Source organism: Carcharodon carcharias, chromosome 7 (assembly GCF_017639515.1).
Source record: "Carcharodon carcharias isolate sCarCar2 chromosome 7, sCarCar2.pri, whole genome shotgun sequence".
Classification (NCBI taxonomy): Eukaryota; Metazoa; Chordata; class Chondrichthyes; order Lamniformes; family Lamnidae; genus Carcharodon; species Carcharodon carcharias.
Genome location: NC_054473.1, coordinates 35,151,210 through 35,223,298, shown reverse-complemented (window position 1 = coordinate 35,223,298; position 72,089 = coordinate 35,151,210). Strand labels below are relative to the sequence as shown.

Below are 72,089 nucleotides of genomic sequence, written 5' to 3'. Positions count from 1 at the left end.
GGGGAGTACAACATCCTTCACCAAGAGTGGCTCGGTAGCACCACTTCTGACTGAGCTGGCCGAGTCCTAAATTACATAGCTGCTAGACTGGGTCTGTGGCAGGTGGTGGAGGAACCAACAAGGGAGAAAAACATACTTGACCTCATCCTTACCAACCTGACTGCTGCAGATGCACCTGTCCATGACAGTATCAGTAGGAATGACCACTGCACAGTCCTTGTGAAGACAAATTCCCGCCTTCATGTTGAGGATACCCTCCATCATGGCAGTGAGTGGCTGAATGGACTAAGGTGCTGATCGAGGTTCCTGTGATTTGGGCTCCACTCCCACAGCTGTTAAACTTTAAGGACAAAAGACTGCATTACCACTGTGCTAAATGGGATAGATTTTGAACAGATCTAGCAACTCAAGACTGGGCATCCATGAGGCACTGTGGGCCATCAGCAGCAGCAGAATTGTACTTGAACACAATCTGTAACCTCATGGCCCGAAACATCCCCCACTCTACCATTACCATCAAACCAGGAGATCAACCCTGGTTCCAATGAAGAGTGCAAGAGAGCATGCCAGGAGCAGCACCAGACATACCTAAAAACAAGGTGTCAACCTGGTGAAGCCAAACAGCATAAGCAGCAAGTGGTAGACAGAGCTAAGTGATCCCAGAACCAATGGATCAAATCTAAGCTCTGTAGTCCTGCCACATTCAGTCGTGAATGGTGGTGGACAATTAAACAACAGACTGGAGGAGGAGGCTCCACAAATATCCCTATCCTCAATGATGGAGGAGCCCAGCACAGCAGTGCAAAAGATGAGGCTGAAGCATTCGCAACAATATTCAGCTAGAAGTGCCAAGTGGATGATCCATCTCGGGCTCCTCCGGAGGTCCCCAGCATCACAGATGCCAGTCTTTAGCCAATTCGATTCACCCATGTGATAGCAAGAAACGGCTGAAGGTACTGGATACTGTAAAGGCCCTGACAATATACCGGCAATAGTACTGAAGGCTTGTGCTCCAGAAATTGCTGCACCCCTAGCCAAGCTGTTCCAGTACAGCTACAACACTGGCATCTACTCAGCAATGTGGAAAATTGCCCAGGTATTTCTTGTAGGTAAAAAGCAGGACAAATCCAAACCAGCCAATTACCGCCCCATCAGTCTACTCTTGATCATCAGTAACGTAATGGAAGAGGTCATCAACAGCGCTATCAAGTGGCACTTGCTTAGCAATTACCTGCTCATTGATGCCCAGTTTGGGTTCTGCCAGGGCCACTCAGCTCCTGACCTCATTACAGTCTTGGTTCAAACAAAGGCAAAAGAGCTGAACTCCCGAGGTGAGGTGAGAGTGAGTGCCCTTGACATGAAGGCAACATTTGACCGAGTATGGCATCAAGGAGCCCTAGTAAAACTAGAGTCAATGGGAACCAGGGGGAAAACTCTCCACTGGTTGGAATCATACCTAGCACAAAGGAAGATGGTTGTGGTTGTTGGAGATAAGTCACCTCAGCTCCAGGACATCACTGCAGGAGTTCTTCAGCGTAGTGTCCTCGGCCCAACCATCTTCAGCTGCTTCATTAATGACCGTCCTTCCGCCAAAAGATCAGTAGTGAGGACGTTCGCAGATGATTGCACAATGTTCAGCAATATTCACGACTCCTCAGATACTGAAGCAGTCCATTTCCAAATGCAACAGGACCTGGACAATATTCAGGCTTGGGCTGACAAGTGGCAAGTAACATTCGCGCCACACAAGTGTCAGGCAATGACCATCTCCAGCAAGAGAGACTCCAACCATCGCCCCTTAATGCTGAATGGCATTACCATCACTGAATCCCCCACTATCAACATCCTGGGGGTTACCATTGACCAGAAACTGAACTAGACTAGCCATATAAATATTGTGGCTACAAAAGCAGGTCAGAGACTAGGAATTGTGTGACAGGTAACTCATGTCCTGACTCCTCAAAGCCTGTACACCATCTACAAGGCACAGATCAGGAGTGTGATGGAATATTCTCCACTTGCCTGGAAGAGTGCAGCTCCCACAACACTGAAGAAGCTGGACACCTCGAGGGCCAAGCAGTCCACAAACATTCACTCCCGCCACCACCAATGCACAGTAGCAGCAGTGTCTACCATCTACACTGCAGGAATTCACCAAGGTTCCTTAGACAGCACCTTCCGAACCCATGACTACTATCACCTAGAAAGACAAGGACAGCAGATAGATGGCAACACCACCACCTGAAAATTCCCCTCCAAGTCACATCCTGACTTCGAAATATATTGTCATTCCTTTACTGTCACTGGGTCAAAATCCTGGAATTTCCTTCCTAACAGCACTGTGGGTGTACCTACACCACATAGACTGCAGCGATTCAAGAAGGCAGCTCACCACCTTCTCAAGGGCAACTAGGGATGTGCAATAAATGCTGGCCCAGCCAGCGAAGCCCACATCCCATGAATGAATTTTAAAAAATGGAGATATGAGGAAGAGGGATTTTAGATGTTTTCTCTTTGCAGGCCAGGAGCTTTCTGCTGCCTTGCTCTTCACACAAAACCTTGGACACCTGGTCAGAAGCCAATTAAAATGCTGTTGCCAGGCAGCTCCCTTGGTCCAGGACCCCTTTCTGGCACCATCCTGTTTTTCATCGCACATTCTGTTCCAGGCCTGCAACATTGTATATATCTCTCATCCTGTTCCAATGGACATGTCTTTCAAACTGCAACCATTGTAATTTTAATACAGAGCCCAACAGAAAATAAAAAGATATGTTCTGTACAACAGTCCAACAGAGATTAAAAACCCTTATAGATTGAATAGATATTGTTGTCCATGTTCATGGTGGAGGACTCAGAAAATTTCCCAAAGATAATTGAAAATCAAGAGATGTTGGGGAGGAATTAACTTAATAAAATCACTATCACCAGGGAAAGGGTGCTGGAAAACTAGTAGACCTAAAGGCTGACAAATCCCCAAGACCGGATGGCCTGCATCCTAGGGTTTTAAAATAAGCTGCAGCACAGAGAGCAGGTGTATTGGTTATAATCTTCTAAAATTCCTTAGATTCTGTAAAAGTTTATGCGAATTGGAAAATAGTTAATGTAATACCTTTATTTAAGAAAGGAGGGAAGTAGAAAGCAGGAAACTATAGGCCAGTTAGCCTAACATCTGTAATAGGGAAAATGCTAGAATCAATTATTAAGGAGGTTATAACAGGATACTTAAATAATCACGATTTGATCAGACAAAGCCAACGTGGCTTTTAAAAGGGAAATTGTGTTTAAGAATCTGTTAGAATTTTTTGATGAAGTAACATTCAAGGTGGATAAAGGGAAACCGGTAGATATGGTGTACTTGGATTTCCGAAAGGCATTTGATAAGGTACCACATCAAAGGTACAAGATAAGAGCACATGGTGTAGGGAGTAACACATTAGCATGGATAAAGTTTTTGGTGGCTAACAGAAAGCAAGGAGTAGGGACAAATCAGTCTTTTATGGATTAGCAAGCTGTAACTAGTGGAGTGCCACAAGAATCAGTGCTGGGGCCTTAACTATTTATAATCTATATCAATGATTTGGATAAAGGGAGCGAATGTATGGCAGATAAATTTGCCAATGACACCGAGATAGGTAGGAAAGTAAGTTGTCAAGAGGAGGTAGAGAGTCTGCAAAGAGAGAGAGACAGGTTAAGTGAGTGGGCAAAAATTTGGCAGATGGAGTATTATGTGGGTAAATGTGAACTTGTCCACTTTGGCAGGAAGAATAGTAAGGTAGCACACTATTTTAATGGAGAGAGATTGCGGAACTCAGTGGTGCAAAGGGATCTAGGTGTCCTGGTACATGAATCACATTAAGTTAGTATGCAGGTACAGCAAATGATTAGGAAGGCAAATGGAATGTTGCTGTTTATTGCAAGAGGAATGTAATATATAAGTAGTGAAGTTTTACTCCAGCTGTACAGGGCCTTGGTGAGACTACATCTGGAATATTGTGTGCAACTTTGATCCCCTTTTTAAAAAAAGATATAATTGCTTTAGAAGCAGTTCAGAGAAGGCTCACTGGACTCATTCCTGTGATGAAGGAGTTGTTTATGAAGAAAGGTTGAACAGGTTTGACCTATGCCCATTGGAGTTTAAATGAACCAGAGGTGATCTTATTGAAACATATAAGATCCTGAATGGACTTGATAGGGCGGCCTCCTCCTGCTCCTATATTTGTATGAATTCGTTCTCATGTTATATTCTTATAAATGAACTATGAGCCTCACACTCTGTTCAGTTCAGCCCCTTCCCCATCAACAATCTTGAGTAACCATGACTCAGTGCTCATATTAATAGCTTTACCTCATCCTCACTCACTCAGCAACTACTGCAATCCTCATGCCCACATCTGACAGATTGCATACACTGCCATTAACACATTGCATATGCAACCACAACACCCAGACACATTGCACCACACTCACGGACGCACTTCCCTATCCGTCTTGCATCACATGTTAACACATAGGAAAAGGCGGAAAAACCTAAGAGAGAGGCAAAAGTGGACATTGGGCCCCTGAAAATGACACTGGAGAAGTAATAATGGGGAACAAAGAAATGGCGGAGGAACTGAATAGGTTCTTTACGTCAGTCTTCACGGAGGAAGACATGAGTAAAATCCCCAAAGTTCAAGAGGGTCGGGGGGCAGAGGTGAGTATGGTGGCCATTGCCAAGGAGAAAGTGCTAGGAAAACTGAAAGGTCTGAAGGTGGATAAATCACCTGGGCCAGATGGATTACACCCCAGAGTTCTGAAGGAGATAGCTGAAGAGATAGTAGAGGCGTTAGTGGTGATCTTTCAGGAATCACCTGAGTCAGGGAAGGTCCCAGAGGACTGGAAAATCGCTAATGTAACCCCCCTGTTTAAGAAGGGAGTGAGGCAAAAGATGGGAAATTACAGGCCGATTAGCCTGACCTCGGTCGTTGGTAAGATTTTAGAATCCATTATTAAGGATGAGATTTCAGAATACTTGGAAGTGCATGGTATAATAGGGCAAAGTCAGCATGGTTTCATCAAGGGGAGGTCATGCTGACAAATCTATTAGAATTCTTTGAGGAGGTAACGAGCAGGTTAGACAAAGGAGAGCCAATGGATGTTATCTACTTGGACTTCCAGAAGGCCTTTGACAAGGTGCCGCACAGGAGGCTGCTCAGTAAGATAAGAGCCCATGGTGTTAGAGGCAAGGTACTAGCATGGATAGAAGATTGGCTGTCTGGCAGGAGGCAGAGAGTAGGGATAAGTGGGTCCTTCTCAGGATGGCGGCTGGTGACTATTGGAGTTCCGCAAGGATCAGTGTTGGGACCACAAGTTTTCACTTTATACTTTAACGATCAAGATGAAGGAACTGAGGGCATTCTGACTAAGTTTGCAAATGATACAAAGATAGGTGGAGAGACAGGTAGTATTGAGGAGGTAGGGAGGCTGCAGAAGGATTTGGACAGGTTAGGAAAATGGGCAAAGAAGTGGCAGAATACAACGTGGGGAAATGTGAGGTCATACACTTTGGTAGGAAGAATAGAGGCATAGACTATTTGATAAATGGGGAGAGAATTCAGAAATCTGGAGTGCAAAGGGACTTGGGAGTCCTAGTCCAGGATTCTCTTAAGATTAACTTGCAGGTTGAGTTGGTAGTTAGGAAGGGAAATGCAATGTTGGCACTTATTTCGAGAGGACTAGAATATAAAAGCAGGGATGTGCTGCTGAGGCTTTATAAGGCTCTGGTCAGACCACATTTAGAATATTGTGAGCAATTTTGGGCCCCGTATCTCACGAAGGATGTTCTGGCCCTGGAGAGAGTCCAGAGGAGGTTCACGAGAATGATCCCACGAATGAAAGGCTTAACATATGCGGAACGTTTGAGGACTCTGGGTCTATACTCGATGGAGTTTAGAAGAATGAGGGGGGATCTGATTGAAACTTACAGAATACTGAAAGGCCTGGATAGAGTGGACGTGGGGAAAATGTTTCCATTAGCAGGAGAGACTAGGACCCGAGGGCACAGCCTCAGAGTAAAGAGAAGACCTTTTAGAACAGAGATGAGGAGAAACTTTTTTAGCCAGAGAGTGGTGAATCTATGGAATTCATTGCCACAGAAGGCTGTGGAGGCCAGGTCATTGAGTGTATTTAAGACCGAGATAGATAGGTTCTTGATTGGTAAGGGGATCAAAGGTTACGGGGAGAAGGCGGGAAAATGGGGTTGAGAAACTTATCAGCCATGATTGAATGGTGGAGCAGACTCGATGGGCTGAATGACCTAATTTCTGCTCCTATGTCTTATGGTCTAACCAGCAGGGACACATATGGCTGCATGTCCTTAGTCCCATGGAGAAGACAGAGTTCATCATTGGAGCAGCTATGACTGAGGCCATGGGCCGCAGTAAGGCTGAAACCATTAAATGTAATGGGATGCACATAGCTAATCCTCCTCACATCCCACTTCCCCTTCATCTCACTGTCTCTTCTGAGTTAATAGCTGCAAATGATGTTAGATGCACCTCTTGCTTTCCCACACTCGTGTCACCACAACCTTAGTCTTGTGCCTTTCTCCTTTCAGATAACCAAAAACTGCAAACTGGCAAAGTGGTGGTGACTGAGAAAGAGAAGGAACGAGAAGAAGCGATTGATGATGGAACACTGTCATTTGCTCTCACACAGCTGCCAACTCAGATATCAACAGTCACGTAATTTGTGGAGGATAGCTTAGGGGTGGGATCTGAACATTGTGAATGGCGCTATTGGCCTACAGCTAGGGGAGGGGACAAAGATAGCTGGCAAAGGTGTTGTTCTCCAGGAGGTAAAATTGCTCATGCATTCTGCTGCAAAAGACTCAAATGAGGATTTCAATGAGGTGCCTTACAGAAGAAGATTGTTAGGTATGCACTATAAAATGTTTGGTGCATTGACAGGCCTGCCAGGAAGCCTGTGTGCAATGTCATGGAGAATAAAGGAGTTCAGCACTAAGCTTGGAGCCCACACCTTTCAGGTAGAAATGGTAGCCAACTCCATAGAACAATTATAGAACTAACTATGATGCAGCATCTGATGGCCAATGTCTCAGGTTCCACGGCAGCGCAAGGAAAAGCCACCAAGCATCTGGTTGCTGCTGTGGAATCTGAGATTGAAGTCAGGCAAGGTCAGCGTGCTGCCAAAACTCTGGCTGCTGCCATCTTGGCTGTCGATACCAGTGTTCACCAGGGCTTGCAGACTCTCACAGCAGCCCAGGAATCTGTCATGCAACATATTACTAGGATTGCTGAGGCATCACCTTGGGCTGGAAGTGGCTCAATGTAGCAAAAGCCTGTTGTCCTCTGTCATGACGATGGTGTTGGTCATCCCACTGTTGTCTCTCTGCCAGTGCCCTTACTGTTGCCTGTCAGCAAACCAACCCAAATTGCTATGACCCAGGCCGAGGTGGTGCATTCCAAAGTGGGATTTTCTAGGCTCAGAGCTGCTTGAGGGCATCCTGCAAAGTCAGCTACAGCATCCCCCCCCCCTCCCACCACCACCACCCAGTGAATGTCAGCAGCCTTCTATCTGCCATGGTACAATCACTTGGGTTAGCATTGTATTGGAGCACTAAGAAACCAAAAGCATGTGGAAGACAGCCATAAAGGAAATACACAAGGATGAGCATTGCCTTTTGTATGGAACTTTGAATGGTTTGCTATATTAAGTTGACTTAGAGTGTTTGTTTGTTGTTTGCATTTATTTCAGCATTGTGGCCATGAGGATACTGTGAAGGTTAGTAACAGAGAGAAGGTAAGGCGTGGGACTGTTGTTGAATGGAGAATTGGGGTTGCATTCACTGGTTCTGCAGTCAGATGAGTGAGTACAGCAGGGCTGATCCAGAGCAATCCAGGCAACAGAAGCATTGCTTAAGCACTCCAATGGTCGGCTCAAAGACATTTTGTGCAGCAGCATGTCTCTTGTTATCTGCACGCTGCTCATGTCTGTGCAGGTTGTGCACCAGAGTAATGAGCTGGGTCAGTGAATAGCTCTTGTCACCAGTAATCACCCTCCGGTTTCTTGTGGTCTCTCACAGTCTCACATGCTGATGATACATTGGACTGGGGCAGAATGAAGACACCATGACAACTGCCAGGATACCAGGTATTCACCTGCATGATGCACTGAGTGTGGTCACACATCAGCAGGACATTGAAGCAGTGGTTGCAGCACATCTGAAAACTTATATGCAATATCTGCAGACTGGCATGTGTGCAGTCAATGGCAACCTGCAACATGGGAGGCCTGCTATTCCAGCAAAACCAGGCGTTCAGTCTTCCTGTGTCTTTCTGGCAGGACAGAATGAAATGTATTCAGATCTTCTTGCATACAGAGTGTCAATGACCTTTTTGGACAACAAGCTGTGAAGTGTTGGAAATATCACTAGCTCCAGTCTGGAAGGAGTCTGCTGCAAAAACATTCATAACCTTGGCCTTCTCTGAGGCTGCAGGTCTGCCTGTCACAGATGCAGAGTTCAGTGAGCAGCTCCTTAGTGAAATGGAGATGTCGCACACATTGTTCCTCACTGAGGGTATGGCAAGAGAACTGATCCCTGAAGACCTTGAGTGGATATGTCTCCTACTGAGAGCCCTTCTCCCTCTCCTCCTCTTGCTACCCCTCCTCCATCATCAAGCAGTTTGCCCTTCTCTGTGTTGCCTCTGCTCATTCTCCATGTCATGCTGCAGGCCAAGGGGGATGGAAAACTACAGCACCCATGCCTAGAAGCAAATGGTTTGAAAAGAAGAACTTTTGATGTGCAAAGCATGCCCTTCACCACATACCTCTTCTGTACACCTCACCAACTTTAACTGAGACATAAACCACCAAACACTTCTACTCATTTAGCAACATGCTATAGAAATCAATCAGCAGCTAACCTAGGAGTGGTTGTGGTTCCTTTATTAGCACTGGCACTGTGTCTTTCCTGCTGCTGGATGCATATTCAGCTCTGTAAGGTTAAAAGAGGGCGTTAACTGGAGCTGAGGTCAAAAATGGCACTACCAGCATTGAATCAGTGTTACAGACATCACAATCTGCCTACTCTGCATATGTTGGTGGTGCATGTTTCCAGTAACCATGCTAATAAACGACCTAAAATGGTGTCTACCACAGCCCACACAAAGTGTGCACTGTGGATGCCATTTTGGGCTCAAAATGACGCCCATAGCACCAAAAATACGAGTACTGCACGAGTACTTTTGCAACCAATTAATTAAAACCAGGATCAGTATTGCTGCCTGATTTTTTCCCCAAAAGGTATTGGGGGCAATTTATGCCTCCCTAATTTCAGTCAACTCAGTCTAGATCGTGAATCAAAATTGGGACCTCTGTCTAGCTGATTTATCAATACACCACACAATACATTTACTCATTGAGTTATCAGGCTTTCTTTTCCTGTTTCCATTGCAAATTTTAGGTTGTAGTCACTATGGGGCATGAAACACCTTGATTGGAAAACAAGACAACAGATTATAAAAAGCCAAACAACAGAGCAATCGTTCAATGTACATTGACTTACTGCAGTTAGGAAGGCCAAGAAAATAGTTGTTTGCCCTTTAAAATGATTCAGACTGTGCCAGAACTGAACTATAGCTTATTTTAAATGATGCTGAGTGACAGCAAATATGCAGAATGAAACTGATTATGTGTCTGAAAAATATTTAGGAGAAGATGTTACATTCCATCTGACACTCTCTGTAATTCTGACTATGGAGGTCATAAATAAAAAGAAAGAGATGGTGTCCTCACGGGTTGATTAATGAATTCTATGTCCGCTATACATTAGAGAGTGATAAACAATGTGTACAATATCAGGCTCTAAGTTACGAAATGAAGTTCACTGAACATATCTTATTTTACAAAAAAAGCTGAGAAGCTATAATCCAGATTTTGCAAAGCTGATAGCAACTAATCTTATAGAAAAAATGTAATTTAGCTTAGACTGTGAACATAGAACTTGGAAGGTGCAGCTATAAAATTAATAAACCTCAGGCAAAATTTGATGTTTTTTCCCCCTCAGATGATCATGAAGTAGACTCCTGGTCAAAACATTTAATGTGTTGAGCACTTAAAAATAAAACAAAGCATTTCTTTTTGGGAAAGGGATTGAGGACTATAGGAAGTATGGCCAGCAATGGTTAAATACTCTGTGGGATATGATGCTTGTAAGAAATGGTAGTCCAATAGCCTTATAAAATCAGAAGAAATTGGGTGTTATAGAAATAGGTCTCTCTCTGGTTTGAAGATCCCCAGCAGTCTGCTTCAGCTGACTCGGAACAATGTTAGCCATGGTAAATAAGTTTTTTTCAGAAGAGGTCAATAATTAGCCAAGGACCGCATAAGGAAACAAAGCATTGTGCAAGTCTGAGAAAAGATTGGGAAAAGAAGTCAAACTTCCATTTCTAAACAAGCTGCCTGGGCACATGCACACCAACACCCTCCCCAAAAACCTATCCACAACAGGCAGGGAGAGGAGGAAAACCCAGGCTGAATGTCAACCTGCTTCTGACCCCTACTTTCATATAAATTCCACCAAGGCCAGCAAGGAGTCTGCACCAGAGGCAAACGAAAGGTCGGTGTTAGCTAAACCCAACTCCTTAGCTTGGTGACCAAGTCTTGGGGCCTAGTCTGTCTTTCTGTAGCTCTATGTCTTAAGTGAAAAGGCAAAAAATGTTGTATTGGTTAACTCCGCTGATTGGCAATTTTTAATGATCATTTTTATTAATTACTAATTTTTAAATGATTTATTGCTTTGACGTTTTTTCGCTAAGCAAGCTGTGTATGTTTTCTTCATTCCATAACATTTTTTTTTTGAAATTCATATTTAATGTTGTGCCAAACCAGATCTCAGGTTTCTTACAGAAGGGCAATGAGAGGCTCACAAGAAATCTGATTGCTTCTTGGAGAGCTGGCAAAAGGGGTTAATTTTGCTCCATTAGAAACAGGAAGTGTAGGAAATGTTCACATCTGGCGACACCTGTGCAGAGAGGCACAGAGGTCAGTGACCCTTCGTCAGAACCAGTGCAGATCATGGACCTGAAATGTTAACTTGGTTTCTTTCTCCACATATGCTGCCTGGCCTGCTGAGTATTTCCAACCTGTTCTGTTTATATTTGAGATTTCCAGCATCTATGGCACTTTGCTCTCCTATTTTACACTCCATGCTGGGCATTTACAAGTGCGGTTAGTTTCAATTTAAAATGAGAAAATATTTATCATTCAATGCAAAATGTAATTTTTCTGTTAACATTGGTTAGTGCTAAATTTTTAGAAGGTTTTGCCATTTTTAAACTTGGAAGTGAAACCAGTAGTTAAGAGCCAATAGAATATGTCACTGCTACTTCAAGATATTCTCATTTGTACACAGGATTACAGGGGCCTGGAAACAGGAGAACCACCAGGGCCTATGATTTGTGTCCCTGGCACTGGCACGGGTGAAGGTAACACGATGATCATACAGGAGTTAAGCAAAGGATTGATCTCATGGGACTGGAGACTGGGATAGAAGGGTATACCTTCAGTATCTAACCCTTGGTTACTGAACAATTTAATGGGTGAAAGTAATTAAACAAACGATTGATGTGAGGTATCCACCAGCTCCTAAAATTATAGCATATAAACAGGCAGCAAGGAGGGAAAATCACACTGAACAGGGGGAAGGATCCCGGAGGTAGATCCAGGCTAGCTTCGGCATTACACCTCTGTCAATTTGAGAGGCAACTGGAACTCCAACTCCACCTCATCCATGCCATCCAGGACTGGTAAACTCACCCATTACTTGTCGTATGTCGATTATATCTATTCTTATTGTTTATTATATATGAACTGTCGCTTCTCAATAAACTGCTTGTGACCTCTCAACTGTTTTGAGTAATCAGTGGCCCTTAATTAAATCTTGCACAATTCCTGAAGTGTTAAATTAGAAGGCATCTGGGCAGGGATGAATGATGCAGAATATGCCATCAGAGAAATTGGACGAAATCATCCCAGATTTGCATTGAGTACAGTAGTGGGCGGGTAAAATGACGTTTTATCCTCTGGCCATAATGGCAGCTTTTCACGCTGTATCGTCCCAAACCCACCCATTAATTAATTATGTCCCATGGCAGGTGCGCTCTCATTTGCCCGCCAAGCTATCATCTCGCTGCTTCATCATTCCTGGCACCATATTTAAAGTCCAGCTGCATGCACGCCTCTCAGTGCTTCCAGCCCATGACTGCTGCAAAGAAGACATGGCCCTGAAAGGCAAAAAGACAGCAGCACTCTGGTTCAATGACATGTCCCTCGAGTGCCTTTTGGAAAAATTGGAGGCTCGCCGTGATGTCCTCTATCCCCACTCTGACTGCAGGATGGACAGCAACCTCACTAATCCAGCTTGGGAGGCTGTGGCAGCGGTGGTCAGCACCAGTGCCCTGCAAAAGAGGATACCCACTCAGTGCCACTATAGGATGAATGGTCTTATTCATTCTGCCAGGGTAATTCACTCTTCTCATCACTCTCAACTCACACACTCACAAACCCATCACACATCCACAAGGATCTCACACCTCAAGGGTCAACACCACTAACTTCCACACACACTCTTGCACACAGTCTCACATCTTGGTCAGGTTCATACCCTCTGGAGCTCGCGTCCTCATTCCTGTTCCTGGCCCCGCTCACTACACAAATATTCCAGGCAGTGCCTTGTGTCCTGCTCACACTCTCTCCATATATTTTCATGCAGAAGATTGCTCACATCAGCATGGAGAGGTCCCACACAGCGGGTGGAGTGGCCCACATTAGGCCTGGTGAGGACATGGACTGTGCCTGCGGTGATGGTGTGGTCAGCGGTGAACACCCTCATAAGGATCCTGCACCACATCATCCTTCTATCAATGCAAATGTGAATGCTCTCTCTCCTGCTTTTGACTCTGCTGCCAGGCACTAATTATCTCTACTTTGGTTCACAGGGAGCTCTGCCAAGCGACCAACATCCTCAGCCAGCCAGTCCCTCAGCTCCATCCGGGTCCTCATTTCCAGCCAGGAGGGCACCTCCTCCACTGAAGAGCTGGAAATAAGCAGCCTGGAAGACCCATCACAGCGCTTACCCACACCCTGCACCAGCTGAGAGACACACAGCTCAGTGGGACCTAGATCTAGAGCAGGCTCAGGTTCACAGCCTGGTGGTCACTGCACCGACACATGTCCGCAGCAGCAGGAGTCAGGTTTGGCTGAGGTCCCTGACACTCGGAGGACTGCTGGGGATCAGGCACATGTGAGGTCTGAGTGAGATGATCAGCCTCTAGATTTGGCCTTCCAACTCATCCTGGAAAGTCAGCAGAAGGCATGGGAACATCATACAGAGCTGTTGGAAGCCTTTATCAGAGTGGCATGCAAGTGGAAGAGTCCTTCTGCCTGCTCTCTGATGCAGTGGTGCCCACATGTGTGCACATGAATGTCTCCATGGGGAGGATGGCAGATGCCATGGAGACCCTGGTCCAGCAGAATGTGGAGATGTGTGCAGACCTGCATTCCATCATGGCGGCCAAGGGTGAGTTCCTGCAGCGGCAACACAAAGGGGAAGTGGAGCACCTCAGCATCCCTCCAGGTGCTCCTTCCCCTCAAGGAGTCAGGCTGGGGCCCCCAGGCACTCGAAGGGAGGAGGAACGGCAGCTGGACACCTCTGGCTCATCCACTCAGGAATCTCAGGGGCTGTCCCCTCCCTCTGAATTCCCTTTGCCTGTGAGCCCCTCAACCTCGTCCTCTGTCAGTGCAGAGGGAGCAGCCGGCCAACGAGTGATTCTGGAGGGAGAAGTGTGTGTGTGTGTGGCAGGGCCTTTCAGAGCCTCGTGTAAGCACTCTCCCACACATGTGGATCCTTCATGGTACACACTCACCTCAATGTCCTGAGCATTTTGAATGCTGGTTGTTGGGGGTTTGCTTTCAGTTGTCCATCTGAGCTGACCTGCATCTCTGCCCACCCAATGATCACTCATGCAGCACCGGATCTCGCCCACCACAACTGTCGTTTTACTTTCGATTTGGACACCATGGTATGGATTTGGTTTTTCTTGCGCACCCCGGTCTTATCCCCTCCCCCAGTCACCCATTTCCTTTCCCCCATCACAGTTGACCCCACCACCGGCATCACCTTCCACCTCCCTCTGTGACCTACCAGCCACAACCCTTTTCCTTCGGGGATGACCAGGTGAACGTGCACATCCCCTTCCTTCCCGAAAATCCCACCCCTATCCACAATCACATCCCTGACCACCTCCTTCTCATCCCCAAGATCTGTGTCTGCCTCTGAGTTCCTTACCGTCCATTCTACCACTACCTCACCCTCCCAGCTCACTCTGCCTTCGGTCATTCTCACCATTCCCACACCCACCCTCAGTTCGCTCCTCAAGAGGCAGTCATGGACGCATCAGACCCCTCCCTTGCATGTTCACCTGGAAACTCCCCCCTCTGGACCCCTTCCCCGGAACCTCTTTCCCCCACCTTAGTCCTATCAACCCGATCACCGCCCCCCACAGGACTCTCCACCTCCCAACCCTGCTTAGTCCTTCCCCCTTCCTGACTCCCTCAGAAACCCTTTCTTCTTCTGCCATCCTTAGTCCTTCCCACTCCTGACTCCTTCCTCCAGCCTTACCTTTTCACCCAGCTTCACTTCTTCCTCCAGCCTTATTTCCTTCCCCCTTCCTGACTCCTTCAGACAACTTCACATCTTCCCCCAGCTTTACCCCTTCTCAACTCCTTCCTCCCTCCCCTCTCCACAATCCTTCCTCCTCCCGGACTCCCTCCTTTCTCCGCACTCTTTCTTCCCCCTGAACTACTTCCCCTCCCCACACTCCTTTTCCTCCCTGGACTCCCTCCCCTCTCTGCATTCCTATCTCCCCCTTGACTTCCTCCACACTCCAAGCACCCCTCCAGACTCCTTCCCCTTTCTGCAATTCCTTTCCCCCTCCAAGCTCCTTCCCTTACACCTACCTCCCCAGCTGCTATCTTCTCCCCTTTACTCCCTCCTCCCCTGTACTCCCTCAGCCCCAGGCACCTTCATTCCCCCCTCCCAACCTCACTGCCCGACACCTTCATTCCCCCCTCCGAACCTCACCCCCTGACACCTTCATTTCCTCCCTCAATCTCAATGCTCAACATCTTCATTCCCCCCTCCCAACCTCACCCTCCCAACACCTTCATTTCCCCCCTCCCAACCTCACCACCCGACACCTTCATTAGCCCTCTTCTAACCTCACCCCGACACCTTCATTCCCCCAACCTCATCCCCCCGACACCTTCATTTCCCCCCACCCAACCTCATCCGACACCTTCATTTCCCCCCGACCAACCTCACCCCCCGACACCTTCATTTCCCCCTGACCATCCTCACTCCTTGACACCTTTATTTCCCCCCTCCCAACCTCATCCCCCGACACCTTCATTCCACAACTCCCAACCTTACCCCCCAGACACCTTCATTCCCCCCCTACCAAACTCAAGCCCCCAACACCTGTACCTCTCCCACCCCCTCAACCATCACACGTTGTGAACAGAACCTCAACGGTGACTTTCCAACCTCCGTGAGCTCTTCGCAGCAGGGCCATGTCCATGAGAATCCACCCAGCATGCCATGGACGTTCCTCCAGCATCCTTGTTGCTGTCGGGCTCCTGCATCTTCTGTTCCCCAGGTATCCACGATGACAGCAAGTCACAGTTCTGCACTGGCGTGTTTTCCTGCCGACCTGGGTGGATGATCCAGCTGGCGAGTTGGGCTGGGGTGGGGTGGGGCAGTTTACAGGGGGATGAGTCTGGCAGGCTGGCCTTGTAATGATTCGCTGATGTATTATAACGAGGTTCCTGACGTCCGATGGCGGGAAATGCGACCCGCTATCAACAGGCTGAGTGGGCGATCACAAACTGGCTACACGACGTCACAAAAACGAATTTTGGCCTTCTTGCCATATTGTCTGTTCGTGCCGACCCCAACGGGCACAGAAAATCCTGGCCATGGTGCAGTTCTGTTTGATTTATCTTTGGAAGAAACAGGAGAAACCATTGCAGAATCTTTCCATGGGAAATTAAATGCACAGAGTAGATGAAGAGGGAACAGGATTACATTGTTAAATCTTTGGTTCTTTCTCTGCATGTCCCTGATGTTTGTGTTGCTTGACATAGAGCTGAAGAAGTACGTTGAAAATTGTTGTAAGTTAAAGGCCATATTCAAAACAAAATGGAGAGGCAGAGGTTAGAGATTTAAAAATGGATAGAGTTTTATTAAAGTGAGTATTTTATTTGTAAAGTGCTATGGTTTAAAACAAATGTATTTAAACAGTCATATGAAATAGAAACTAAAATGTTTGAAATGTTTACAGCTGCGGTATATACCAATACTGGATCCATAATACAAGAGGAGAACTCATTAATAACTTAATTTTTGATTTGTGATCCCTAGCTTTGTTAGTTGAGCATTCCTTAAAAATTTAGACCTGTTTCGAAAGATGCATCAATGCACAGAGGTAACATCTGCTGAATATGAATGGATCTGATTCAACATGGGGTGTATGACAAAGCTGGATGCTGCTCCATCTTTGGAAAATAAACTATTGGTAGAAGGGGGCAATGGGGGTATAAATCCATCTTTGATCATAATGAGAAAAATGAATGATGGCAAATCAGCAGCCAACTTCACCCAACTGTTTTTCAATTGACTACAATTGGAAAGAAATTGATGTGCAATATAAAACAGGCTCCCAGTTCACTATTGCTTGTTAAGGGATGCACTGTAAAGCAGGCTTCCAATTTGTTATTGCCTGCAGTGCGATAACCCCTTGATAAATTTATACTCCTCTTTTTGAGAGAGTTTTTTTTAAAGGGGAGGAGTCCTACATTCAAGTACCTCCACTGTACTAATTGATTAGAACGGTGAAATACTTTAAATGCTTGGCTCCTAATTTGACCACCACTCATGATATTGTCCCGTATGAGTTACGTGGTCACAACATCATTGAGTAGTGGAATTCTGTAGTCCCCCAACACATATCCTTTATTTTATGCAAGTGATGCTTTCCCTCTTTCTGGTGGGCTAGTAACAGGGGGGGAAATCTACCAATATCTCCAACCCCACTGTAACTCTAACCTTTCTAGGAGGCAAGTAATGGGTCATAATATACCCATAAAATACCTTCTTCAGGAAATGTGAAGCTGTTGTTTTAAAAAAAGGTCACCTGTCTGTTCTGTGAGTTAGGTCCTAGAGTGATCTTATGACAGGATTATAGTCATGATTCCTTCATTAACACACAGTTTTTTTGGGGAATTTCTCAGTTGATACCATTCATTATTTTAATTATAAATCCAATTACTTATCTTACTTTATAACCAGACTACACAATTGGAAGTGTTAAACTAAAAAAAACTAATATATACGAAAACAAAACTAAGTAGAGTACACTAGCATACAATTATCTCCCCAAAAATCTAAACACTCAATTTATAGACAAAAGACTGTGAATATTAAGATTTGCCCGGCTAAGAATACACAGTATTTATGTGCAATATAAATTGTACATAATAGTAGAAAAGACAAAGTCAAAATACAGTTAATAATCTGATTTAAAATCTGTTTTGATTGTTTTCATTAATTAAACAGTAAAATTCAAAATATAAGGCAGTAGTTTATTCTCCACCCTTTATCGACTTTACCCATTTAAAACTGTCTATGCTGTAATGTGATATAAACAAGGTGTAATGAAAATGAAGGAAGAATAGCCTACTATGGTAGTCATGCTTCACAGTGCTGTGGTCATGGCTTGAGTTACAAGCCGTAGCTGATAATTAGTTCTAACTACATTATTTTGTCTGTTCTTATCCAGCTGGCCAGCCTCTGGGATAGAGAACATCCCATCACTGGTGATCACATCATTGATTTAATACGTGTTCCTGCTTGTAACTGATGAGAGAATTTTTGACACCTTTTACAGTAGACAAGCTGGCTCATACTGTCTGCATATGCTGGAAATAATTGTGGTTAATTATTTACAGAGGAAGAGATAATGCAGGTTGCACATCTGTTATGCAGTCTTTTAGAACCCAGGTTATTTCATTGATTGGGTGATTTTAATTTTGGGCAGAAAAAAACATTTAGGGCATTATTTCCCTAGATGCTCAGGACCTTTATGTCAATAAGAGCTCCAAGCCCATACTTGCTGGCGGCGAGGCTATGACACAATCTTCTAGCAGCAGCCTCCTATTGGCTGCCTCCCAGCTTGCCAATAGCAAAAGGGCTCCTGATGCTGCAGGCCCAATCAGAGTGCAGACAGCACTTGAGGCTCAGCAGTCCCACTGGTAAAGTTGGGTGCTGCTGATGCAGGCCGGGGGCAGGGGGTTGGGGACATGGAGGAACCCACACTGGCCTACACATCAATGAATAAATGGCCGACAAATGGAAAGGTAATTGAATTGGAGAGGTGCGGAAACCCCTTCAGCAGCAATGTCTGGCCTGCGGCTCCAATGGCCCTCCTGCCAGCTGCAGTGAAGCTGCCTCTGTGGAACCCGTGGCCTCAATAAGCTGTCATGGCTCCCCCTATTTTCCCAGCATTCCCTGCCTCCAAGCCCAAAGCCACAGGGCAGCCATTGACCACCTGCTGACCAATTCTCCAGCTATACAAGTCTATTACTCTCAACTACATGAAATGTCCTAATATGAACAAATACTTTTCATCTAATGAAGTATGATTGACCTGAAGTGTTTAACTCTGTTTCTGTCTCCACAGATGCTGCCTGATCTGCTGTGTATTTCCAGCATTTTTTAAAATTCCAGATCTCCAGCATTTGCTGTATTTTGCTTTTGAACTACTTTTCCTATTTAATGTACAATTGTACATTAGTTTAAAAAAACAATTATTCTGAAGTTTGTGCATATTTTTAAACCATAATTCAACAAAATTATTTCAAGTGTGAGTAAAATGTACTTCACCTGGCAGTGTGACTCAATTATAAGTAAAAACAGAAAATGCTGGAAATACCCAGCAGGTATTGCTGCACCTGCAGAGACAGAAACACATTTAACATCCCAGGTTGATAAATCTTTCATTAGTGAATCAATTATTTTGTTTGGTTATTTCATGTACTGATAACCCTCTGGTGCTGCTTAACTTCAGATGAAAGGGTAGAGATTATAGAGGAGCAATCATGCCCATGACTCAACCGCTTGTTGACTGCAAAATTGCGTCAATCAGCTAAAAACTCTTGACCAGTTTTACTTTTCCCTTTCTCCTAAACTTCTGGATCTTTATTGGCTTTCAAATCAGTAGATGTGAATCCACCCAAGTGAGTTCTTGCCCTAATTCGCCATTATTCTATCCTGACACTGTGTCAACTTGCCATTCAAAAGAGGGCTATGAACAATGTAAATGCATTAGAAGCAGTTCAGAGAAGGTTTACTAGGCTAATACCAGGAATGGGTGGGTTGTCTTATGAGGAAAGGTTGGACAGGTTAGGCTTGTGTCCACTGGAGTTTAGAAGAGTCAGAGGTGACTTGATTGAAACCTTTAAGATCCTGAGGGGTACTGACAGTGGATGTGGAGAGGATGTTTCCTCTTATGGGAGAATCTAGAACTAGGAGTCACAGTTTAAAAATAAGGAGTCTCTCATTTAAGACAGAGATGATGAGAATTTTTTTTTCTCTGAGGGTCGTGAGTCTTTGGAACTCTCTTCCTCAAATGGCAGTGGAAGTAGAGTCTTTGAAGATTTTTAAGGCAGTGCTAGATAGATTCTTGATTAACATGGGGTGAAACGTTATTGGGGGTAGGCGGAAGGTTAGAATCAGAGCAGCCATGATCTTATTGAATGGCGGAGCAGGCTTGAAAGGCCGAGTGGCCTACTCATGCTCCTAGTTCATATATTCATTCGTATAAGTCAAGCCTTAAACTATGCTATGCTCACTCAATATCCATGCACATACTTTCTGCAGAGTTCACTGACTATTGATGAGCAGCAGGACAGACACAAAGAAAGCATACAAAGGTGCTGACCAGAGCAGGAGGAAATTTAACCTGAACAAAAAATATAAGCAAATATACACAGGGGTAAGAATGTAAAATGGGGAAAAGAAGCAAAATGAAACTTAAAAGGTACAATGCAGAGGAAGAAACAAATTGAGGATTAAATTCAAACAAAACCCTCAAAACATGATGATAACAGCAAAAGAAGAGATCAGGGAATCCAGAGATTTATGGTTGAATTTCAGAGATATGTAAAGGGTGCAAGGTTACACACAACGAGCATGATAAAAAAGCACAGCTATATTTTAGAGAACAAATGTAGCAACATTGCTCTGAAAAAAAACATTTTATCCCATTTCCAAAAGGGCTTAAATTTCTAAAATACAACATTTCAAATGTTTTATATTACAGAACAGTTTTAAAAGCATGCAGGTTGTGCAATTGCACTTTAAGCAGGCATGCCCCAAGTGTGCTCTGTGTTAAATAGAAACAATCCATTCTTATTCTTTTAATCTTGTAGCAACAATCTGGTGTTAGGTTTACTTGTTTATACTGAAATGGCCCATATTTTGGTCAGTTGATCGAATTATTAAATAATCATTTCTGGTCTATTTCATAACTGCTTTTGTATTTCTAAGCTCTAATTTCAAAATAATTTATCTGCTTATTAAGGTGCATTTGTTTCTCTTTATAATTTTTAACATTTGCAATAAAACAATTACATTTTTTGCTGAATTTAGATGTGCCACCTATTCCAGATATGCACAATATTGTTCATCAATTGTATTAAGGCAGCTTTGTTCCAAGCAGAGAGTCACATGTTAAGAGAGCCATTTTATGAGGAGGCCTGCCTTCTAAAAGCTATCTTGTTAACATTGTAACTGTGCCAGTGATGCATGTGATCTCCAGTTTCCTTTGTAGTTCAGGCTGTCGTTCATTATGAGCTGGAAAATGTGGAAAAAGCAAATGGGAGTTCCCAATTAGAATGATTAATTCCAACACAACATTGTTCAAAATGGACATCCTGTTACAGATTTCTTCTTTACATTAAGAACAGCCCAGCAAATGTTAATCATAAGGAATTCCTTTCACAATCAGAAATAGCAGATTAACAATTCTTAAAATGCTATTTCTGGATCCTGTCTTAAACTGACTGGAAACAAGATGTGTTTTAGCAGTTGTGGTTTGGCCAAGTCTGGTATGGCAAGAACAGCATCCTGGGTAGAATTTTACAGGCCCATCACGGCAGGGAAGGGGCCATGAAATGTGGCGAGCCATTCAAAACTCCACTGACTTCGGGGGAATGTAAAATACCATCAACGTAAAATTCCGCCCCTTGCGTTAGCAGAATTTATTTCCTGGAGAACAAGGAGGAAAAAATGATTCCATCCACTATCAGTCAGTGACACTGGAGATGGTGATTGTTTTAGCGGGGAGTGACTAGGGTTGAGGCTTGGAGATTATGACTTTAGTGACTTTTTAAAATGGACCTTGCATAACACAAGGCTGGTCGCAGTAATGCAGGCACGCAAGGTCCTCAAAATCCTGTAGATTTCTACCAGACGGCATTGTGGGAACATCATTATCACATGGGCTGTAGCAGGCTCCACCACCTGAGAGCAAAAGGAGTTGGACAATAAATGCTGACCCTGCCAGCAAATGTCTCACCCTGATAATAAAACAAAAACTCCAGAATGTGAGTACTTAGTCTAGTCTAGCACTGATGGAATGCTGCAATTTTTGTACACTTCTCTTTCTCTTTGTATCTTCAAAGTCCTCCGTTAAAATGTAACTTTTACCCACGCCTTTCATTCTCTCCCTTACACTAACCCCAAAATTCCTTTATCTCCTGTTTGGTGTCCAGCTCTTTTGTTGAACTGAAATCTCATGGGGCAGGATTTTTACCTCACCGGGCGGCGGATAGGCCCGGGAGCGGCCACGAAACCAACTACCGCCCGTGATCGGGCCCCAACCACGATTTCATGCTGGCTGGCCAATCAACGGGCAGCCAGAATGAATCGCCCATTGCAGCGCTGCCGGGGTGGGGGGGAGGGGGAGCACGGAAGTTTGTGGGTGCGCGCACTGTAAGCTCCCTGAAGGCACAGAGCTGCCTCAGGGAGCTGAAGATTTAAAACATTACAAATAAAGATTTCAAAAATAAGGTAAACATGTCCCCTCGTGACTCTGTCACATGAGAAGGGACGTGTTATAAATGCGATTTGAACATTTTAATTTTACTTTTAATTCCTGTTGGAAACCTTATCCCGTCTGTGGATGAGGTTTCATAAAACAATCCAATGGCCGCCCGGCTGATTCACCTGCCCGTCAACTGTAAAGTTGGGCGGGCAGTGCAAAATTGCATTTAATTATTTCTTTAATGGCCTTAATAGGGCTGTTAATTGCCAGCAGGCGTGCTGCTGACTCCCGCACATGCCCACCGACTGAAATATCACACAAGTGCGGGGACACTTGCCCAACATCATTGTGCATCCTTTTACGCTCGAGCATTTCGGGCGCATGCCCATGCACCAAGCGCAAAATTCTGGCCATGAAGCACTTCACTTAAAATGCTGGAGCACAAACAAGATGCTGATAATTCATATTATGCCTGAAATGAAACAATATGATTAAGCCTCAGTATGAAAAATAGTGAACTTGCAGTGAACTTTCAAATCTTAATTGATGAGGTTTCCATTGGGAACATTCACGTATCATTTTGTGGATTTAACAGTTTTGATGAAGTTGGAATTAATGCCAAGACCCCACAGTGATGTTGATTTGGTTGTTTTTATTCTGAAGATATATTATTGGCAAAACTTTGTCTTTAAATAATTTGACAAATGCCAATATAATTGAAGGATCTCTGCCTTTTTAAACAGTCCAACAGACAGGGATTATTTTCATGTCACGTTCTTCATCCTTCTGAATGTGTTTGGTGCTGTGGGCTGCTTTTTGAATCTTTACTGTAAGATCAGAACGGTTATGGGTGTTTTTATTCCACATGGTTAGGAATCAACATTCTTTTTTATGCCAACTGTAGAAAGATGTAGAACCAGGCCGTTATCCTGCATCTTCAGCATAACACAGTATTAAAGTAATTTCTTCAAGCTCAAGCACTATTTATGGAATTTGATCTTTTGCCCTGAAAAGAGGTGATCACGAGGTTTACTGTAAAGTAGCTGATCTCAAACAAAGGGAGGGCCTGGTTGATTCTAAATACAGAAATGTTGAGGGTAAACCTTACAAATAAATTATGCGTTGATAGCTTCCTTAATTTTGAATTATCTGAAATTAATATATCTATTGCCATAAACTGAGATATTTCAGCTACTTTGAACAATGCAGCAAAGCACACCAACTGTATTATTAATGTTGGCTATAATTAAAACAATATTCCAGAGTACCTATCCATCCTTATGACCTACCTAGGCCTGTCTTCTAAAGATGAGTCGAGCCATGGTGTTCCACACCATACGTGATTATCTCCAGATATGACTATTGTTTTAATTATAAGTTTTATAGGATTATTATATACTGAGATTGTGGCTTTAAATTAAGGATGATTGGGGTGGGGTTCATGTGACCTGTTCTGAAGGCTGCCTGACAGCTACCACAGCCCGATGCGGGAGGGAGGTGATCTCTAGTCTAACAGACACATCCTGCAGCCATTTAAGGATTCCGGGAGACTTGACCTGGCATGGCCGGCGGAAGAAGAATCATTGGAACAGGCTTTATTGTGGGTGGCGGATATAAGGCTGAAAACTGAGTTAGATGCCTTGGGTGGTCACTCGAAGTTGCTACTTTGCAAAATGGGGATACAGGAACCCATTGGAAGCTGGGAGCAGCTGTGGACTGAATGACTAATTCCATGAGGCATGCAATGTGTGACAAGTATAAAAGGGGAACATTCCTCTGTAGTTTAAAGTATAAGTTGCCTATAAAAATAGTGCTCTTAGTTATTTGTTACAGTAAGAGTAAAATTTTGTGTCATTCTTTCAGCTAATAACTAGAAGTTCGGATCTCTTTTTCAAAGTTATTGGTCTTTATAGTGATCATAAAACTGAAGCCGAAACCACCAATCCTGATTGAAAATGGACATTTATCCAGGTCCTTTTTGAAGCAATTTCGTGAGTGTCAACTATCTTTATGGTGAGTTTACATGGATTGTCTGTTATTCCATTTTCTGATACAAACTACAGGTCTATGTAAAGGAAATCTATAATGTGTTCTCTAACTTTATGGCCTAAAGATAAATTTATATTTAAAGATTACGATATTTTTGTAATCGGACATGCAATTCATTTTGTCCAAAGATATTACATTTTGAATGAGATACTTTTGGTTATGTTTCAATGAATGTGAATTGTTTTTCAAAGGATGCCTGGATAGGCACTGTCAATTAAGATATGCAATCTTCAAATATTAAGTCAAAAAACAGATGCTAAAAATATGCATTATTATAATCAAACAGCTTTAATGGATCAAGTTGAAAGTTGATGTTGACTGCACAAATATGAGGCAGGGCAGGGCAGAGGTGGGAAGGTGCAGGGTCCCAAACTGGCACTCACCCACCCAAGTAAATGGCTCCCATCTCCAAACTCATCTCAGGAGAGGGCATTAAATTCCACCCATGGATTTGACTGTCTATTGTAAGGAGGTTTACTATCAAGGCAATTGGGCGAGATTTTGCTGTAGCAGGGCAGCTAATCCTATGTCATTTTTTTGTTTGCCCTTCCACCAATTTGCCCATAAGGTTGTTGAAAGTGCAATTAATTATGGCACCATGAAGGAAATGGGCAGCCTGGAGTAGAGCAATCAACAGGGTACTTCCTTAGCCAGTGAGACTGAAGGATTGGAAAATAAACAGTAGGACTGAGAAAGTGGGGGTAAATTAGTATCAAATTAGGTACTGTAAACAAAAAAGAGAAATAGAAGGGAAGAAGGATTAGATTAAGAGAGGCAGAAGGAGGAAAAAAAATTAAAATCTCCCTGAAAAATTCAAAACCTGAAAGAATGAAACTCCACACTTGTAATATTTAATTTTTTTGGGATGTCTGGCGAGCTACCTTTTGCTATACTGTAAATGCTGAAGCTAAATAATTACTCAGCATGTCTGCCATTTCCTTGTTATCATTGACAACATTGGCCCACAGTGTTTCTGACCACCCTCTTTTTCTGAATATAATTGTGAAATCTCCCTTGCAAGCTAATTTTTGTAAAAACCTATCTGGTTCACTAATATCCTTTAGGGAAGGAAATCTGCTGTCCTTACCTGGTCTGGCCTACATGTGACTCCGGACCCACAGTGGTTGACTCTTAAATGCCCTCTGAGCTAGGGCAATTAGGGATGGACAATAAATGCTGGCCCAGCCAGTAACACCCACATATCATGAATCAATTTTAAAAAGCCCTTTTCATATTCCTTTCTTGTTGCTCTTCCCCATTTCACCAGAATCTGTGTTTTAATTTGTATTTTTGGATGTCTTAAGTTTTATATTTTCTCTTGCCTCTTTTGTTGTCCATGCTGCATTTTTTGGCAAGTAGAATTTATAGGGTATAAATTGGTTCTATATCATGCTAAATTCTTTTTTTAATACCTCCTCCTGATCATCTGTAATTTTACCCATTGACAGATTTGCCCAGCTCACTGAAAACAATCTGTCTCATCTCATTGAAGTCAGTCTTATCTAAATCTAAAATCTTTGTACCTCTCTCATGTTTCTCTCTTCCAAAAACTATGTTGAACTTGATCAAATTATGATCCTTATTAGAAAAATGTTCACAGACCATTAGGCTGATGTCTAAACATTACTATAATGTTACTAATATTGCAAAATCTGAAATAGCCTATTTCCTTTGTAATTTTAGGCCATAGTGGCCCAGATTTTCACCAAGTTGGGATAACTCCAGAGGCCTTTAAAAATGGCAGGTGGGTTCCGATTCCCAGCCCTGTTGCAGAGCTAGGCGATTTTCAGATGTACCATTTAAGGGTGTGGACTGATTCGGGTCACAATCCCATACCTGACATTCCGGCTCCATTGTGGGGATGGGCATGTCCTACTCCTCTGCAATTTTCATGAAGTTGGGCCAGGTTTTTAAAGAGTCATGGTTCACAACCCTTTGGAGAAGTTGTGAGCATGAAAGGACCTTTTAAAAGTAGAGTTCAAAAGGTCCTCCTCATGCCCCTATGCCAAGCTATGCCCTGCACCCACCCCCATGGCCCCTCATGCTCCTATGCCAAGTTACAGCATTTCCGTGCCCATTCACCCATTATACACTATAGAACCAATGAACCCCGTAGAGACAATAAGATGTGTATAAAAAAATGATTCATTCATTACTTTAGAAATGTCTATTATCCAGACTCTTTACTGTATCGATAATAGAAACTGCAGGCACTAGAAACCTCTTAACATTGTGTAAACAAACATTGTGAATTTGACAAGAGATCAGAGAGCCAGGGCTGTCAACCAAGCAATGTTTTCCCTGGGACTCAGATGTTTCAACAGGCTAATGGTGGGCTCTCAGCCAAGCCTCATTATGTATTCTCATTTCAAGTGCCTTCCATGCTTGGGGGCATGATGAGGCATGGGGAGTGTTTGTTTTGGGAGTGGGGGGTGCTGCAGGGCCCTTCTGTTGATTTGATGTGCTGGTCTTTTTATCCCAATCTATCTGAAAATTACCCATTAAAATCACTCTGCCTTTGCTCCATGTTTATCTAATCTCAGCGTTTATATAAGCTGCCACTTCACAGGGGGCATATACACAACTCCTGCTACAGTCTTAAATCATTTTTCCATTTCTTAATTCTACCCATAAAGTCTTCACTGCCTGCTTACGTATTATTATATTCTCTCTTACCATGGAAGTGATTTCATTTAGGGTGGAATTTTCTGTGCCTGCTGGCAGCGGGCACGATGGGTGGCGTGCACGGACAATATGGCGCGATCGATTTCACAATGGTGGGAAGGCAGGTCGCGATCTTCCGCTCAGCCCTCCGACGGCAGGCCACATTTCCCACCAATGGTCATCGGGGAGCTCATTCTAATACATCAGCATATCATTAAAATGCCATCTCGCCAGGCTCTTGGACCCTGCTGGATCGTCCATCCACGTCGGTGGGAAAGCACGTCGATGTGTTTCACAACAGCACACAGGCGACGTGTACTTGGTAGCCTTCACTTTGGGGGAACTGAAGGCGAGTGAGCAGCAGCGTTCTGCAGAGCTCGCCAGGGTCACTGCCTACTTTGCAGATCTCAGGGACACCAGGGGGGCCTGGGTGAAGTGCTGCCCTTCCTCAGAGGTGAGTGCTTTTGGGGGGTTGTTGCCCTGTAACAAAGGCGACTGTTGTCGGGGGGGGGGGTGGGGGTGGTTGCATGGGGGCAACAGCTGCTCAGCCTCGGAGGTGACTGTTGCTGTTGTTTGGGGAGCTGGGGGGTGGGGGGGGCAACTGCTGCCCTGACGTTGGATCCTACGCACAAGAAATCGAGGTTGGGGGGGGGCAGGGTAAGTGAGGGGAGTGGCCATGCAGTAGGGACACCTGTATAAACTGACCATTCCCCTGCAACTGAGACAGATCAGGCACAGCCAGAGTGATATGATTGCGGCCGGGCTCCAATCCTGCTCACCCACACAAGCAACGCGCAGGCACCAAAGTGCTACCAAGTGCCCCATATCTTAGCCCCCACATCCCGCCGGCCCCACCCTGCCTGGCACAGACTGCGAGTCCATGCCACTTTATTGGACAGCGGGGCAGTTGGACTGCACACGTTGTACAATCTCCTCACCAACGCTGGCCACATAGCAGTCACTGCTGGAGGTGCTCACAGCCCTTTGCAATCTCAGCATCCCAATTAGGAGCTGTCTCCCCCTGTCGCCGGCTGACAGGGCAGCCATGCAGTGCACTCATCTGTGGCCATCCGAGGGGTGGCCAGCACTCTCTGGGAATTGTTAAGGGGCAGTCACACAGGGCCAGGAAAGGCGCTAAGTACAGCTATGATAACCACGTCTCTTTCTCTCTTTTATGCTGCAGGAGGACCACATCTGCAGTATGGAGCTTGGTGACCAAGTTGTATGCCTGATGGCCCACAGAGTGAAGAACACGGAGGAGAGAGTGACTGAGGCACCTGGCCGCGCAAAGGCAGGAGCAGCAACCTCATGAAGAAGGGCAGCAAGGGCTCCCGCACACGCTTCCCAGAAGCGATAGCGAGCCATGGCTGGTCAGTGCCTAGTGACACCCAGGGTCTATAGATGCCTGCTTTCGGGGTCCTGCTATGTGGCAGTGGCACTCTCCTTCCTTGGCCTGTGAAGCTGGCGCTGTAGAGGTCACAGGAAGAGGGGATTCGGATGGGCTGGACACTCCAAGTCACCTGGGTGGATGGTCCTGGAGTGTGCACCTGCTGATCCTCCTCCCTATGGGTGCCCGAGGGCCCCTGGCTGACTCCTTGAGGGGAAGGGGTAGCTGGAGTGAGACCGAGCTGCACTGCCCCCTCTTGCACAACACTGTTGTAGGCCAACTATGGCATCAGCGATAGAGTAGAGCCCACGCAGCAATGCAGGAGTGGCGTCTCCAAGTTCTCCCTGGCGGCTGTCATCCTACCAGTGTTGACCTCGGTGTGTTGGCATGCCGGCGCTATCACCTCAGCCTGAGGGTGGATGGACTCCTCCATTGTGCCTTGCAATCTGAGGAGTGCAGTGGACATCCCTTCCTGATGTTCCTGAGCTTGTCTTTGCAGCTCCAGCAACTGTGACATGACCGAGTCCAGAGATTCATCATCCAAATTGGACTCAGCAAATTTCTGACCTCCAGCAATCCTCCGAATACCAGGGGCCTGGGAGGTCCCTGCCGCTGCCTGCTTGGATCAGACAGTGTGATGCGCTCACCAGGTTGTGATCCTATGTCTTTTCTAAAGTTAGGTCACACCAAGGGTGTGTCTCTGCACTGGTTGATTGTGTGGGTGAGTGTTGTAACAGACCTTTGAGGGGGTGCCTTTAATTTTCCCTTTGGAGGTTTCTTTGGAGCTTGATTGGAGGCCTTGGGTCATGGACTCTGTCGGCTGTTTGGCAGATGTGCCTGAGAAAGTAAGGAGAGATAATTAGTGCAAGGCAACGGCCTGTGAAAGAGGACACATCACTCACAGCTTGGTTGTCTGATGGATGTTGCACTGTTGGATCCTCACTTGGTAAAGCACCACCGATCTCACCATCAGCATAGGAATGGTCCAGATTGTCACTGGCCAGCTAGATGACTCTCTTTTCAAAGTCCATAAGGACCTTGATTTCAGGCATTCTGCCACCAATCTGCACATGACTTCTGTTTCTTGTCATGTGCCAGCTTATCCTGCATGGAGAGAGACGGAGAAAGTGTAAGCAGGACACCTGTCAGGCCTGTGCAGGTAGTGAATGGTCCCGTGGATGGGATGAGGACAATGAAGGTGAGTGCGAGTGAATGGTGATGTCCCTTGAACTGGCAGTGAGTGAGATTCCTGTAGACGTGTGATGGGTTTGTGTGTGAGAGTTGAGAGTGATGAGAAGAGTGCGGAACTGAGATCATCATTCATCCTCTTGCAGCACTGGGTGGCTGTCCTCTCCTGAAGGGCGTTGGCGCTGAGCACCACTGCCACCACTTCCCAAGCCAGATTGGTCACATTGCTGCCCATCCTGCGGCCAGAGGTGGGTACAGGACATCCTGGCGGGTCCCCCACGGCATCCACCAGCCACTTGAGAGACCTGTCATTAAACCAGGGACCGGGGTCTTTTTCCTTTGCTGGGCAGCAGTGGTGAGCTGGTAGTGATGAGCAGTGTGCTGGCGGCTGCCTTTTAAACATGGCAGCCAGCATGATGATGGCAGGAGGGTGAATGAGAGCCTACCAGCCATGGAAATGGCATGTTTCCCAGGAATGCATAAATAGAGGCGAGTTTGGGACGATATGGCGTGAAAACCGCCATCGCAGCCGACGGGTAAAACATCGTTTTACCTGCCCGCTACTACAACTAGTGCAAATCTGGCGAAATTCCACCCTGAATCTTTAAGGCTACTTTTCCCCTCTATACTATTCCCTATCTTTCCTGTGAACCTTAAAATCTGCTACATTTAGTTCCCAGGTTTGGTCACCTAGCAACCTTGTGTCAGTAATGGCGAACGTGTCACGGCCTCCAAGTTGAGTTTGTGCCTGCAATTCAATCAGTTTGTTCCTTCCTGAGAATGCTTATTTGGGCCACACACCCTAACCTGTCCTCCTGTTCTAATGTTTTACTCACTTTCTTCCAATTTCTCTCTCCTGGCTTGGTTTAATTACTTTATATGTTTTAGCTTTCCTTTCATCTGCAATGCCTAGCAATTTCTAATGTTACTCTACTCTTTTTCATTGTTTTCAACCTATTATCCATGTTACCTTTTCTACCTGGGCCCCTTCCCCCACTTACTAGTTTGAAATCCTTGTGACCATCCCTTCCACTCGAACCCTTGCCCCAGCCCTGTTCAGTTGGAGCCCTTCACATCAGTACAGTTCCTTCCTGTCCCAGTCCTGCTGCCAGTGTCCAATGAAATGGAACCCCCTCTTTCCCACACCACTCCTTCAGCCACGTGTTCAGCTCCCTAATCTGTTTATTCCTGTGCCAATTTGCATGTGGTTTGGGTAATATTCTAGAGATTATCTGGTAATTGCTTTAACTTTATACATCCAGACGGATACCAACTATTTCAATAGGCTCTGTATTCAACATGAAAGTGGGCTGGATGGTGGACCTACCTTATTTTACATGTTGCTAAAGGTGCTGTGGAACTGTTTGGTGAGATTGAGGCCGCTGTACTCCAAATGCTGTGATGAAAATATTCACAATGACGATTATGAAAACTAGGCCTGTGGCAATGTTGTTGAGAATATCGAGCTTGGTGTGCTTCCTGGGGTCATTCAGATCATACTTGACTGAAAAGGAGAGTAAGAACTATAATTGAGTAATTGCAATTGAAAAACTCGACATTCATCATTAAATAATAACGGCTAGACAAAAACATCAAACCTTACAAATGCCATTACCATACTTTATGATCATCAAGTGCCTCCCATGCAATTTTCAAATTGCAATTCAAATTATGGCATTAAATCTGAACATTAAGAGCCGAGTTGACACTTCAAGACTGACTGGATTACAGTGTTGACAAAGACTGCTCACAGACATAAAACTACTAGGGACTTTCCACTGCATATTTATTTTAAGAGACAGTTTTGTCATGCTGTAAGCATTTCCTGTGATCGAAAGTCTAGTTGCAATAACTATATGGTGCCAAAATAAAATGAAAGCCTTCAAAATGCACATTTCACTTAATACCAACACAGGAAGAGCCTCTAATCAATCAGAGCTACCTGTCCTTGATTGCATTACTACCTTTCAGATGTATTACAAGAAAAAGATGGGAAAATATAATGTTCACATGCACCCTAGGCACATGCATAGTTCCTTTACTAGGAACTGGCCAGAAACTGAACTGGACTAGCCATATAAATACTGTGGCTACAAGAGCAGGTCAGAGGCTAGGAGTCATACGACGAGTTACTCACCTCCTGACTCCCCAAATCCTGTCCACCATCTACAAGGCACAAGTCAGGAGTGCGATGGAATACACTCCACTTGCCTGGATGATTCCAACACCACTCAAGAAGCTTGACACCATCCAGGACAAAGCAGCCCATTTGATTGGCATCCCACTCACAAACATTTACTCCCTCCACTACCAACACACAGTGGCAGCAGTGAGCACCATCTACAAGGTGCATTGCAGGAACTCACTCAGGCTCTGCAGACAGCACCTTCCAAACCCATGACCGCTACCATCTCGAAGGACAAGGGCAGCAGAAACATGGGATCATCACCCAGAAGTTCCCCTCTAAACCACCTACCATCCTGACTTGGAAATACATTGCCACTCCTTCACTGTCACTGGGTCAAAATCCTAGAACTCCCTCCCTAACAGCACTGTGGATGTACTTACACCACAGGGACTGCAGTGGTTTAAGAAGGCAGCTCATGACCACCTTCAAGGGCAATTAGGGATAGGCAATAAATACTGGCACAGCCAGTGATGCCCACATCCCATGAATGAATAAAAAAAACACCCAAAATGTCTGAAACAAAAATAGAAAATGTCTGTGCTGGTTCAACTGGTTAGGGGACCACTCCACAGTGTTGGTGCTACACCAATAAGGCTCTGCTGTTGTGTTCAGTCTGCTATGAGGCCACAGTAAATTTTAATGCTAATGAAGTAAACAAAATTCCAGAGATTAGAACTAGGAACCAAACACAAGGCGTCGCTTTATTCCTGATCTCAGCTGTGGTCTGGGGAGTCACAGAGTGGGTGTTGTTTTCAGGGACAACAGCAACACAGTGCAAGCTCAAACATGCTATTCTGGGCCAATAGGCTCAATGGTCAGAAATGAAGGTCTGTCACATCATTATGTGATCAATACTGTGTGCGTTGCTCCTCAGTATGAAAAATAATCACATGACATTAATTGTCAAATGATGTGATCAAACCTCACAGGAGTTACACTCATTCCTATGCCCAATGCCCTGATTAAACTTGTAAATTCACCACAGAAAAGGGAGCCAATAACAGCAAAACACAAACTAGTGCTGGAAACATGCAACACTGGATCAGGTAAATGTGATAGAGAAATAGTAATGTGGAGCTACCGTACTGCTTTTGCTTAAAGACTGTCCTGTTCTCAGTAAGAACTTAACTTATATACATTATATACATAATTTATAAAATACCAGGGAAGGAGTTTAAAGGTTTAACTATCGTAACTTACAAATAGTTTTAACAGCATGACGTTTTTTTTAGGCTGAAGCTCCTTGGAGCGTAGTTTGACCCTTCACAGTTAAGTCCTGCTTTTAGGTCCAAAAGGTGGTTGGGATAATTTCATAAGGTGAAGTGGACTTTATATCTCAATACGGTCATTCAAGTTGCAAACGATTGATGGCTCACTGTTAAAATTCCAATATGGGCAAGCTTCCCCCAGAATCGCAGGTTTGAGCAGGTTTGCACTGCGTTGCTGTTATCTCTGAAAATAACACCCACTCAGTGACTGCCCAGACCACAGCTGAGATCAGGAATAAAGCGACGCCATGTGTTTGGCTCCGAGTTCTAATCTCTGGAACCGTGGTATTTTGTTTACTTCATTAGCAATAAATTTACCATGGCCTCGTAGCAGACAGAACACAACGGTAGAGCCTTATTGATGTGGCATCAACACTGTGGAGTGGTCCCCTAAACAGATTGAAACCATGCAGACATTATGGTATAGGAAACGATATAGGTGCAAGTGAACATTATGGGCCATAACTTCCGATTAGCGTTGGAAAGTGCTGGCCCACAGGAATTAGAAGAAATAGATACCTACTTACCTGCCTTTGAAAATTACACTGACAATTTTGATCGGTGGAGCTGCTTGGGGCCTGCATCGAAAGTCTCCTCGCAGGCCCCAGCCAAGTGTAGCTCCAGTGAAGTCAAGGATGCCATGCCCCCTTTTTAATGGCCCTTGCTGCTGTAAAGCAGGTAAGATAAAAGAGCCAGGAAAATTGACAGGCCAGGGGAATGTAAGTGTCTAAGGTAATTTGGTAGGCTTTGAGTGGCGGGGTGGGGTGTCCGGGAACAGTCTTGGGTGGGGGGGGCGTGGGTCAGAGGTCCGGCCGAAGTCTGAGGGGTGGGGATGTTGGAGGTCAGGGAGCTGGGGGTTGTTGTAGGTCGGGAATTTGGAGGTCAGGGGTTTGGGGTTCAGATGTCAGGGGGGTTGGGGGTGTTGGAGGTCAGGGGAGTCCCGTGGGGTCGGGCTGGGTCTTTACAATAGTTACTCAGAAGTTAGAAGTGATTTCAATTCTTCTAACTTTTTCCAAGTACCGATAGGTAAACCCTGGCAGACCATCCGAGGTTTGTGATTTAAGCTGCATTTTCAGATCGTCCCCGGCGTAGCGCAAGTGTCCAGAGAAAGTGTGCACTTCTGGGCAATTGCCGTGCAAACCTTTACCTGGGAACTTCCCAGAGGGATTTCCCAGTGCATCTTGGGTACCCCCCAAATCTGACTCTGGGGAGCTTTGAAGTTACAGGCCTATATTTTCCCATGTTTTTCTTGTAATACAGCAAGTGCTTGAGTATAGTGCAGGCGGCGGGTGCGCTGGTGGTTTTTATAACTGCTAATTCATCCATATTGGCAAGTCTTTGCTTTCAGATGGTTCGGAATAGAATAATTATGCCTTTCATACTGACAAAATTCACAATACAGCACTTAATATTGCCAAACAGCAATTAATTTAATGTTTTTTAAACTTTTTAACTCCACCATGCAACCACCATCAATGAAAACTGCAATTATTCAGCTCCCACTCCAACAGAATTTAGGTTTCTCCTGATGGCTGAGTGAGTGATGGGCTACAAGCTCTGCAGCCCACAAAATGCCAAGTTTAATTCCTAGTTGATATCAGCTAGGGTCCAGTGAATAGCCTCAGCACACATGGGTTGGAAAGGGAAACAACTCAGGCAGGATTCCCGCTCCGAATTACCGAGAAAGATGTTGGTGGAGGAGAATGTGGACTGATCAGGCATGGCTCTTGATGATGCCCTCAGTGTTCAAATTGCTTGCCAGTTGCTCACATCACAGTCACTTGGATCATTTTTGTATCCTTGTGCTCTCTGCTTGAAGAATGTTATAAGTGGAAGGATTCACTGACTGACAAACTACGACTTGAAAGCCTCTCCTACGGTCATAACCATCTTTTCCGACCCGGCGATAGAGCGGTTAGTCCTGCACTGCAGAAAGGTTTTATGGGCTCCCACAACTCATACAGTGGGTGGGAGTGGGGAGGGAGGGCAACTGCACCAGCATTCCTCTCAATGTCAACGCAGGATTCAGAGCCAGAGCTGTGCGCTCCACTTGCCAGCCATCGTCAGGAGTGGAGTTTGAAGCCCTTACCTTCTGACAGAGAAGCAGCAATATTACTGCTAAGGTAAAGCTCAGATGATGTGGCAGAAGGCGGCCACTACCTGTAGAACTTTGCCCCAGTAAGGGAAAGAAGAAAAATTGAGAGGGGTTGAAAATTTGGGTTTCATTGGCTCCTAGAATGCATTAGAATTCCACAGCATAGCAATGAAAATGTTTTTTCTTCAAAAACATGCAAATTTATACAAAGTTGTAATCAAATAAATGTTCAACTGGAAATTCTTTGTAAAAATGCTGTGTCCCTTATTTTTCAAAGGTTTTAAAAGCATTTATTTCACAAATTTTCCTTCTGCAAATTCTCGTGCACTATTATCCCATACTGTAAACTGATAAACTAGGAACATATATGGAGTACTAATAACAGACAGTTGGACCTTTCATTCAAAACGCAATCATCTTAATGTGACACAGCATTTAACTCACCAATGAATATCAATAAGATGCCCACTATTATCTGAAATATGAGTGATATGCTAATGAGAATGATGAGTGGCACATAGTAGTTGAAGGCAGACCCTTGATCAACCACTGCTTTGAGCTGGGATGCATTGGCCATCAACAAGGCAACATCCAGCATGCTTTCTGCGGCACTCTTCTTGTTGGCATAGTGATTAAAGTTGATGGACTGTCTTCGTCCCCCACGCAGATTCTGTTGTGTGAAAAACATGTTGAGAACAACATTAGGTTTTGTAGAACAGGTAAAACGTTAAACTTCATGCTGTTTGACTATAATTCTCAAAAGTCTGACTAGTTCTTTATTACAAGCGTAGCCTGGTAAAGCTTTTCTCTGCTGAACGTTCTTCAACAGTGGTTAGAATGTGTGTAATGGACACTGAGGGCTCCTTACATTTTAAGTTATAAATGATTTGCTAAAGCAATTCTTATTAATCCGAATTGACAAATTGCACATATCAGTAAGACAGTAACAACAACTTGCATTTATATAGCGCCTTTAAAGTAGTGAAATGCCCAAAGGTGCTTCACAGAACATCAAACAGAATTTGACACCTGCACACATCCACAAATATTTCAGAGGCCAGAATTTTGACATCTGCATGCAGGGCGGGCCTGACATGTCGATGCGTAAAATGACGCGTGGTGACATCGGGGGTGCGGCCCGGCGTCATTTAGATATGTTTGGCGGGCGTGCGCCAGAGGCGGCTGCGCACCCGCCAAACTGTCAACGACCTATTAAGGCCATTAAAAAAAAATTAAAGTTGTTAGCAACACCGCCTGTCCAACCTTAAGGTCGGCGGGCAGGTGAAGAGCCCAAGCAACCATTGCGATTTTCAGGAAAACTCATGAGGTTTCCTGAAGGTTTTATAAAATGATGAATTAATTTTTGCACAATTCACAAACATGTCCCAGCTCATGGGACACTGCCACATGACAGGACATGTTTAAATAATTTTTAACTTTATTATATAAAAACCTTTTATTATGCACTTAATCTCCCTGAGGCACGGAGCTGCCTCAGGGAGATTTCTGCGCTTTTTCGCGCAGGCCCCGACTCTCCCTCCTCCCCCTGCACAGGTAGCGCTGAGCACGACCAGCCGTGCGTCATGCTGGGTGGCGCACAGCTGATCGCGGGTGGCAATCGGCTCCACTCCCGCCCACAGCTGCTCCCGACCGGCCCACCCAACATGCAGAAAATTCTCCTCAGAAAACCTCACATCTGTGTACACTTCCTCTCAAAAATCTTAGGGCTGAATTTTCTGGTTGGCTTTGGGGTTTGGGGGGGGGGGGGGGGGGGGGTGGAGTGGAGCCACTCCTGATCGGGTTGACGCCGACCGTTTATACGGGCAGGCCAATTAAGGCCAGCCCAGCGTACTTCATGACTCCCGTGCATAGCGGGAGTGGGTGGGCGGCAGCGGGTGTGCTCAGGTTGGGGTGGGCCGTGTGTGAAGAGAGTCCATGTTCTATTTCTACTAATCAATGCTCGTCTCTCATTTTCAGGAGAAGGATACTCATAACACGGCAGAGCGTGTGAGGACTGGTGGCGACCAGGTGCAGATCGCCATTCTTAGCCACTTCGAGGAGGAGGCCCTGGATTTGGAGAGGCGCCATGCACCCAGGTCCACTGATGTCGATGAGGCTGGGGTGCCACAGCCAGGTATTTATGCCCAACAGTGAGGTCAGCATTGTTCTCCCAACAAGCATGGCAGTGCTGGATGTTAATTGATTTAATTTTGCAATATGGTTTGACCATTGTTTATGGAAGGATGAGCGCATAATGATCCGGGGGACAGGGATGAATTTTGTCATCGTCGCCATGTTAACTGATCCACTGTCCTTGTTCTTCCTTTCAGTATCATCGGAGCAGGGCCGGGAGGAGGAGCAGCAGAGGCCCCCTCTCACACCTGAAGTCTCACCAGCGTCACACCATCTCTGCCAGTCAGGCACCAGCGCAGTTACTAGCACCTCGGTGGGAATTTGAACATTAGCTAGTGTCCCAGGGCACAGTGGTGAGGGCACTTCACAGTCACTGGACAAGCTGGCAGAGACAGAGAGTGCCCATGGCACCAGCAGTGGGAGGACTGCAGGGGAACAGGCTCATGCTCAGTCGGTGCCTGCTGATGTGCCCCTGGAGTCGTCCGCGATGCAGCAGGTGCAGGAAACATGACCGAGTGTGAGAGACCATCTAGGGGAGACACATGAGGCTATGCTTGGCTTGGTCTCCGTGGTGGAGGAGTCTACGTGGACGATTGCTGAAACAATGAGCCACATGTCCGAGCGCTCTGCATCCTCTATGGAGAGAATGGCTTTTCTCGTGGGGTTGCGCTCTGACCAGCAAGCCCTCACATCAGTATTGGCCTCAGCCGGTCAGTGTCAGTGTGGGAGAGGGTCTTGGCATCATGTTTCCCAGCTCGGTGCCCATCCATCCACTGTGAGCAGGGAGTTCCAGCGCAGCAGGTGCCTATTGTCTCTGTGGGCACCTCTCAGGGTGCTCCGGATGAGGGCGGCAGCTCCTCTGTCCCTCTCCTAGTGATCGTTGCATCGGGTGAGGCTGCGACGACTGGGGAGATGCCAGCTGTGGAACTGGCAGCTCCCTCCCAGGCGGGGCCAGCACAGGCTCCATGGGCCAGAGGACGACTGCCAAGGTCATCAAGGCCAACAGGACAGCAGGGTCAGCAGGCTGTCTCAGATGCCACTCCAAGCGATGGGGCAGCACAAAGACGTAAACATAAGGCACCTTTGGCACACGACGGGTTTTTCACTGGTGCTTTTGTGTTGGCCCGAGATGAGGTCCTTATGATTTGTTCTGATTTGTAACACTATTGTCTTTTCTTTTGCATAAGTTTGTTTGGTTGGCATATTAAATTCAGATATGTCACCATGACTGTGGGTACCTCTTTTCTTCTGCATGTGTTTCCAAAAGTGTAATAAGTGCTTTGTTGGACATTCAGCTTTAGTGACTGTTCCAGATTTTGCACTTAGGTGTCGAGTATCGAGACAACAGCCCAGGCTTGTCCTGATGGTCCATCTGTGGCATGTGAGCTGAAGGCTCGTTGGAATAAAGCTTCCTGGGTGTCCCTGCCTCCCTGCAGTTTGCCCGAGTCAATGTCTACCCCCTCAGCATTTCCCTGTGCCTGCTCATCCTTGGACTCACTGCTGGACTCATCGTGTGCAGCTGCAGCCACTGCGTCAACATCTTCATCGTCCACTGCGTCCCCCCTTTCCAGCGCACGATTATGGAGAGTGCAGCATGCAACCACTTCAGCAATACACGATCTGGGGGGTACTGGAGTGTGCCCTCTGAACGGTCCAAGCATTGATGGCTCTCTCCACCACAGCCCTTGTGGAGGCGTGGCTCCTATTGTACCGCTGCTCAGCCTCTGTTCTTGGGTGGCAGAGAGGCGTCAGGAGCCACCCTCTGAGGGGATAGCCCTTGTCACCCAGCAGCCATCCATCCAGCCAGGCTTAAGCACTGAAGAGTCCCGGTACCTGGGAGTGTCTGAGGATGTAGGCGTCGTGGGAGCTGCCTGGGTACCTTGCACAGACTTGTAGAATCAGCATCCTGTGATCACACACTATCTGCACGTTCATGGAGTGGAAGCCCTGCCTGTTAATGAAGGCACCGGGCTCACCTGCTGGCACCTTGATGGCCACATGTGTACAGTCTATTGCACCCTGGACACAGGGGAACCCAGCAATGGCCACAAAACCTCTGGCTCACTGTGTCTGACTTGCCTGGTCCCAATGGAAGTGGATGAAGGTCAATGCACACCTGAACAGAGCTTCTGTAACCTGCTTGACACAAGTGTGGACAGCTGATTGGGAGACATCTCAAAGATCACCCACTGAGCCCTGGAAGGAGCCAGAGGCATAGAAGTTGAGGGCAGCTGTGACCCTTAGAGCCACTGGCATGGGGTGTCCACCCACACAGTTAGCGGAGATCTCAGGGCCAATCATCTGACAGATAGTGTTGACTGTCTCCCTTGAGAGACGGAGCCTCCTTTGGCACTGCACCTCAGACATATTGAGGTAGCTGCTTCGCCGCCTGTAAACCCTGGCAGCAGGATAGCGGCGTCTTCTGTGGCCCCATCCGCCTTGGTCCACCTCTTGGCTCTGCCCCCCTTGTGCCTGCACCTGTCCTCCCAAAGGTGGCTCCCCTGGAGGCTGAATGTGCACTCCTGGCCTCCTCCTCCTTCGAGCCCTCCCTTCCTCCTCAGAGGAGCTGCCTCCAGTGGACAGATCAGCTCCCATTCCCAGGCTAAGGGAAGGTTTCCTGAAACCTGCAGGCCCAGAAAAGATTACCCACTGCAGAGTGCTGACCTGAAGGTTAAGAGTCCAGACAAAGCAGCTGGTATGTGTTTTGAAGTATTGCAGATCCTACAGGCAAGTTTCAATAACTTTGAGAAATAAATACTTGACAGTGCACACTCGCGACCCCAGTGAGCCCTCTTATCCTGCCCATGGATGAGGTTTATACAGATGTTTCCTACCCGCCTGCCCATTGCACTGACCTGAAGATTGCACAGGTGCTGAAAAATCTGCGTTGATTGATGAGTCAAGGGCCTGAAATGGCCCGTTAATTAATGGCCGGTGCGCATTGGATTTCATGGCGTGCCTGCCCAACGAAATATCGCGATGGTGCGCAGTGACATCGGGACGCTCGCCTGACCTCACCGCACGTCATTTTAAGAACAGATGTACAGGGCCCGCCCCCGCATGCCAATGGAAAAATTCTGCCCTTAATTCCTATTTTCATAAATTCATGTCAATCCTCTCCATTATAATTCCACATTTTATAATGGAAACTGCCTAATGCAAACTTGTCACAATGTAATTATATCCACCCACTGGTAGTGGTTCAGTGACACTTCAGCTTTGCATCTCTCCTCCATCTATACTGTGGAAAAACTCTTATGATCCAAAATTGCAAAACTGATGGTAATTTGTCAAGCAATCAGATCCCACTACTCTGCTTCCCAAAGTGCCTAAAAATACTGTAATCAAGAATCAAAATTAATACGAAAATAGACATACACTGTGTGACTTTAAAATGGAGATGAAATTACATTTGTCCTCTGTAGTCCAATTATTCCCCATTCTAATTACCGCTTCATCTGAAGACTACAGTTGGTCTTCACTACCTGTGAGCAATGTCATAGGAAAATGATTCGTACTGTTAGGATATGTCAGGAGTTATAGAGAATGGCTTAATCCCTTCATTTTTGTAAGACTAGGATATTTAGCTTTTGAACTGAAATGTTTCCAATTAATCTAAATGTTATAATTAAATCCTTTGTACCTAGAAATGAGAACTTTATATTAACTTGTTTTTATTTTTGTTTTTCGGCATGTAAACCACACATAACTACATTGTTTCTTTATTTTTCTGTAACTGGGAATTATTTTAATTAATATTATAATTACTAAAATTGCTTTGCTCTAATAGTACATGAAGTGTAGCTTTTAAACATGGCTGCAGAAACTCTGTTGATTCATAAACAAGGAACAATTTAAATAATACTATTGTAAGATGTGAAAGGTCATTGACCTGAAACGTTCACACTGTTTCTCTCTCCACAGATGCTGCCTGACCTGCTGAATATTTCTAGAATTTTCTATTTTTAAATCAAGGATTTTTCTGTTTTTAACTTACTTAACCATGAGTTACTGTTGTGACTGGTTGACTACCCCTCTATTTAATAACACTTCATACTTCATACTAAACTAAATATGGCAACATTTCTATCACCAAAATGTCAAATCAAATGCATCCAACATTTTTATGCCAAAATACAAATGTTGAATCAATAATCTTACTGAGTGCCTAACAGTCTCTGCACGCTTAGGCTCAAGAGATGTTGGAAATGTTCTTGGTAGAAGAAAAAGTTTTTTTAGGAAATACTTTGTTTATAAGTCAAGAGAAAACAATGCTGGAGGGTTCTAGTTTGAGGTCAGGAAATATTGAGAATCCTTTAGAGCACATTGTGTGATGATTGAAGGTTTGGCTGTTTGAAACACTGCAGTGGAAATGCAGTTTATGCAAATATTTATATAGATCAGGTTAATATTTGGGCAATTTTGGCAGATTAACCCAATGTAATACTCTTGTTAAAATGTTCCTAACTATAGTTAAAGGACTAATTTAAATGTTTATATTGACTGTTTTTGTTAAACCGTTCAGCATTTGAAAGTGTTTGCCAATAACTGGTTCAGAAATACCACAGTAGCTCTAGAAAGGGCCTGAAATTAAATACATTCTTCTCCATATTCTGAGATTCTTAAAATGCAGAATGTTGATACATGGACATCTGTCACAATCTCTCACGTGCAGCTTGCATCTGTGCTTTTACCTAAGGGCAGGAAACTTGTTGACACTACATTTTAGATTTACTGGATATTTTTCACTATTCAGATGGACAGTGTGAACATTTCTTATGCGTACGCATCACTGCTCTTCATTTAAATAATGATATTGCAAACCTTGGCCGGGATTTTCCGATCCCACTGCAAAAGGAATTGTCGCGAGTGGCACAGAAAATTTGACAGACCAGTTAAAGGTCCGTTGATTTCGGGTGGGAATTTCCAGTCCTGATCCCAGTTTTATAGCTTAAACTTTCTGACCCCACTTTAGCCTTGTGCTCACAACAAAAATTGCTTCAAAGTCTCTAAATCCCAACTAATTTGGCACATTCTATATATGACATATTTTCTGGCCTCCATTTTGAAATTTGGTACGAGTACCCATCTTCTACTTCAACTCTAGTTATTTTATGTAGAAATGTCCCTGTTTTGCATCTTCACTAGGCTTCCAAATGTGAATTGCTACAAAAATAGAAAAGTACAGCTATTCACCCCTCTTACTGAGCTTCTCCCTTAACAGCGTATGGTGACTATCAGAGGATACCGAATTTGCATTGCAGTTCCTTGCATTAAACCCTGTGCATTAGCAGAGCTTGAGGATGCTCCATTCTAACTCGCAAGAAGACACATTCACCTGAATTGAGGATTTATGCAATTTGTAAAAAAAAATTGACTGCACCTTTCACTTTGTCAATGACATTCAGTAATACCCTCTCCTTAAACTTGAGCACTAGATGTCTCAAGGAGCCAAACAGAAATTCCACCGAGACTTGTGCCTCTTCAAAGCTCCCATTCAGGATCCACATATTTCATTTGAAGTCCAAAATAAAAACCATACAAATAAGTATACTGCACAAACTGCCAAGCATTCAGGCCACTTGGTATAATGCATCCAAGTCCATGTAATTTTCTATACAAATAAATTTCTAATATTATTGGTTTTACAATTAAATGCCAGGTTATTGGAAGGAGTTCAACTTCCAGTTTCAACTTATTTCCACCCCACCATTTATTGGGCATGAGTTTTCATGTCTTGGCCTGAGAAAGTAGGGACCATGTCATATAGTGGACAGTTAATTCGGGCTAGACAGTCTCACTTCCCTAATGAAGCAAATAAGGTAGATGTGGAAAGGAAGAAGAAAAAGAAATCTAGGTACAGTAGTATGAAAATTCATGGGGAAGAGGACAAATAGGAGTAAGAGAAGAAATACAAATATGGGCTTACAACAAACCCACTCCTTACTAATAAAGGATCACAGAATTTTAATGGCATAGAAGGAAGCCATTCAGCCTATTGTGTCTGCACCGGCTCTCCAAATGAGCATTATGACCTAGTACCATTGTCCTGCCTTTTCCCTGTACCATGTACATTGTTTGAATAGAAATAATCATTTAATGCCCTCTTGAATGCCTCTTTTAAACCTGCTCCACCACATTTCCAGGCAGTTCATTCCAGACCCGAACCACTCGCTGTGTGACAAAGTTTTCTCACGTCATGTCTGCTTCTTTTGCAAATCACTTTAAACAAAATGTACAAAATACACAATGTGGATTGTCGAACAAAATTTTGATGAAAGTGAAAACTGTTTTGGGTGACTGTTTCCTTAACAAAACTTGTGTGTTGAAACCTAGCTATGGAAAAACTGACACAAGTGGGAAGTCCTTATTGGTGACTGAGGTTATCTTATCCGGCCACAGGACAAACACAGAAGTTTATCCAAGTTGTTGATTTAAATTTAACTTCAGGAATAGCGCCACTAAAGCCACAAATAGAAACTGTTATTCCAGTGAAATGACAGCCAATGTATTGCATGATGATACAGCAGCCTGTTCAGTTAATGACCGTAGTGAGTCTATGCTGACACTTTATCATGGACAGTCTTTAGTCAGAATTACTTTGTTTTTTAAAATCCCTTAATCCTCACTCAAGAGTTAGAGGCAGTCCAAAATATCCCACAGCTCCGAAACCAACAGCACTAAATACGAATTAAATGCTTCTGGTCACAGAAGAAAAAAAGAAAATGTTCAGCTTTGTTGATGCTTCCTCTTCTAGTTTATAAGACAACTGCACAGAATTAATCTAATGGATTGTTTGACAGAAAAACTTCATGGGCAGAATTTTGCCCTTGGGGTGCGGGATCAGCAGGGGCAGTTGGGAAGCCGCGATCCACAGCACACTGCGATTTCACGCTGGCAGACCAATTAAGGCCTGCCCAGCGTGATATGCAAGCGGCAACACCGAGTGCTGCTTGTGCGGACGAGGCGGGGAGAGGAGTGTCAGCTGGCCTAGCATGAATTTCACACATGCGCGCAAAAGAGCGCTGAATAATCTGAGGCTCGGAGCTGCCTCAGGGAGAAGAAGAAAATATTGAAAACGTTATTAAACATTAGAAAAATTTAATAAAACACGTCACTTCACGTGACTCTGTCACATGAGCAGGTACATGTTTTTAATTAAAAATTAAAGTTTTCATTTCATTGGTATTTGCTTTTGGAAACCTCATCCCTCCCATGGAAGAGGTTTCCAAAAAAAATGCAAAGGCTGCTTGGCTTTTTCGCCTGCCTGCCAACCATTAGGTTGAAAAGGCAACGAAAAGTTCAAAATAATTGATAATTTAATGGCCTTAATCGGCCTTTTAATTTTCGGCTGGCGCACTGCTGGCTCCAGCGTGCTCCTGCCAACTGAACTATCGCGTGACTATACGCTGACGTCAATGTGTGTCACTTCATGCTCAGTTGGGTCGGGTGTGTGCCAACCCACCGAACTAAAAATTCTGGTCAATGTTTCTATGGTTCTCAAAATGTTAATGGACGTGCTGTGACTTCTCTACACTCTACCTGTTGGCATTACTGAATTTACTGCTTTGGACACACGTAACTAAGTACTGTGGGAACACCACTACCTGCATGTTCCCCTTCAGTCACATACCATCATGATTTGGAACTCTATTGCCTTCATTATCACTGGGTCAAAATCCTGAAACTCCCTTCCCAACAGCATTGTGGTTATATCTACACTACATGAACCGCAGCAGTCCAAGAAGGTGGCTCGCCACGACCTTCAAGGGCAATGAGGGTTGGGCAATAAATGCTTGTCGGCAAACCCCATATCCCACGGACAAATAAAAAAAACTTGATTTCCCATAACTTCCTGTCCTATATAAAAGGCTCCATTGGTAAAAGGGGAAGGGCATTCAGAGTTCTAAAGAACAGGAATGTGCAAAGCAAAAAGATTTAAATTCCAAAGCTAATTCTTGAGACCTGAATTTCCATCAGCACAATCTGCTTTTAAAATGCTCCGAATGGGATGCACCCTCTGGCTAATGCAGGTTAGGTTTTCATTTCTCTTTTTTATATATATATTTACAAAATATAAAATATTAGTCTTTATCAATTAACAAGAGCCAAAAACGTGTTGAATAAAGCACAAAAGTAATTAGATGCAATGCCCAACAATAAGAGTATACCTTTCTGCACTTTCTGGCAGTTTAATTTCCCAAAGCAGTTATCAAGTGGGTTTACCAATTCGTGCTAATTAGAGCAGTTAGTGTCTACATCACTAGGAAATTGGTTCAGACAACCAGCTCATGTATGATCCTTAAAGCAAGTAGAGAGAGAAGGCCTTACATAGAAAATGGGAGCAGGAGTAGGCCATTCGGCCCTTCGAGCCTGCTCCGCCATTCATTATGATCATGGCTGATCATCCAACTCAATAGCCTGCTCCCACTTTCCCCCCATATCCTTTGATCCCTTTCATCCCAAGAGCTAACTCCTTCTTGAAAACATACAGGGCAGAATTTTACCCTTGACGGGCGGGCGGGCCCAACCGATTCGGTGGTGGGCAGGCAGCCAATCCCAGCCGCCGAAATGGGCCCCGCCGCCATTTTAAGTGGGCAGGCCAATTAAGACCTGCCCAGCGGGCTGCCCAACGGGAAGCGCTATGCGCTTCCTGTGCGAACGGTGGGGGGGGGGGGGGGGGGTGGCGGATTCCCCAAATGCAAGAGTGCGGTCTTTCGCGTGAAAGAGCGCACATCTCCCTGAGACTAAGTGCTGCCTCAGGGAGATCACTGAAAGTTCTTGAAACTTTAAAAAAAGAACAATAAAAAATTCATTAACATGTCCCCCTCATGCGACAATGGGACATGTTAATAAATATCACAAAAACTTTATTAAAGATTTTTAAAACCGACATGAAACCTCAACCCTCCGGTGGATGAGGTTTCATGTATCAGAAGCCTGCTGGGGCTCCTGGCCTGCCTGCCAGCCTTAAGGTTGGACGGGCAGGTTGTTTAATTGATTTAACTACCCTGTCAATGACCTCAATTGGCCATTGACAGGTCGGCGGGTGGACAGCTGATCGCGCTGTGCTCCCGCCTTCCTGAAAATTAAAATGAGGCAGGATGACATCAGGTGTTTCCCCCGACATCATCCCACATCATTTTTGCGTCAGTGAACGGGCCCTGCCCCCAACTCGCTGACGGAAAAATTCTTCCCACAATGTTTTGGCCTCAACTACTGTCTGTGGTAGTGAATTCCACAGGCTCACCACTCTCTGGGTGAAAAAATTTCTCCTCATCTCAGTCCTAAATGGTCTACCCCATATCCTCAGACTGTGACCCCTGGTTCTGGACTCCCCCACCATCGGGAACATCCTTCCTGCATCTATCCTGTCTACTCCTGTTAGAATTTTATAGGTTTCTATGAGATCCCCCCTCATTCTTCTGAACTTCAGCGAATATAATCCTAACCGACTTAATCTCTACTCTTATGTCAGCCCCGCCATCCCAGAAATCAGTCTGGTAAACCTTCGCTGCACTCCCTCTGTAGCAAGAACATCCTCCCTCAGATAAGGAGACCAAAACTGCACACAATATTCCAGGTGTGGTCTCACCAAGATCCTGTATAATTGCAGTAAGACATCCCTGCTCCTGTACTCAAATCCTCTCGCTATGAAGGCCAACATACCATTTGCCTTCTTTACCGCCCACTGCACCTGCATGCTTACCTTCAAGCGACTGGTGTACGAGGACACCCAGTTCTCGTTGTACATTCCCCTCTCTCAATTTATAGCCATTCAGATAATAATCTGCCTTCCTATTTTTGCTACCAAAGTGGATAACCTCACATTTATCCACAATATTCTGCATCTGCCATGCATTTGCCCACTCACTCAGCTTGTCCAAATCACACTGAAGCATCTCTGCATCCTCCTCACAGCTCACCCTCCCACCCAGCTTTGTGTCATCTGCAAAGTTGGAGATATTACATTTAGTTCCCTCATCTAAATCATTTATATATTGTGAATAGCTTGGGTCCCAGCACCGATCCCTGCGGTATCCCACTAGTCACTGCTTGCCATTGGGAAAAAGACCCGTTTATTCCTACTCTTTGTTTCTGTCTGCCAACCAGTTTTCTATCCATCTCAAGACACTACCTCCATCCTATGTGCTTTAATTTTACACACCAATCTTATATGTGGGACTTTGTCGAAAGCCTTCTGAAAGTCCAAATAAGCCACATCCACTGGCTCCCCCTCATTAGCTCTACTAGTTACATCCTCGAAAAATTCCAGTATATTTGTCAAGCATGCTGACTCTGTCCGATTCTGCCACTGTTTTCCAAGTGCTCAGCTGTTAAATATTTTATAATGGATTCTAGAATTTTCCCCACTACCGACATCAGGCTGACTGGTCCATAGTTCCCTGTTTTCTCTCTACCTCCCTTTTTAAATAGTGGTGTTATATTAGCTACCCTCCAATCTGTTCCAGAGTCTATAGAATCTCAGAAGATGCACCAATGCATCCACTATTTCTAGGGCCACCTCCTTAAGTACTCTGGGATATAGATTATCAAGCCCTGGGGATTTATCAACCTTCAATCCCATCAATTTCCCCAACACCATTTCCCTACTAATACTGATTTCTTTCAGTTCCTCCCTCTCACTAAACTCTCTGTTCCCCAACATTTCTGGTATGTTATTTGTGTCCTCCTTTGTGAAGGCAGAGCCAAAGTATGTATTTAGTTGGTCAGCCATTTCTTTGTTCCCCATTATAAATTCCTGTTTCTTGACAGTAAGGGCCCTACATTTGTCTTCACCAATCTCTTTCTCTTCACATACCTATAGAAACTTTTATAGTTGGTTTTTATGTTCCCTGCAAGCTTACTTTCATACTCTTATTTTCACCTACTTAATCAATCCTTTGCTGAATTCTAAACTGTTCCCAATCCTCAGGTCTGTTGTTTTTTCTGGCCAATTTGTATGCCCCTTCCTTGGATCTACCACTATGTCTAATTGTAAGCCATGGTTTGGCCACCTTTCTTGTTTAACTTTTGCACCAGACAGGAGTAAACAATTTTCTTGCCCCTTAGTGTTTCTCAGCTCTACCCTTACAGATTCCACATCGGAGTTAATATCTTTCCTCACTATTGCATTAATTTCCTCTTTAACCAGCAATGCAACTCCACCGCCTTTTCCTTTTTGACTGTCCTTCCTAAATACCGAATACCCCTGGATGTTCAGTTCCCATCCCTGGTCACTCTGCAGCCATGTCTCCATAATCCTGACTATATCATACCTGTTTACATCTATTTGTTTGGTTAATTCATCCATTTTATTGTGAATGCTCCTCGCATTAAGGCGCAAAGACTTAAGTCTTGTCTTTTTAACATTCCTTGTCCCGTTCCCACTTATTTTTCACTGAGGCCTGTTTGATTCTTGCCCTTGATTTCTCTGCCTATCACTTTTCTTATTCCCCTTTGCCTTTTGTTCTTGCCCATGATTTCCCCCTCCTCCGACTCCTTGCATAGGTTCCCATCCCCCTGCCGTTTTAGTTTAAACCCTTCTTTTATTTATTTTGAGTAGATTCAAAGACACATTCCCAGATATTAAACTGTAGCGTGCAAATCTGCTACATCACCTATCTAATTTGGGGTGAATATTTTGGAGCAATTCAGCAGCTTACAGGGTGCGGAGTGGGAAAATGAAGACGTAAGTTGTGCCTAATAAAACTGAGAGGGGACACGCTTCTTTTCCACTTTCCTTCCTGCCTCAAATATTTGCTTTATGTTCTAGGTGAAATTTCTGCCCAGGCTCTTTCCCTCTGGCTGAAAGAAACCATACGAGTTTGATGAGCTTCAACCCTCATTGGGCACAAGCCTATGTGGTCAGTTTGATATTGTCACTGGACGTATGAAGTAAAAAAAATTCTATTCTCTGACACTAACAGCCCTCACCTCAAACTTTAATACAAGTAATGGTAATTCTGGAATGTGTTTATTTTTGTATGTCCAACTTTTAAAAAATCATTTTAGAATATATAAGGAAACTCTGGTCTCAAGGCTTAGCTTTGGAATTTAAATATTTTTTTGTTTTACCCATTCATGTTCTTAAGAACGCTAAATGTCCTTACTTCCTTTAGCAATGCTGCCTTGTGGTTTCCATTAGCAACAGACCGAAAAGAAATGAGGTCTCTTTAAATTCTAATGCCATCATGAATGATTGATGAGTTTAAGTATCTGTTGGTTCTCATTGTGTTTCTTGCAGCTTAAATAAAGGCCATGTAGACAATGGTCTAAATTTTATAAGGGAGATTCTCTTGGTTTAATTGTCAAACATTGGACCAAGCCAGGACTTAAATGTGATCAACTTGTTTGTATGCAACTTAAACAGGTCCCCTTGAAGGGCAGATAAATATCATACTCATTCAGTAGCTACTTAATGCAATGTGGAAGAAAGTTAATAAAAGCTGTAAACATGGGGACAGTTTATTTATTGAGGTAATGAAATACCTCTCACAAGTAGAAAAAAATCTGAGACATATGCAGAAAGGGAGGGTAAAAGAGAAGTTGGAGTTAAGCAGCATTTGCCCAAGAGTGAAAAATTATCAGAGAAACATGGTGATGTTTTAAAAGAGAGGGAGAGAGAAGTAGTTAGAAAGAGCAGAAAGCAAAGAATTACAGAACGGGAGAGAAGCACAGTCTCACTGAGTGAAAGATGCACAATTTTCCATGAGCAATGCAATGGGAAATCAAATAATCAATAAAATATAATGCAACAAAAATTTATTTTTTTTTAGACAGCACAGCCTCATTGAACTGCATATGGAGATGAATACTGACATCTCACAAACTTTACTGTGTCAGTAATTGGGAGCATAATATGACTTGGGAGGAATTGTACTGGAATTGCAACAGACATCTCACAGACCTCACAGAGCGCAACATCTACGCCAGCAACCCTTGGTTCACAGGCATTGGTTAACTATATATGCATATTCCAGAATAAAGAAAACAATGAAACTAGTGTTGACTCATTGCTATGAATGACATTGAGGGGAAACCACAGAAGCTCATGTTTCTGGGATACATATGATTTGTCTGGCGCTCTAGCCACTTGTGTTTCTTTAGGTCATCTCCATTAAAAGAGTCTTGCCAAATTTCTGCAAGAGGTAAGGATAATTTTGGCAGCAGGTAACTGTTAAGTTCATTCATCTCTACAACTTTGGACTGTACTGAATCCAGAAACAAAAAGAGGTTTTCTGCAAATCATGAAACAGGGTTACAGAATTCTATTGTTTAGATCACTAACCATTGACATTTACAAGTAGGGCTATAAGGGTCTTCCCAAAGTATTGTGGAATACAATGTTCTTTTTGATTTGAGGCTTTCTGCTTCTACCAAAATCACGCACTGTTTTTTTAAAACAGTTCTGATGGGAGCAGAAGCAGAAAGCTACTCTAGAAAACTTGCAGGCATATTCGGGGGACCAGTCCCATCAAAAGGTGGGCAGGCATATAGTGACATATAAATTTGGGAAGTGTAGCCTCTGCCACATTCTCTGGCATTTGCAGCTTTCAAATGCTGGGGCCGGGGCTGTTCTGTAACATGTTTAGTGCTCAGATTGGCGGCTGAGCCCTCAGGGCATAAGGCCTGTAAAAGTGCAGGTCCCATCAGCAAGTGAAAATGTGTTGTGGACAACTCGCAGGCTGCCTGTGTGTCGGTTCACCTGAGGCCTGATAAGTCTACTGAGTCTCTTCACTCAATCTGTCTGCCACATGTAATTGACCCAAGGGCTGTAACTGGAGCCAGCATTGGGAAAGCTGTATCTCCAGGGTGGGCAGAAGCTCTAACCCATAGCAGCAGCATCAAGATGAGATGGCTCCCTCTTACTAATCAAAAAGTGTTACAATTTTAAGGTTTATAAGGTTAGGATGTTGCAGAACTGTATCTTTAAATTTAAAATAAATGAAGGGGTTCAAGTGACCTGAAGTCTGCCTGACAGTAATCCTAGGTGGTTTGATCATTAGAGATCAAAGGAAGGCTCAGATTGTTTTACTGAGAAGGTGCAAGATATTTATGCTTGGAGACAATGGCAGCAATCTGAGTTCACAATGGGTACACTGTATCTCCCAAAGTTCCAGAAAGATGCTATAGGTATTGGGTTGTGAACAATATGCTGTAAATTGTCCATTTACTCTAACATGAAAGTGTTTGGGTCAAGAATAGAGAAAAGAAGCTGCTTATGGCTTTCTGAGCTACCACAGTCAGATGCACGAAGGTGAAGGTCTCTAGCTGATGAGACGCATCCTGTAGCCTTCTACAGATTCCAGGAGATTCATCCTGGCATGGTCAGGGAAGAAGAGTTATCAGTACAGGCTTTATTGCTGGTGGTGGATTTAAGGGACTCTCTGAAAACTGAAGAAAACTGTGGAGACGGCCATTCAAAGTTAATATACAGCAAAACAGGAACCCATTGGAAACTGGGAACAAATGTAGACTGTTTGCTAAGAGGCCTGTAATTCTGTGGAGAGTGCAATTGGTGTAAGTATAAAGGGGAAGATTCCTTTTAGTATTTTAAAAGTACAGGTTGCCTACCAAAAAGAAATGTAGTTTATAGTGTTTTTGGTTATTTGTTTCAGTAAAAAATTTTACAACATGAAATCTTGTGTCATCTTTTTAACTGGATGTTTGAGTTATTTTTTTCAATGTTATCGATCTCGACAGAGATTGTAACAGAAATCTCTGCTATTCCTATAATATCACTATATTTCCATTTGTGTATAAATAAGAGAACAAAAGCATTGAGAATTGCCCCCTACACAATGAGTTGGAATGAACCACTGGTATCATCAGTGGGTTTGGGGTTACTACTGAGAAACATTAGCCCTTGTTTCTACAGTGCAAGCCAGACAAGGAAATGATCCACAAGTTCAAAGGCTATATGGTGTCAGTGGAACTAAATGATTAATTTTGCTGATACTTTACTTGATATCTCAATAAACTTTGTTATTGCAATTTATGTGTCATTCTTAAGATTTTATCACTGTAGAGATAGTTATATTTTTTGATCTAGTTCCTTGAGCTTTCTGGTATGATTTACATAGAAAGCTATCCTGTGTCAGCTCATCCTCTGGGAGATATTAAACTCACTGCCCAATAGAATTGTTGATGCAACTCCATATAATCTGCCTCTCTTGTTAGACTGAAGTCAATCTCTTACTTTGTAACTTTGGGTGGAATTTTACGGCCCTGTCATGGGATGAGGGAGGCGGGCAGGGCCGTAAAATGCGGAAAGCCATTCAAGAGTCCATTGACTTCGGCGGGATCAGGAGATCCTGCCGGTGGGAAGGGCTGTAAAACTCCACCTCTTTTTGCAAGACTCTGTGCATGACATTTGCTCTTGTTTTAGGTTTCCCTAATTTTCCCAAGCTTTAAAGCTCCCATGTCAACAGCTAATACAAGTTTGCCTTCAGTGAAGAAAGCAGAACAGCAAATTGACCCCAGCTTCTACCAGTCATGTTGCTGGTTATAGGAACCTGCTGTGCCCAAATTGGCTCCAAGCTTCCTTTATTAAAAGTGACTACATTTCAAAAAAGAATCCCATTTGCTGTAAAACGTTTGGGGTGTTCTGAGTTTGCTTTATAAATGCAAATCTTTTTCAATGGTGCTCTGCATCCAGCTAGCAGAAGGCACGTCAGTGCACTGCCTTGCCTTCCGCCAGCCCATCTTTCTACCTCTCCATGAGAAAGCCCTTCACACAATTAATATGTCACTGATGCAGTATAACGATTTCTTTTCATGGAACTATTCTGGCAGCTATTATCATTCTGTATAATAAATTTTGTGAAAAAGCTACCAAATGGTCCATTAAATTTATATTCCTGTACTATTGATTCACAATGTTCTCCTTGTAATAAAAATCCAAAACGATGACCTCCATTGTAATAATACTTCCCAAGCTTGCTGCATCACCAGGCTACCTAATCTCTCAATGTAGGGTATCTTCCTTTGCTACACAGAATTACATTTATTTCATGGAGTATTCAGCAAGTAGATCAAATTCAGTGGTTTTCCACATCACTCGTTGGCCTCATTACTGTGAAGTGCTTCAGGAAGTTCATGAAAAGCTCATAAATACAAGTTAATCCTACTTTCTTAAAATTGCAGTTTTCCCTGTCAAGATGGAGGTAAATCTGTCAGAACAACAGAAACACCTGGCTTTGCTAACAGATTTGAAGCAAACAATTTAACAAACTTAAAACTATGGACATTTGGCAACCATGAAAGCCAGTCACAGTGGCTTCTTCATAGATAGTGTTTTCCAAAATCTTTCTGCGCTAAAGACTATTTCTACATTTTCATGGAAAAACAAATGATGCCTGTTGGAAGAAAAACCCAATTATTTCCTACCTTAGAACCAAAATAAATATGCACTTCTGTAATTGAATTATAATGATATGCAGACATTTTAACAAAACTCAGATTGCACTGATAAAGCTGCCTGTCCCTATAACTCTGCAGCAAGTTGCTTGCTGAAAGCTTTGAAAGGGGTCTGATGCCAAATATGTGTTGCAGAGAAATACTATATCTAGCTAATTCCCACATTCTCTTCAAGATAGTTCAAATGAAGTTCACAAAGTATTCTTTAATCTGACTTTGTATCTCCAAAGTGTAAAAGGTGGAGTTTTCAAAATCATGCTCCCAGCAAAAAGTGCAAGTCAGGAAAATAAGGGGGTGCTCTCCATGTTCCTCTGTCCAATCATTTTAAATCAAGGGGATCTCATCTGCAATTTTCTATTATGTTCTCCAGGTAGGTAAACTCTCCTGAGAAAGCAATTCTGTAAAATTAGCCAAATAGGTTCAGATTTTCTTATGATTTTTAGTCAAGATTGGTGTAAGAGATGTGTTGCAATGCAGGTGACTTAAACCAGATTTACACCAGAACCTCACTACTCACTAATCTCCTTGATCATTTGTACCATCCCTGAGTTACATCTGCTGAAAAATCACCTAGCTGATTAAGATATAGTGCCACCATACAAAAGACTTGAGAATGCACATTTCCTGCAGTTACGTCCAATCTGAACAGAAGGTACACTTACGTCCATATGTTTAGGTGCAGCATAATCCAAAGTCACTATCGCTAGTGTTTTTCTCTCAGCATTTCTCCCTACTGAGGTTAGCTCTGTATTTGCTACATCTTTGATTTTTTAAAATTAATTAGAATCAGTATCTGCTACTTTAAAAAGTCAAAAGTTTCCCAAATTCCTCTTTCTTACTCCGCGGAGAAGATGCTTCAAACTTAACTTTTTTTTAAGAAGATAAAGAGGAACTGAAGGCAGATAGCATATTTTTTAGTTCCTTAGGCCCTAGTTGCCTATTTTCATAACTGCTTCTTTTACATCCATTCATTTTTATACTGCAGCATATGCTAGCCAATTCATAGAAGAAACTTTCCTAAATCTGTTTGAAGAAATTCCCACCCAGATAGTATCTAAAGCCACAGAAGAGCAGCAATGCTAGAATATCTTTGAATTAAATCTTGCACTTCCACAATGGTTTGGGGACAATTGCTGAGTGTGTCTAGTCAGTGTGAAATACTGGGAGGTATTGTCAGAATAGTAGACTACGGAATGGATTTTTGCCATGACAGAGTGCTTCTCTGTTGTGGCGAAAAAAGCGGACATGCTTAGAAATCTCAAGTTCCACCCCGAAGGCGGCACTGCCAATTTTCGTGGAGGCAGGAATAAGGGTGGTTCTCAATTCGCACATGCGCAGTTCACAGAAGCAGCTGGCTACTTAAAGCATCAGTTGCCTCCACTCAAGTCAGAATTTGTTAGCCCAGGAGTATGAAGCCCGAAGTGTGTAGAGTAGACCTGGTAAGAGCAGGTCTGAACTTTTACACACATCTTTGGATAGCCTTTTGGGGAGGCGCACCTTTCAATCTGTTCCCCAAAAACCTTTGGGGTAGATCAGGTACCCTTTGGGGGAGGTAAGGTGCCCTTTGGGATTGCTAAAAGTAGGAATGTGTAAAAGTGCATAAACTTATTAACTGTCACGCTCATTGGGACAGTCAACATACCTGTCAAAACTGCCAAGAGGACCTGTCAAAAGCACCTGACATAGGGAGCTTTCAAGCTGTCAAGACATTTAAAACCCTGGTAACCTAAAGTGTTAATTATATCTCTCTTTTGAAATGATTAGCAACAAATTAAATTCAGGCATTGTAAATTAGTTCAATGAATTAATGAGTAATAAGTGCATTTGTATACTAATAACAATTTGCATTTATATAGCACCTTTAACATTGCAAAACATCCAAGACATTTCACAGCAGCAGCAAGAATAAGCAAAAATTAATACTGAGCCAAAGAAGGAGACAGTAGATTAGATGACCAAATGTTTAGTCAAGTCAAAGAGAAAATGCTGGAAATACTCAGTACAGGCAACAGATATAAAGATAGAAATAGAGTCGAGGGCCAGGATTTTCTGGCCCTGTCATGAAAGGACCCACTGCAGGAGATTCGGCAGCCCAGCAAAAAGTCCATCAATCCCGGTGGTGGGCGGGGCTGGAAAATTCCACCCAATGTTTCAAGTTCTCAGAGGATTGTGACCTGAAAAGTTCATTCTCTTTCTTTCCATAGATGCTGCCTGGCCTGTTGAGTGATTTTAGCATTTCCTGTTTATTATTTCAGATTTCCAGCATCTGCAGTACTTTGCTTTTGTGGTTGGTCAAATAAGCAGGTTTTCAGCAGAGTCTTAAGGGAAGAGGAAAGTGGTTTGGAATGGGAAGTCCAGAGATTTGGGCTGAGTTGGCTGAAGAAATGCTCGCCAGCCACGACCAGAGTTGGAAAAAGGCAGAGTTCTGGGAGGGTCTAGGGCTGGAGTTTGTTTGGTTGGAGGGGGGGAGGTGGTGGCATTGTAAATGAGGCCATGGAAGGATTTGAAGACAGGGATGGGAAGTGAGAATTTCAAAACCAGTAACAACTTGCATGTATATATAGTGCTTTTAACAAAGTAAAATGTCCCTTAGTACTTCACAGGACTATTATCTGGCAGAATTTGCCGCAATCCACATAAGGGAGGTACAGTAACCTAAAGCTTGGTCAAAGAGGTATATTTTCTGAAATGTCGTATCAAGGAGAAAAGGGTTGGAGGGGAAGGGAGGTTTAGGAAAGGAATTTAAGCTGAAGGGCCAACTGCCACAGGTGGGATGAAGGAAAATAAGAGATTGGTCCAGAGGCCGGAACTGGAGAGCACTAAGGTCTTAGGGAGTTGTACAGCTGGAGGAGCTTACAGAGATAGGGAGGGACGAGGCTGTGGAGGGATTTAAAAAGGATGAGAATTTTAAATATGAAGCATTGCTGAACCTGGAGCCAACATAGAGGGATGAACTTACAGCCAATTAGGATATGGGCAGAAGAAGAGGACTTATGGATGTGCTCAAAACTCGAGGATGGAAAATCAGAAGCTAGTCAGAATAACACTGGAATAGTTGAATCTGGAGGTAACAAAATACGGATAAGAGTTTCAGAAGCAGATGACCTGAGGCAGGGGTAAATACTGAGGATGACATCACGGAGGTGGAAGAAAGTAGGCTTTGTGAAGGACAGAATATGATCAGAAGCTTAGCTCTTAGTCAAATAGGACAGTGAAGCCATAAAGCAGTTTGTGGCCACTGTCTCAGGCTGAACCAGAGGGGGACAGAATTGATGGCTAGGGAATGGAGTTTGTGGCTGGAGCTAAAGGAAATGTATTTGGTCTTCCTAATGTTTACCTGGAAAAAATCCAAGGTTGGATAAGCAGACTGGCCACACGGAGGCACTGGAAGGATTGAAAATTGTGATGTTGAGGTACAACAGGGTATCATCAGCATGCATGTAAAACGTCACTTTGTGTCCCCAGAAGATGTCACCGAGGACAGCAGATAGCTGAGAAATTGGAAGGGGCCAAGCACAGATCAATTCCAGAGGTAACGATGTAGACGTGGAGGAGACAGGCCGGTAATGACCTATGACTTTATCCCCATTATGTTAGTTAGTTACATTAAGACATTACATGAGTAAGCATACAGACCAAACTGCAAACATCCACTACATTTATTTTTCTTCCATTTTAACTTTATATGTGGAGTTGTAAAATATTCCTCCAACCTCATGCCAGAGTCCAACATGACAAAATAGTTATCTATAAACATTCTGTAATTATCTGCAATATCAACATATTGCATGAAATTGACATTTTGAACTGAAGTAGCAATTTGCTTACAGCAGCTTAAAAACTTAAAATACTCATTTGATTTAATATTCTGGCTAAAATTATTTCCCCCTCGATTGAAATATGGGACAGGATTTTGGATCACGGCCTTGATGTTGGGGGACAATGGGGGTCGCAAACTTGCACTGTGAAGCAAAGAGTCACCAAGCAGTAAGTTTTCTCAAATTGACCAATTAGGGCCCTTCAGCTTAGAGGAAATAGCAGCCTGCTTTTTCAGGCAAGAGAGAGAGAGAGAGCACACTTCCTTCACTCAGCTCCCCGTTAGAACCCTTCCACAATGTGGTCTCCGGCTGCAGCTGAAGTCAAGCAACTGGGAAGGGCCCAAAGCCTGCCTGGAGGATGGCACCCCCTCCAACCCCTGGCCGCAGTTCGTTGCCAGGAGCTGCCTTCAGGCAATTGGCTTCGTCCCCTGTGCCTCGTGAAGATCAGAGTCAATAGGCTTTACTAGGCCTTTAACTAGCTATCTATCCTGCTAACCCTTTTCCTGCCTTCGGGAAAATGGCCTGTGGTGGGATGGTGCCGGCAAATGCTGGCCAGTGGCATGGATTTCCATGCACTCCCAACTCCATATTCACCCGCATCTGGGAATGAAAAGCTGTCCAGGTTTCCTATTTAATCTTGTAACCATATTAATACTTTCTCCTGTACATTTTTATATTTTATAATTGCATGCTGGTAAGACTGTACAACTATCTTGGCAGCAAGTTTGTGGTTTACGACGCGAGGATGTATTTTGTCTCAAAGACAACTTTCATTAAATATCCAGATTTGTCTGTGAATAAAAAGCTCTTTGAAACTGCAGAAGTGTGAAATTGGTCACATTATCATGTGGCTTTTACTGCTATTATGTTATCGTCCTGCTGATTTTAGGGAAGTTTGATTAGCTTGAAATTTCTATTCTGCATTGTGTTCCAGAGTCTAACATAATATAAATATTGATGTTCCAATGTTTTCCCTTTGATTATATGATCATAAATGTCCAAAGAAAGTCACTTTTAACAGTAATACTGCTTGTTTCTATGATCATCTATATTCTGGATCAAAGGTTGGAATTTTCCTTTGGGGACAGACCAGAGGCAAGAAAGCATCAGGTGGCATTCCTGACACTTTCCTTTGCCACACAAGTTTTTTCAGTGGTGAGAACGATGGCCGATGGCCCACCCCACCTGGAGCTCAACTGAGCCAATGAAGCCGGTGGGGTGTGAGGGTTCGCCATGCAGAAAGACTGCCAGGTAAATCCTGGAAGCCTCCTAGCAGGCTCCTGGAGGGTCCCTCCTTCATGAGCACTCTTTGGCCCACAAAGGCACCCCCCACCTCCCCCCAACCCAAGCAAACAGCAATTGGCCCCCTGCAGCATCAACATCACCTGGTCACAGCAACAACTTGACCAAGGCCTGCCTGACCGGCCCTTGTGCCCCCATTTACCTGTCTGTGAGGGCATCTCCATTGATGCGTCCTCAGCTACAGAGCAGTGGTCACCTGCAGCAGTGACACTGTGGAGGCTGCGGGCCCTCTGATTGGGACAGCAACCATTTGATTGGCTGTTGCTGTAAAACGTGGCCGAGAATCTCCTGCCAACTGATGCAGGGTTGCCACTCACCCCACCCCAACCCCTTGCCAACCCCTTTTGGCCCTGGCAGTTGAACTGCCATCTCCAAAAAATATCAGCCAAAGTTCTTTTTGCAACATTCACGATGCTGTGCACAATTTTTGTTGTTTTTGCTGGACAAATGTTATTTAATAGACAGCATCTATTAGCACAGTTGGTTGAACACTCAGCCTGGCAATTTGGATCACATCCCATCTAGACTGGTGAGATGAAAGTTTACGCTAACACCTTAATTTGATATAAACTTGAGCAGTGTTAGTACAATTGCTACTAGCCACAGGTCCACGGCATAAACAAAATAGCTTGAAGTTCACTCAGGTCGCAGAATGCCTGGTATGAAAAATGATCACTAGCACAGGAAGGGTTGCTCTCTAAAGGTGTCAAAAAATGTAAAGTATTTCAATCTTATCATTAGCACCCCTCAGCCTATATGTAAACAAACCTTTCTGTACCTTTTTTGAAGTTGGTTTAATATGAAATATTTCTCCTTTTAATCTTGTGTATTCATTAACGTTTTCTATCCCTGCACATTTTTTCTAGTATAATAGATATTCTGTGCATTGTAAAAGGAGTGAAATAAAATAGAGGTCTTTGTTTATTGCATCATTTTAAATAATTATTCTCTTTACATCACTGTAAAGTTTGTACTTTGAAAGATTTAGGTTTTGCAAATTGACTAGGGCCTCTCTTATTATTCAACTGAAGCTTACTGGGGAATTAAATGCTGCAGTGGTTAAGTAATGTCATCTTTTCACCTTGGAACATGTGTTCAATCCAGTCCTGACTCTGCAGATGAGGGTCATTTTTTTGCTGGCAATTAGGATCTCATCCAATTATGTCACTGGGAGTTTAGTAAAGCACAGTTGTGGGCATACCAGATGTTTAGACTACATTCATTGATCTGTTAATAACACCCAGCAGTACTGTTATAGTTTTTTTTTCCCAAGTCTGGCTTTTGTCTGGAGAGAATGTTTTGAGCTGGAGGTTGGATTGCAGTAGTGATGAATTAAGTGGATCTAAATGCTCACCGTTCATAATAATTACAGCCGCCCATAGTATTTGGCCTGGTCATCGCTTGAAGAATTTGCCTCAAATGCATCATGTGCCATTTTTTGTTTCATCATATTTTTTATCTCCTTTATCATCCATGGAGCCCTGGCTTTGATTGTTCTACCTTTCCAAATAGTTCAAAATGTACCTCCTGTATCTCCTCCTTAATGATCACCCATTGTTCTGCTGGTTCTTCCCATCATTCTTCGGTTCCACCTTGCTCTGGCTAGATCCCCTCTCAACCCACTGAAGTTAGGCCTCTAATTTTGATGTTCTACTTTAGATTGTTCCTTGCTCTTTATTATTTATCTAAAATTTCTGATACATTGGTCACTCTTACCCAAGGACTCTCCTATAAAACATTTGGTCTATTTGAGCCACCTCATTTCCCAGCACCAGACCCAGCAATGCCTTCTTCCTAGTTGGACCAAGAACATACCGGTCAAGGAAGTTCTTCTGAACACCTTTCAGAGATTCCTCTCCCTCCTTACTCTAACATGATCCCAATTAATATTTGGGCAACTGAAGTCAACCAATATCACCACTTTATAGTTCTTACACATCTGATATCCCTGCAGATTTGTTCCTCTATCAGTTTCACTATTTGGAGACCTATAAAACATACCCAGTAGTGTGATCGTACCTTTCTTGCTTCTCAACTCAAAACAAATGGATTCTGTCCTTGTGTCCTCAAGAATATCCTGTATTTCCAACCCTACAGTGTCTTTCCTCATCGGTACTGCCACCCCACCTCCTTTTTCCCTTGCCTATCTTTTGCAAACACTTTGTATCCATAAATATTAAGCACCCAGCCTTTACAATTTTAAGCCATATTTTCTCTATTGCCACTACCTCATACTTCCATGCACATTGTGTGTGTGTAGCTCACCAACCTTATCACTTTGTTTATATACATGCATTGTAAATTTATCTTTGGGTTGCTCATAACCCTTCTGGTCCTGTCACCTGGAGTACTGTGCACAGTTTTGGTCCCCTTACTTGAGGAAGGATGTAGTTGCATTGGAGACAGTTCAGAGGAGGTTCACTAGATTGATTCCAGAGATGTGGGGCTTGTCTTGAGGAGATTGAGCAGTTTAGGCCTATACTCACTAGAGTTTAGAAGGATGAGAGAAGATCTAATTGAGATATATAAGATGCTGAAGGGGATAAATAAAGCAGATGTGGAACAGATGTTTCCCCTTGTGGGCCATTCTAGAACAAGAGGCCATAGTTTTAGGCTAAGGGGCGGTAGATTTAAATCAGAGATGAGGAGGAACTACTTTTCTCAAAGGGTCATGAATCCATGGAATTCACGACCTCAGGAGTGCAGTGGATGCCAGGACACAGAATAAATTGGAGGAGATAGACAGATTTTTAATTAGTAACAGGTTGAAAGTTTATGCGGAGAGAGTGGGAAATTGGAGTGGAGGCCAAAATGAGATCAGCCATGATCATATTGAATGGCAGGGCAGGCTCAAGGGGCTGAATTGCCTACTCCTGCTCCTAGTTCTTATGTTCTAATATAGTACTATCTCCTTCTTTAGTACTGTCCAACACACTGCTTTATGTACCTTCTTCCACTTTTCTACTTCTATATGCTGGTGCCCACCCCCTCCAATATAGTTTAAACCCTGCCCAATCACACTAGTGAACTTCCCCAGGAGGACATCAGTTCCAGTCCTGTTGAGGTGCAACCTTTCCCTTTTGAATAGGTGCCTCCTGCTTCAGAACAGATCCCCAAGCCCCATAATCTAAAGCCCTCCTTCTTGCACCATGCCTCAAGTCACGCATTGATCCTCCCTATCTTCATATTTCAACTCAGTGGCAATAATCCAGAGGGCCCACTTTTTAAACTTCCTCCCTAGCTCCTGAAAGTCCAGCTGTAGGACCTCAAGACCTGCCTATGCCATTGGTACGGATGTGCATCAACTTCTGGCTCACACCTTTCCCCTGCAGAATATTCGGTGATGTCCTTTGCCCTGATTTTTGATGGCGATGTGGACTGCTGCTGTCATCAAAATACCAGAAGAGAATAAAGCTCCATGCCCACAAAATTTAAACCACATATTTATAAATAATTCACTCAGAAAATTGTGAGGTTGCAATCTCATCTGTGAGTTCCCAAAACTGTTAGAGCATAAGATCACATGACCTTGAACTGTAGTCAATCACTAAAAAAAAGCAAAATACTGTAAATTCTAGAGATCGGAAATAAAAACAGGAACTGCTGGACAGCAGGTTTTTTTTCCATTAACAGGATGTAGGCTTCGCTGGCTGGGCCAGCATTTATTGCCCATTCCTAATTGCCCCTGAGAAGACGGTGGTGACCTGCCTTCTTGAACGACTGCAGTCCATGCAGGTCTGGCAGCAGGAGAGAGAAACAGTTAACATTTCAAGTGCAATATGGCTTCTTCAGAACTCAATCATTTGGTTCTGTATTATCTTGGAATCACTCCAAGTTGTCCCTTTCTATACAAGTGTCAACTTTATTCTTTGACTGGGTACTCATGGATTACTAGGTGCTGTTGGAGCAATTGAATGACAATCAAAATTCTTTGTTTAAACATACTGTGATCAGGGTATGGTTGTGATGTGCTTTTGTTTAGATTATGTCACTTGGTTAGTAATCGAGAAGCCTGGACTATTAATCCTAAGTATGTGGTAGTTTAAAAACTTGAATTCAATTTAACATATCTGGAAATAAAAGAAACTTATCAGCAAAAGTGACCATGAAGCAGTCAGATTGTTATAAAATTGCTAGATCACTGGGAATGGTGACAGTGGTTATGTAACTGGACTAGTAATCCAGAGGTTTGAACAAAATGATCATGAACTTAAGTAGCAGCACTGCAGCTGCAGAATTTAAATTCAGTTCATTTATACATCTCAAATGAAAAGTAAATACCAGTAATCATGACTATGTGACTATTGATTGCCATTACAAACTCATCTGGTTCACCAATGTCCTTTAGGGAAGGGAATTGGCCATCCTGATCCTCCCTGGGTTATATGTAACTCCAGACTCTCAGCAATGCGATTGAATCTTAACTGCCCTCTGAAATGACCTCCCAATTTAAGGTGACTCACCACCACTTTCTCAAGGACAATTAGCATTTGGCAAATAGCTAGTGACACCCACATCTGGTAAATGAATTTTTTAAAAAACTGGCTGACTAATGTCCTTCAGGAAAGGAAACCTGCTGTCCTTAGCTGCATATCTGACCTGTATGTGACCAGCAAGCCACTCAGTTGTAACTCGGGATGGGCAATAAATGCCAGATTTGCCAGTCACACCCATCCTGCGTGCATCAAAATATAATACTACATGTCACATGCACATTGTGACTCCTGTTGTCAACAAAATGATATCTGAATGCCTATGATCACAGAATATGGACTGTTCAAAAAGAAAAACAACTTCTGGGAATCATTAATATTTTTCAAGATTCAAATATCTCCAGGTTTGCATTCTTAATCTGATATTATCTGACCATTCGGCATTGATCTGCCGGGTAGAAATATTATTGAAAACCCCCATACCTTAGATACAAAATAACGCAACAATAAAGTAATTAGTGAGGTAAATCTACACAAATTTGGAAGAATTGTTTGCAGTTAACATTCATCAATTGCCTAAAATTTCAGATGAAATTAGTGAGAAATGGAAATGTATTCAGCAAAGCTGTTCAAATGAGCCTCATTCATTACAAAAGAAAATGCTGAAAAAACTCAGCAGGTCTAACAGCATCTGTGGAGAGAAACAGAGTTAACATTTCGAGTCTGTATGACTCCTCCTCAGAGCTGAAGAGAAGTAAAAATGTGATGAAATTTATATCGTTTGGGGGGAGTGTTGGAGCAGGTGAAACTGGATAGAAGGCCAGCAATAGGTGGGGGCAAAGGAGAGATTGACAAAGATGTCATGGACAAAAAAACAAAAAAGGGAGTCAGTGGTAGTGGTACTGGTGAAAGGAAGTGCTGATGGTGACACTAAGGTAAGAAAGCAGAATGTGATAATAGCAGTACAAGGGTAAGCACTCTGGAAAGAACAACAAAAACAAGTGACACATAGCCCTTGTGGGGGTGGGATGGGGGGAGGGGACAGTGGTGGGGGAAAATATTGAAAGTAGGATAAAAGGTGGGGATAAAACAATGAATAAAAATGAAAATGAATACAAATAAGTGGGTAAAAATTTTTTAAAATTAATAGTGAAAAAAGGGGTGAGGGTCGAGAAGAGATGTATTATCCCTACTTTTTAATCCTATTTTTGATCTTTAAACAGTATAAATTTCACCACATTTTACTTCTCTTTAATCTGAAGAGGAGTCATATGGACTCGAAATGTTAACTGTTTCTCTCCACAGATATTAGACCTGCTGAGTTTTTCCAGCATCTTCTGTTTTTGTTTCAGATTTCCAGCATCTGCAGTATTTTGCTTTCAGCCTCATTCATTCACTCCATACCAGGAGTATGAGCAATTCTTATCCAACATAACAGTCTTTATAAAAGCAAAAAACTGCAGATGCTGGAAACCAAAACAAAAATAAAAATACCAGGAAAAACTCAGCAGGTCTGGCAGTATCTGCGGAGAGGAACACAGTTAACGTTTCAAGTCCGTATGACTCTTCAACAGAACTAAGTAAAAATAGAAAAGAGGTGAAATATAAACCGGCTTAAGTGGGGGGTGGGACAGGTAGAGCTGGATAGAGCATCAGTGATAGGTGGAGGTAGCCAATAGATGTCACAGACAAAAGGACAAAGAGGTGTTGAAGGTGGTGATATTATCTAAGGAATGTGCTAATTAAGGGTAGAAAGCAGGACAAGCAAGGTACAGATAGCCCTAGTGGGGGTGGGGTGAAGGAATCGAAATAGGCTAAAAGGTAGAGATAAAACAATGGATGGAAATACATTTAAAAATAATCTAAATAGGTGGGAAAAGAAAAATCTATATAAGTTATTGGAAAAGAAAAGGGGGATCGGAAAGGGGGTGGGGATGGAGGAGAGAGTTCATGATCTAAAATTGTTGAACTCGATATTCAGTCCAGAAGGCTGTAAAGTGCCTAGTCGGAAGATGAGGTGCTGTTCCTCCAGTTTGTGTTGAGCTTCACTGGAACAATGCAGCAGGCCAAGGATGAACATGTGGGCATGAGGGCAGGGTGGAGTGTTGAAATGGCAAGTGACAGGGAGGTCTGGGTCATGCTTGCGGACAGACCGAAGGTGTTATGCAAAGCGGTCACCCAGTCTGCGTTTGGTCTCTCCAATGTAGAGGAAACCGCATTGGGAGCAACGAATGCAGTAGACCAAATTGAGGGAAGTGCAAGTAAAGTGCTGCTTCACTTGAAAGAGGTGTTTGGGCCCTTGGACGGTGAGGAGGGGGAAGTAAAGGGGCAGGTGTTGCATCTTCTGCGGTTGCATGGGAAGGTGCCGTGGGAGGGGGTTGAGGTGTAGGGGGTGATGGAGGAGTGGACCAGGGTGTCCCGGAGGGACTATCGCTGAGGAATGCCGCCGGGAGGGGGGGTGTGAAAGGAAGATGTGTTTGGTGGTGGCATCATGCTGGAGTTGGCAGAAATGGCGGAGGATGATCCTTTGAATGTGGAGGCTGGTGGGATGATAAGTGAAGACAAGGGGGACCCTATCATGTTTCTGGGAGGGAGAGGAAGGTGTGAGGATGGATACGTGGAAATGGGCCGGACACGGTTGAGGGCCCTGTCAACCACTGTGGGTGGGAAACCTCAGTTAAGGAAGAAGGAAGACATGTCAGAGGAACTGTTTTTGAAAGTGGCATCATCAGAACAGATGCGACGGAGGCAAAGGAACTGAGAGAATGGGATGGAGTGGTTACAGGAAGCTGGGTGTGAGGAGCTGGAGTCCAGGTAGCTGTGGGAGACGGTAGGTTTGTAATGAATATTAGTGGACAGTCTATCACCAGAGATTGAGACAGAGAGGTCAATAACTGTCTTTATCCCCGTTATGTGGGAAAGTACTTCCCAATGTCAACCAGTTGGAATGCAAACACCACTAGTCCATTCTGGAGTGTCAAATGAAATACTTTATGGACGCGTCTCCGTGTATGTTTTTCACATTCCCCTGGTGTTATTTTTAGAATCTGCACATTACAATGGAGCGTTTGCAGATTGGATGGAAGGAAGTGGGGCCTAACTCTTAGAGCAAAAGCCAAACATGTCCACCTTCGGCCAGCAGCAGTCAGTGGTGGTGCGGCCGATCACAACAGCTTTGGGTCCGCTGGGCTCTCGCTTCGCCCGCAATGTAGCGAGCTGACCCTGTGTGTGTGTATATACAGATCGCAGCCACTCAGTGACTCTGCCGCTCCTACCTCACCCACACCCACATCTCTGCTGCCGCTCATAGGATCGCCGTTCAGCTCCAGGTTTTCAGTCGCCATGGCTTTATCCAGGACCCAGGGAATGTGTGTCAAGTGCAGGAAAAGTTCGGCGCCGAGTGGCCGGAAAGTAACGCTCTTGTTATAATGTCTCTGGTGGCCACAGGATGAGGGCGTCCCCGGAGTCACGGGCAGACCAGCACCAAAAGGAAACTCCACCTAGTGGGCTCGTATCCACCAGAAACTTTCAGTTCACTATTGCGTTTCAAATTTTGGAATCGCTAACTGCCCCGGATTATAACGGAGGTTATAAAGCCTCCGTGTACATTTTTCTGAAGTTAGTCAATCTTAAACTACTGCACTCGTCCTAAAAAAAAGGTGCTTTGAGACATCCCCGTGAAAAGCGCTGTATAAATGCAAATCTCTCTTGTACGGATTGTGCTTTCTCAAACCTAGAAAATGCCCGTCATTCAGAATCATTCCTCTGACCTATTCGCATGTCTGAAAGTGGGAAATAAACTGTAGGATAACGTTCTGTGGCTTTTAGGATAGGCAGGGTCATTCGAGACCGGGGAGGGGGTGGTGGTCGTCCCTGCCTTTTTGCCAGTCGCTCAAAGCCTTGGTAAGAACCGAATGCTCAGCGGTATTAGTCCTGGCTAACGGCAGAAGTAGCGAATTTAAGGTGGTGATGGAGAGAGAGCTGAAACCTTGCGGGAGGCAGCTATAAACCGTAACTTCCCAGCTCTGGAGCGTCACATTTTGTTCTTGGCGGTGGGCGGGAAGAACCTCAAAGATGCGCAGGGATCCACCCACCCCAAGCCAAAGTTCCCAGATAAGGTTTGCACAGCAATTGCCTGAGCAATGCAATCTTCCGATGGGCAATTGTCCTGCACTGGGAACCATTTGAAAATGCGATTTAAATCAAAAATTTTGGATGGTTGCAACTGTATTTATTAATTCACTGGATGTGGGTTTCACTGGCTGGGCCAGCATTCATTGCCCATCCTTGGTTGCCCTTGAGAAGGTGGTGATGAGCTGCCTTCTTGAACCGCCGCAGTCCATGTGGTGGTGTTACAGCCACAGTGCTGTTAGGAAGGGAGTTCCAGGATTTTGACTCAGTGACAGTGAAGGAATGGTGATATATTTTTAAGTCAGGATGGTGAGTGATTTGGAAGGGAACTTCCAAGTGGTGGTGTTCCCATCTATCTGCTACACTAGTCAGTCATTCTCAATGGTAGCGATCTTGGGTTTGGAAAGTGCTGTCAAAGGAGCCTTGGTGAGTTTCTGCAGTGCATCAGTGGTGGAGGGGATGAATGTTTGTGGATGTGGTGCCAATAGAGTGGGCTGCTTTGTTTTGGATGGTGTCAAGCTTCGACTGTTGTGGGAGCTGCACATCCAAACGAGTGGAGAGTATTCCATCACTCCTGACTTGTGCCTTGTAGATGATGGACAGGCTTTGGGGAGTCAGGAGGCAAGTTACTCGCTGCAGGATTCCAAGCCTCTGACCTGCTCTTGTAGAGATAGTATTCATATGGCTAGTCCAGTTCAGTTTCTGGTCAATAGCAACCCAGAGGATGTTGATAGTGGGGAATTCAGTGGTAATGCAATTGAACATCAAGGGATGATTGTTAGATTCTCTTGTTGCATCAATAGCTACACATAAAAAGTTAGAAAAATTAAAACCACTTCTGGTTACTGGGTAACTATTGTACAGACCCAGGCTGTCACCCAAGACCTCCCCCCACCCACCAACTTGTTTCCCCACCCCCCCAAATCAGGAAACCCTCAGCACCACCCCCCCGCCCCCCTCAGCCAGGCTGACTGCCAACTCTCCCCAACATCCCCACTAGGCCCGACTTTCATTCCACCCAACCCGACGCCCCCCCGCACCTCATGCATGCGGCCTGCCAACACCTCCCATCCCAGGGCCTGACCTGACCACCCCCAACCCCCAGGGCCCAGCCAGACACCCTCTCACCACGACCCAACTGTCCCCCTCCCCCAACCCACCCAGATGATGTATCTAGCCAATTTTCCAGTACATGCTGCCTCTAAGCATATGTTATCCTCTGCCCCTGATAACTCCTATACTGCCTGTTACTACTATCTACTTTTTATATGCATGTAGAGATTTTTGGGTTACCTTTCATGATAACTGCCATTCTATCCTCTTTGCCAGTCATATTTGCCTCTTCACGTCCCCTCCCAGCTTATTGTATTTGGTCTGGTTCTTGTTGAAGAATTCACCTGACATACATCATACACTTTTTTTGATTCATGATATTCTCAATCACTGTCTTTGGTTCCCCTGATCTTCCCTTTTGTTGGCATGTACCTAGCCTGAACTTGAAACATCTCCTTAAAGATCATTCATTACTCCACTATAGCTTTTCCTGTCAAACTGTGGTTCCATTTTACTCTGGTTAGATTACTTAGAGCCCTTTTCCAATTTAGATGTTTGACTTTCGATTGTTCCTTTGCTATTCTCCATTATTAATTTAAATATATGATGATCACTCATACTCAAGTGTTCTCCCACAGATACTTGGTCCGCTTGGCTCACTTCATTCCCCAGCACCAGATCCAGCAAGTTTGCTTCCTAATCATAAATATCACTCCCCCTGCTGGGTAATCAATGTTACTGAATATTATATCCTCCTAATTTTGATACATAAACTAAGGATAAACTAAAACAAAAACAGATTTACCTGGAAAAACTCAGCAGGTCTGGCAGCATCGGCGGAGAAGAAAAGAGATGACGTTTCGAGTCCTCATGACCTTCGACAGAACTTGAGTTCGAGTCCAAGAAAGAGTTGAAATATAAGCTGGTTTAAGGTGTGTGGTGGGGGGGGTGGGGGGGTGGGGAAGAGAGAGAGAGAGAAGTGGAGGGGGTTGGTGTGGTTGTAGGGTCCTACAACCACACCAAACCCCTCCACTTCTCTCTCCCCCTCCCCCCACACATCTTAAACCAGCTTATATTTCAACTCTTTCTTGGACTCGAACTCAAGTTCGGTCGAAGGGTCATGAGGACTCGAAACGTCAACTCTTTTCTTCTCCGCCGATGCTGCCAGACCTGCTGAGTTTTTCCAGGTAATTCTGTTTTTGTTTTGGATTTCCAGCATCTGCAGTTTTTTTGTTTTTTGTAAGGATAAACTAGGTTTTTTTTTTGCAAACTGGTTTAGTCTTGTATAGAAAGTCAATAAATAGAACTTAAATGTAATTGTCACTTGCCATGCTTCATCAGCTTTGACAATTTTGAGCTCTCTCCACAAATGCTACAATGACCTCCATGCTAAAATTGAGTCCTCTGAAGGGAATTGTTTTGTCTCATTACTGCAATAGCTTTTCAATGATGAGAAATTGGGTGGTAATGGCTTGTAACAAGGACCTGGGTTCATATTCACCCCAAAACAATGAAGTGAACATGTTCTCTCTCTATCTGGAATATAGAAAGTACTAATGGGCATAACCACAAAGATGTTCCACAGGTTCCCCATGCCAAAAACCAAGCTCTCGTTCATTGTATCAATAATTGTCCAATTTCAAGAGTGCATCTTCAAAATGCAATGCAGACCATCTAGAAAATTCCAGTTGACTCAGTAGCTACAGACTTTTGGGGGCAAGTGTATCAGATTTCCACTACTTGTATGAAAAAGGTACTGACTGATTTCACTCCTAAATAGCCTAGCTATAATTTTAACATTGTACCACAACAGTTTGAGACCTCCACCAGAGGATATTGTCTGCATCTATTCTATTGAATTACTATCATCTTAAAGACCTTAATTAGATCACCACTCAATCTTCTAATCTTAAGGGAATAGAAGCCAAGTTTGTGAAACCTATCCTCATTATTTAACCTTCTAAACCCTGATAATCTGGTGAATCTGAACTGTATTACTTCAAAGGCCAATACATCTTTCCTGAGGCTCAGTGCCCAGAACTTACTGTGTCTTTGGAGAAATATTAAAAGACTAAAACTGAAATACAAGAGAAAACTGCTTCTAAATACAACAAAAACAAAAATACAAAAAATATGAAATACTCAAATTTGGAACTACAAGGTTCTGGATCTAGGACCATAGGAATAGGTCAGCATTCAGCCCCTTCCATTGTCATTCAATGGAATCATGACTGATCTGTATCCCTATCCCATTAATCTGCCTTGGCTCTGTATCTGTTAATACCCTTGGCTAGCAAAAATCTATCAATCTCACATTAAAATTATTAATTGAACTAGTATCTACTGCTTTTTGTGGCAGAGAGTTCCACACTTCTACCACCACTTGTATGAAAAACGGTTTCCTTGCTTTCCTCCTGAGTGGCTTGGCTCTGATTTTAAGGTTGTCTTCTTGTCCTAGACTCCTCCCAGTGGAAGACATTTCTCTCTTTCCTGAAATAAAGATGTTGAAGAGGTGATTTGATTGCGGTTCGGAATTTTGCAAGGAATGGATTTCATTCTTTTCAAAATTCTGAAACCTCAAATCACCCCTCAAACATGTATATTCCAGGGAACACAGGCCTGGTTTATCTAATCTCTCATAATTTAACCCTTAGAGCCCTGAGTGAATCTGCACTGCACTTGCTCCAAGTCAATACACCCTTTCTGAAGTGCAGTTTCTAGAGCTAAATAACAGTCCTGGTTAGACAATATGCAGGGTTTGTAAAACTGTAGAAAAAGGGGCCAGGGAGAGGAATCATGAGCCATGATGTTTCTTCTGTTTCTGGGCCCCTTATTCCCACCACCCAACCACTTTAACCCTCCCAAACAATCATGCATGGTACCTTTTTCCCCTTTCAAGATTCACCAATCAATTCACAAAACAATCACAGAACGGTCTTAGTAAAGTGTTAACATCTGGTTACAAATGTTGTCCCATATATATGCAGCATGGGTCATTAACATTAAGAGCAGCAACGATATAATACAGTTTTAGCCTGTGTAGGTGCTCCCACTGGGACTATTAAACAAACTAGAAAGTAAAAAAAATTACTAACAGCACTGGTCAATATTGTTAATTTGACAGATAAATAACAAATGGAATATTTTCAACAGTGCAGATGATAACACTGATTTTAGTGACCGCTTCAGCCCTCTTTAACATGTCCTGCACATTGCACCATATAGCAATGGTGACAAATTCATTTGAGGAAAGATTCAATATTTGCAACGCAAACGGCACAAGATCTTTCCCATTCTATAGGAGGTTTTCTTCTGACTTTGTGCATGATATTATTCAACATAATTAAGCCATACAAGGGGTGTAATTGGATCCTATTTTCAGTAATCTCACATAGTAGAAAGATAAAATTACGCCTGAGCAATAAAGTGGTATGATTGAACAACATAGGTCTTCACTGTTAGTGGGAAGCATTGGAGCCCTCAGGTGTCTGTGCAACAAAGCATAAGATGCCAGAGGACATAGACTGAATGGTTCACAATTGTATCTGTGTTTTCTTAATCAACAAGTCTGAAGACTCTGGATTGCTGCTTCTCACAATAATATATTTTCAATATCTATGATACACCACAACTTCACCACAATATTTCAATACCTCAAAATTCAAAAATAATCAGGTAAGTAGACAAAAGGGCAAGATTGAAGTCAATGGAAAATCTCTTGAAAATCACATGCAGTGTAAAACAGATTACTGATTCACAGCCTTTTATACAATCCTCTCCTGGCAATTTCACCCC

At 43.8% G+C, this 72,089-nt stretch overlaps 1 protein-coding gene across 1 annotated transcript; it reads right to left on the bottom strand.

Moving 5' to 3' along the window:
* Positions 1-20,055: 20,055 nt before the first annotated feature.
* ninj1 (ninjurin 1) lies at positions 20,056-66,580 on the bottom strand. The gene is made up of 4 exons (XM_041191886.1): positions 66,386-66,580; positions 35,447-35,672; positions 30,779-30,955; positions 20,056-20,971 (listed from the first exon to the last, which is right to left on the bottom strand). The coding sequence occupies exons 1-3, from the start codon at positions 66,452-66,454 to the stop codon at positions 30,795-30,797; spliced, it is 456 nt and encodes a 151-aa protein (XP_041047820.1). The 5' UTR covers positions 66,455-66,580; the 3' UTR covers positions 20,056-20,971; positions 30,779-30,794.
* Positions 66,581-72,089: the final 5,509 nt, after the last annotated feature.

What these genes read in the sequence shown, in the direction of transcription:
- ninj1 (XM_041191886.1), bottom strand. Translation starts at nt 66,454, where the DNA reads ATGGCGACTGAAAACCTGGAGCTGAACGGCGATCCTATGAGCGGCAGC. An exon ending in GAGATGTGGGTGTGGGTGAG is followed by an intron (nt 35,673 to 66,385) that starts GTAGGAGCGGCA and finishes TTCACACAACAG; the next exon opens with AATCTGCGTGGGGGACGAAG. An exon ending in CATCTTATTGATATTCATTG is followed by an intron (nt 30,956 to 35,446) that starts GTGAGTTAAATG and finishes TCTCCTTTTCAG; the next exon opens with TCAAGTATGATCTGAATGAC.